We start from the raw sequence: 72,089 nt of genomic DNA on the forward strand, positions 1-72,089 counted from the left end.
CATCTCTGCCAGGTACAGGTCTTTTACAAATAGGTCTTCATTTCTGATGCAGGTTTTCAGGGGATTGTTTCCCCAGCTACTATGAAATTGCAACTACAGTGGTGCCTCGCTTGACGAGGATAATACGTTCCAGCGAAATCGCTGTAGAGCGAAATCCTCGTCAAGCAAAATAAAAAAGCTCATTGAAACGCATTGAAAACCGTTCAGTGCATTCCAATGAGTGAAATACATGCTCGTCCAGTGAAGATCCTCCATAGGGTGGCCATTTTCGGGTGCTTGTGCAGTGAAAAATGCCTCCTAAAAACAGTGGGGAGCCCTTTTGAGCTTCCTGTGGCCATTTTTAAAACCCGAAGATCAGCTGTTTTGATCGTTGTAATGCGAAGAATCGGTTCCTGAAGCAGGGTACCGATCGTTGGGAAGCAAAAAAAAGCCAATTAAAACATCGCAAAAACATCGTCGTGAAGCGGATTCGTCATCAAGCGGGGTAATTGTTAAGCAGGGCACCACTGTAAATTCATCAGGAACATTCTCATCCCTATTCAGTGAAGAGATTTCAGATAAGCTTAGAGGATTCTGGGGGTAAAGTGGCAGATGATGTCATCATTCTGCTAACCAAATAATATTTGGCTCTGTGAGTGAGTCCTGGCCCTGCTACACCACTGGACTCACCATATACAGGATCAAGCAGGACAAAGCACCCTCCGTTTTGTCTAAAGTCACCTGTTGGGAGTGGGACTTGGCAGGGCTGTAATTTACTGTGCAACCCCCTGCATAGTAATAAGAAATAAGCGCCATCAAATCCAGGGCTGTATGTAATTCTAAGGTAAATGTATATGATTGCAGCCTTACTCTTATGATATATGATAAATTCATCTGTGGATAGAAAAATACACAACAGCTGGCATTCAAAGTATTTGATGAATGCATATTTGAACTAATTTCTGTTGCAATCATCTTCTGAGCAGAAGGATTTCGGAAGGACTGAGATGCAATTCTAATATATGAAAATGTATTTGTATGTGGCCGATAGAAGATGATATCTGAAATTAAAGCACGTAAGTGCAGCTACTTCTGCACTCAGCACATACTAATGTAGCTAACAGCTTCATACGTCCATAGCCTTGAATTATAATTGGAAGGCGAATTTGCTCATTTAAAGCTCTTTGAATTCTGCTCTGCAAAATCTCAGGCAATTCCATTTGCGGGAGCCATCGCACTCCGCATTTCTCTCTTTTTTTTTTAACCGTTTCCCTGTTTCACATATCTTACTTTTCAAGCTTTTTTTCCCAGTAGCTGCAGGATAGTTAAGCCATTTTTAATACTCTGATGCGCCTCATCTTCATATGATCGTACTATAAACGTGCACGGTTCAGTTATATAATTCATTAAATACCTTAAAAGAGTCCAAAGCCCTTGAACGATGTGAGATTTCACACCGCCAGCTGACTTTTCTACTCCCAGTATCAAACATGGCATAGGGCTGCTTCTTCAAGGAGAGAAAAGGGAGTGAAAGAGTTTAGAAGGAAAGTCTTGAGGCAGATTACTGTTATGCCATTGTGAGGCAACTCGGTTGACATGGGTTGGTCTGCTAATCTGAGCAGTGCAGTGCTAAAGGAGCTGATTCATGGAAACTGCTGTGGTTTCTTCCATGATGGATTATAGAGGCATGTGTGAAATTTATCGGAAGCTCTTTTCAAGGTGCCGCTAGTATCAGTTGAACAGTAGCCATCTTGCTACATGTGAAGGATCAGAAACATATGTGTCGCTCCATATATTATTGAGCTCAATTCTCATCATTCGTGATTTTTCATTTCATGTTTCATCTCCATCAGATTCATAAAGAATTTTGCAAATGATAGAAAGTGCTTTTTGGAAATAAATCAAGGGAAACGCTCTGTTATCTATTCTGGCTGTATTCAACAGCTACAGCAATTGCTAGTAGGGTGGCCGCCACAGTGTGTTCGTTTGCCATGCAGTTGTTTCAGATGAGGACTCAGAAAAACAGATGTTGACTAACTTGGCACCCCAAAGGATTCAGTGGCAGTCTTGTCAACACTCCATGTCCTCTTCTCGGATGGGGAAACATGTCAAATTTCACTTTGTCCCCTCGTCCGATATTTTTAATCCTAAATTCTTGATATTCGTTTTAAAGAAAGAAGTGAATTTTTGAACATTCTTATCAAACAAGAATAAATCTAATGAAACTATTGCCCATCCTTAGTCGTAAAATGTAGGAACCTGGTCTAACTGCTGGATTGGATTGACATGACCTAAGCTTCTTCATTGAATTGCTCTCCAAAGATCCCAGCTTGGAGTCTTTTGCTTTATTGAGAGTTCTGGCTGTTTGTGACTATAAAATTTCAGTGAACTCATTTAAATTAAATTAATACTTTTTTGTAATCTCGGATTTTCATTTGTAGCTATGAGTGATCATGCCTGGTGGGTAGTACTGTATTTCTAGATAGGATGAAATATTATGGACACTGTGACAAATTACAGTGGAGTGCATCCAATAAAGCGCAGTTTGAAATTCTCTCTCGGAGCTGTGTTTCATTGGCTTGCTGATTAAGTGGGTTAATGCATGTAATTATTATTTGCTGAATAACTAATCAACTGACTGATTACAACTCATTTGTTGGCCTGCTGGCGTCCAGAAGATTAGCAGAAAGCTGTTTGTTACACTGGCTCAGTGCAAACCTATCACCCATTGATAGACCTCGTTATTTCAATGCAGACTACCTAAATCTGGTACCATCCAGATGTTCTGGATTTCAGTTTCCATAATCTCTCACCATTGGTCATGTTATCTGTGGCTGATGATGGATGGGGCTTGAAACATCTGCAGTGCACTTAGCTGGAAAAGATGCATTGCTTCTGTGCATCTTTTTGTCTTGTAAGAAACTCTGAGCTTTTGTGAAGAAGTATCCTTGTGTAAACTTAATGAGAAACAGTAAGAAAGTGCAAATTCAGCTGTAGTTAAGACCTTTCAAATCTTATTGATTTCAGGAAGGAAGAGATAAGCACAGGCTTTGAAATCAATGGTACTTTGATGTGCTTAACTTTCACTGATCTTCTTCCAGAAGCATCATTTCAAGCATGTGGGGAATGCAAGATGGATGTGGGAGTTGGGATGAATAGTTGTCAAAATTACTTCTTGGTGTATCTCATACTAAGTGCAAGTACAAATGCATCAGAGAAATATTCCCAAATGCTTCAAAATAGGAAGGAGATAGATGACAGCCTGACCAGTCCTGTTTTGTCTTAACAGGGCCTCCTGTTACATCCAAATAAGGAATGAGGACAAGGTAACCATACTCAGATCCTTAGCTATTTTGGTCTGCCTCTTAAGCCTCCAAATCATCAGTGTTTTGTATATAATACTGTATACCTGATATTGATACTTACACTCTTGTAATGCTTCTGGAGAATTTGGGTCAAACTACACATTACTTCAAAAGTGGGATGGGAAACTGGAGGTGGAGAATCCATGGACTGGACCTGCTTCCAGTTTCCACACCTTCAAACCTCTATAGGTCACAATCTACCATTCTGAAAACGGAAGTGGGTGGAAGGTTACACACAGCCTGTAACACCATCAAAGTGGCCCCAGAGGGTTCTAGGGAGTGGGACTGCTTATTTTAAATCTGATTTTTTCCCCAGTGATGGAATATCTATGAAGTCAAGAAGTGTGGTTGGAGACCATCAGCAAATCACACGATTTCCACATTTAGTTTTAAGGACATGACCATGTCAGAGTTTCTTTCTCTTCTTTTAACTCAAAAGCAAGCACCAAGGATCCTAATACAAACTGAATACTTTGCTCCCCTGATGGTCCTGATCCACGTAAGACTGTCTATACTGGTAATTCATATCTTCCAAGAGTGATCAGTTCAAACAAATGGATAGATTTTGGGTAAATGATTTCTATAAAACTCCTCTCTTTGTTTAAAATGAGAACTCCCCCCCCCCCAAAAAAGCTAAGCCAATATACACAGGAAGCACAACAGAATAGGCTAATTGATAAGAAAGACTCAATCTCATCCAAGTCTATGTCTTTTATCAATTTATGCCACTAATGGTTATCACATTTTTCAGTCTTGTGCATTTTACAGAAATGCACAGAACCCACTTGTGGAAATGTGCAGATTTTCTCTGCGGTCAGCAACAAAAACAACAAAAAGTGTATTACTTTATGGCGACTTCTGTCCAGGAGAAAATTTTTTGAAGTTTTTCTGTTTTATCATGAAAAGACAAATCAAAGCATGGTTTACATCCCTAACCTGGGATCAATTTTAGTGGCCGGTGGCATTCTTGGCCCAGGTATAGTCTAGACCAGCCTTTGTGAATGGGGGGCCATATGGCTCCCTGGGGCCCCTGGCACATTTGAAGGGGAGCACAGACTGAAAAATGTAAGAAGTTTCTAAATGATCTCTGTTTGTGTGTATCCTTGTTTGACCCTGGAACCTAAGAAGAGGTCCTAAAAGGGCTATGGCCCCAAAAAAGGTCTAGACAATGACTCCCACTGTAACCCTGGTGTTCTTGGACTGCAATTCCCAAAAGCCTTCACCACCAGCTATGCTGGTTGGGGCTTCTGGGATTTGAAGTCCCAGAATACCTGGGTTACCCAAGGTGAAGAGCCACTGGTCTAGACAATGGCTCCCACTGTAACCCTGGTGTTCTTGGACTGCAATTCCCAAAAGTCTTTACCACCGGCTGTGCTGGTTGGGGCTTCTGGGAGTCGCAGTCCAAGAACACTTGGGTTACTCAAGGTTGACAGCTGCTGGTCTTGAAGACAAAGTGAATTAATATCAATGCATATTTTTTTAAACAAATTCCAAATGGATTGTAGGTACTTGAGCACATAATTGTATATCATATTTGCTTCTAATTTATAATATAGGTATAGCAAATTATGTCACAAAAGCAGGGAATAGTGCTATTGATAAATTAAATATTGGTCTGAGACACGGGAGTTAAACCTAGAATTATTTTATCCAACATTCTCCTCTATGCAGTTTATATGAAAATGGTGAGCATTTAATTCATTTCAGTTCTGGAAAGAGCCCAACAGAAAGGGACGTTTCTGATGAGGGTTTCTATATTATACTCTGAATGATAGATGAGCCACTACAGATGATGAATGGTTCATCACTTCCACTCGAAATAACATCCTCCAGAGTAGTTCAGCTCTTTGCAGTTGAGATTATAGTTTCATATTTGGATTCCAGATAGCGAACAGCTCATGGTACTATCATAATCATTTCTACAGCAAGAATGGATTGAGGGCCCAGATTCACATGGCAGTCAGTTTTAGGGATATGCAAATCTGTAAAGTGAATTCACTGAGATTTTCCAGTTTCCACCTTTGGACCTAGGTCTCTATCCGATTCTGTCCCCATAGGGAGAAATTCTGTGGATGTTTTTCAAATTCAATACAGAATGTCAATGCCCAAATATATGCATTTCCCCCCTGCAACGTATGCATTTTAAATAAATATTTTTTTAATGTTTGGATACATGCTTTTGTTGAGCAAATTACATTGGAGGCTTATAAATGCCTACATTTCCAATCATGAACTGTGCTTGTGTGGGCATTCAGTTCTGCAATTTCTCAGTGGAGCTAAGATTATAAAACTCTGCAAATGAACTAGTTTCTCATATATAGAGATGGGCAAGGACTGCCGGTTTAGCAGTTCGTAATGGTTTGTTCATCAGACACACAGGTGTTCTGCAGGCTTCCCTCCTCTGCCTCCTCTGGTGGGCACCCACTTACAGGCAGTGTCTCGGGTTTCCCTGCCCTGTTTTCTCCTTTGAGTGAGTGCCCACTAGAGCAGATGGAGGAGGGAAGCCAGGGCACACACAAAATACCGGTGCATCTGAAGAGCAAACCATGAATCACCAAATTTGTACCCATTTGTACTCATATATCCCTAGTTAGTGTTTCCACCTCCCAACAAACAGTCTTTTAGGTTCTTCTTCACCATCATGTTATTTGTTGTAAGTCTGCGCTGGTCATCTCTCACTCATTATTGAACTACTTTACATGTTGGTTTTGCTTCTTCTTTTTTTACTGCTAGACTTTGACTCCTTTCTGTCAGCAGCAGCTGTGATTAAGGGATGCTGCTAAAACTGTTTACTGCTTTTTGCCTGTTTTTATTCAAATAGCAGAACGAAATTCATACGCATGTAGATTCCACATCTAAGGGCTCAATTACACATGCCAAAGGAAACCTAGATATACTGATTTTTTAACCCCTTTCTTGAATCAGTACCTATGATTTACATGCAGTCATGTGGTATATATACCATTGGGCCTGTTCACATGGCTGTCAGTTCAATTGTTACATTTCTTGCTATTTGTACCAGTTCTGTAGGCTACACAACCCATCTCATATAAATCAATTCATTTGCCATCCTGTTTTTTAGGGATTCCCATTGCCCTAAAATTTTCTCTTTTTAAAAAAATAATTTGTAAGTGAAATGTCGCTATTTGGCACTTCCAACTATTAGTCAATGTGCAACTTGGTGGTATATGTCATTTGCAGCCCTTTCTTTTTTCATTTTCACTTCCTCATTCCTTTCTCCACTTTCTGTTTTTCTTTCCCCTTCTCCTTCTCTCCTGCTCCCCTTTTTCCTTCCCTCCTTTAATCACTCATGCCTTTCCCCCCTTATTCCCCTGCATATCTCTTCCTCTTAGCTCTTGGCTTTCATTTTTCTTTCCCCTTTTGAACAGCATTGAGAGGAGGAAGTGAGTTTTGTAAAGTATTGTGGAGAGCAGGGTTAAAAAAAGAGAGAGAGGAGACATCAATGCAATGCCCTTTTCTTTACAATTCAAAGCAAGAAATGTCCATTTCTCTGCTTGAGCCCTCTTTCCCCTTAGGTTCCTTCCACCCACAAGGGAGAGGGGAAGTACGTCTCTTTCTGAACAAAGTATTCATGTTGTTTTTGTGGCGGCAGCTGCCACTCCTGCTAGTGATTTATTGATATGTACAAGCACACTGTCCATGAAGTGGATAAAGGTAAAAGGTAAAGGTTCCCCTTGACAATTTTTGTCCAGTCGCGTTCGACTCTAGGGGGTGGTGCTCATCCCCGTTTCCAAGCCTTAGAGCCAGCGTTTGAAGACAATCTTCCGTGGTCACATGGCCAGTGCGACTTAGACACGAAACGCTGTTACCTTCCCACCAAGGTGGTCCTATTTATCTACTCACATTTTTACATGCTTTTGAACCGCTAGGTTGGCGGGAGCGGGGACAAGCGACAGGTGCTCACTCCGTCACGTGGATTTGATCTTACAGCTGAAGATCTACAGACCTTACAGCACAGAGGCTTCTGCAATTTAATCCTCAGCACCACCATGTCCCTCATGAAGTGGATACAACATCCAAAACCCAACTCCTTCACAAAGTAAATAAATCAACAGCAATGTTTACATGCACAGAAACAATAAGAAATGAAACAATACATGATCGGTACATTTTAAAACAACCATCCCAGTGGAGGGGGAAAAACTGATTGGCTGGCTAAATGACTTGATCTTTCCCGTGTGTCATGTGAATGGAAATTATTAAAACAATTAAAAAAAAAAACAAAAAAACAACAGAATCAATATAACTGGGGTTCTTCTGGCATGTGTGATGGAGCCCTCAATAGATCTATTTAAAGCCCTTTTCAAAAATGGAACAAGGTAAGATCTCTTCCAATGTCCCAGCCTATGGCCATGCTGGCTGGGGGGATTCTGGGTGTTGCTATCTGGAGGAATAAATTTTACAAGCTTGGCAGAGGCTGGTGGGCCTGATCTTCTAAAAGCCAGCAAATGCTCAGTATATGTTAGATGGGTTGCCTCTGATTCCTCCATGTATCATTCCCCTTCACAAAACAAGGTGGAATGGCCCTCTGGTACTGTACAAGCAAATTGCAAAACGGTGCTTTATCACACTCGGTGCCATGTCTTACGGTCTCCTGGTGTATCATGATAGCATGCTGTCTGGTCATGCAAAGAGATGTTCCTGTCTCTAGGGTTTGGTGAAGCCTAGTAGTTGATGGCTGGATAATCTATGTTAATTAGTGGGCAATTAGAAGCAACATGAATCTTCCCATCGTGCCTCTAAGAACAGTTGGGGAGCCATGCCTGTCTTGGAGCTATCGATTGGAACTGAAAGCAGCTTGCATGCATAAGAAGCCTTTGGATTTGCTGTATTTAGCTAGGGTGACTTTTGGAAGACAGAAATGAAGTTCCTTGACAAATTGCACGGATCTAGGGCTTGCTTTTTTTTTTAAAGAAAAGAAAAGAAACCAAAAGCTATTAATCATAAAAGAAAACACTCCCTCCCTCCCTTGGCCTGGTCTTTCCTCTAATGGACATATTTCAGATAATGATCGTGTTATGGGCAAGACTTTGAGGCAGATGTCCAAGGCTTCTCTCAGCAGAAAATCAGCAGGACATCCACCAATGCAGGAAGATTTTTCTCCCCAAATTAAGCCCAGTCTAGTTTTCCATAACTATACCACTGACTTCTGACTCAGAACCGCTATGAATCTCTGTTATGAAACCAGAACCCACAACATGACCTAGGAGAGCAATTACGGTGAAACTTAATTCAAAGGAATCGGAGACCAGACAGAATCCTCTTATGCTCACCCAAAAGCCACATCCCAGACTCCATCCTACACAACAAAGTAGTAAGCCTTCAAGGGGACACACTTCTTGTGCACAGGTAGAGCTTAAGACCTCCTCCATCCAACTAAGATATCTTACAGGAGTGCTGGCAGAGCCCGTATGTTGGCTCCATAGAATGTGGAGCTCTTGAAGATGGATGTGGTAACCACAGTTCTCTATCCTGCTTGAGGAATTCATGCCTAGAGGTCTCTGGTTCCACAGTGGTGCACAGGCTTCATCTCTCCACTGTTTCCTTGGCCTCCAAGTCTGTAGTCAAGGTCATTTTTATAAACCTGCTTTTTAAAAATAAATCTGGGAGTTCTTGTGGGGGAGATTCATCTGGCAAAGTAAGGACTAAGCACACCTCCACCAGCAGGTTCTCCTCTGCAAGATACATCTAGGAAAAACAAGGGGATCTATGCTTTCCTCACAGCAAATATTTCTCTCTAGTCTCCAGCGTCCTAAAAAACGTTGCCCTCGGCATCCCACTGTTCCAGGAAAGGGGCCTTGAAAAACTGTGTACCTTACTCTAACAACTGTGTGCAGTGTTGCTTTGAAAGTACAATATGACAAGGAAAGTAAATGCTAATAGGTGATACATAATTAATGCTTGGCACCAAGGCTTGGCAGAAGTGAAAACAGATAAGCGAAAATTTATTTCTGCCTGTCTGGCTTCTTGCTTGAGTTTTGTTTGACCTTAATAAGATGAACATTTGAAAACAGAAAAAGCATCAACTCAGCACTCTCGTTGATGAGCTCTGGATTGTAGAGCTGAGCTCCAGATTCCTTAGATAAATGGTTCAATGACTCTTCACTTGATGACCTGTCAGACCCAGGAATGAACATGTGAACCACCTGTCAAGAAAATGCCAGGACATTGCAGGCTCTTTTGTCCTCTAAGGTTGTGGCTGTACTGAATGGCCCAGTTTGGCGGTGGGCACAGCTGCTGCAGCAAAAGTTAGATGAGTGTTGACATTAAAAAAGGGAGAAAAAGGATCAGAGGACTCTGAACGAACTGTTATTTCTTGTTGTGAGGATTGCAACACAGGCCGGCTGCTGGCGGCTCTAAAGAAAAAGGACCCTGCCTGTAAGGGAATAAAAGCATATTAGATGAGCATGTTCCTTGACCAGTTTCCTCTGGATACTGCAACTGAGACTTTCCAGATGCGAGCTTATTCCAGAGGATGACCAGTTATTAAAGGCTAGGGTTTTCTTCTTCATGTTGGTTCCAGCTAAATTTTGTTCAGTTACCATGCATTAGATTAGATTAGGCATCCTTCAATCCTGAGAGACTATGGTATCATGCTCTGAATGGAGGACTTGGAACAGTGTCTACTGTGGCTGAGAAGGCCAATTCGAGAGTGACAATCCCTTCCACATTGAAGACAAATACAATCTGTCCCCTGTCCAGCTCCCTGATTTTGCTGCTTTCGGGACTGCCTCTTTACCTTGGCCTGCTGGACAAGTGCCTCTTCAAATTGGGAGAGGCCATGCTGCATCGTCTGCCTCCAGGCTGAACACTCAGATGTTGGGGTTTCCCATCTGTTGAGGTCCATTCCTAAGGCCTTCAATCCCGCTTGAAGATCTCCATGTATCACAGCTATGGTCTCCCTCTGGGGCAATTTCCCTGCACTAATTCTCCATACAGGAGATCTTTTGGAATCCAACCATCAGCCATTCTCATGACATGTCCAAGCCAACATAGACCTCGCTGTTTCAGTAATGTATACATGCTAAAAATTCTAGCTCATTCTAGGACTACTCTACTTGGAACTTTGTCCTGCCAGGTGATACCAAAAATGTGACTGCAAGCACCTGGAGTCTCTTGGCAAGCAGCTTCCCTACAACACTGAGAAGAGAGATGGTAGTTATTGCAGTTGCCCTTTCTCCTTTGTTCTTATACAATGTGATGATTTTTGCATCCTTCATGTCCTGTCCTTCCCTTGAGCAAAGACAAAAGAGTTCATACAGCTTAGTGGTGATGATCTCTTTACAGCACTTCAGCACTTCATCACGAACAAGGTGCCTTGCCGGAGGCCAGGGAATCCAAGGCGACTTTTATTTCTGCTAAAGTTGGTTTGTTGTCCAACTCTTCCAAGACAGGCAGGCACTCGATTTTATTTAGTACCTCTTCAGTTACTATATTCTTTCTGGAATATAGCTCAGAGTAATGCTGCACACACCATTCCATCTCCTGTGCTCGGTCCTGGATGATCACGCCTACAGCAGACTACAAGGGAGCAGATTTCTTCTGTATTGGATCTGAAGCCTGTTTGATACCGTCATACATTCCCTTGATGTTACCTGTCTCCACTGATATCTGTATCTGAGAGCAGATCTGCAGCCAATAATCATTGGAACATCTCCTGGCAGCCTTTTGGACTTGGCTACGAGCAGCTTGAAGAGCCTGCAAGTTGTACTCACTAGGGCAGGCTTTTTATGCTGCTAGAGCTCTCCTCTTTTCCTCGATGGCTGGAATCAACTCCTCCGAATGGGCTTCGAACCAGTCGGCCGTCTTTTTGGTCTTCTTGCCAAATGTGAACAAGGCGGTGCTATACACAGCGTTCTTGAAATGTTCCCATCGTTCAAGTGCATTTGCATCAGCCGGGGCTGGAAGGGTTTCTTCAAGTGCTTGGGCAAATTCCTCCACTTTTCTTTGATCGCGAATCTTGCTGATATCAATACATGGTCTTCCTTCCTTTTTTGTGTGATACAATCTCTTTGTTCTGAGTTTTACTCTACTACACACCAGGGGGTGCTTAGTATCACAATCAGCACTCTGATAACTGTGTGTAATCATAATACTAGGAAGGCTGGAGCATCTAGTGAGGATCAAATCAAGCTGATGCCAATGTTTTGATCTTGGATGTCTCCAGGAAACTCTGTGTTGAAGCTTTGTATTGAAGAACGTGTTGGTGACACAAAGACCATAATAACAGCAAAACTTTAGCAAGCGTTGCCCATTTTTGTTCATCTTCCCAATGCCAAAACAGCCTAGACAAATGGGCCAAGAATTGTGATTAGCACCAACTCTAGCATTAAAATTTCCAAGAATGAACAGCAGCTCTCTCTCTGGGATTTTTTTATAGTAGCTGCCAGATCGTCATAGAATTTGACTTCTCTTGTAGATGACAGTGTTGGTGCATATGCAACTAATGAGGATGACCGGCTGAGTGGAGCTGCAGAGACAGGATTCTTTCACTCCCCACAGTAGGTGGAACAATGGATCTCAGAAGAGTATTTCTGACTGCGAAGCCAACACCATATTCCCTGGTCTCATTCGATGGTTTTCCCTGCCAGAAGAATGAGAAGTTTTTTCTTTGACAGATCCCATGTCTGTTAATCTTGTTTCTTGCAGAGCAACAATGTCCATCTGCAGCCTACTCAGTTCCATGTTGATGACAGCTGTGTTGCACACGTCTCTTTCCTGCAGGTCGCCAGAAAAGCCAGGGGTCATGTCCGAAGATTCCAGGTGCCCAACCTTAGGGCAGAAGTTTTCTTATGATGGGTGCATGGTGCACGGTTATCGATCTGCTTGTCGGGTTTCACTCTAAACCCCATGCACCCCATGAGGTTAACAGACCGTGGCAAGGTAGCACCTTACTGGGTGGTGATTGCCCAGCTTAAGGTGGGTGGTAGCTCCCTACTGAGGTGCAATGACCTCTCCCACTGTTGTAAGTAGCCCCTGACATCATGCTCTACGCCAATTGAGCAAAGACTTACTTCCTGTGTTATTTCAACAATGTATGCAAAGGTGGAGTGTCCTCTCTAGAGCAGGAAGCCTGGGTAAAATAATTTGGAGGATAGGCTGTTACCCAAGCAGCAAATCCCCCCTCTCCACATCACTGAAATAGCCCAATGGAAAGGCAAAAGTCAATACAACTGGTTTCAGCGACATCGCAGGAGTTGACAGAATGACACGAACTGCCTCCGGGACTTCAGCTCCAGATTTTGCCTCAAGCTTAACTCCTGAAGCCTTTTCCGTCAGTGGATATAACTACAAGGCAGTGGAGGTTTGAAATTGGAGTTTTCCTTCTCCTAGATGGGCTGCCTTCCAAGGCTGACAAGCTCCACCTACCTGGCCTGCTCCCTAATAGTACAGAGATTAAAAACACAGATCTCCCGCTGCTAGACGTTGTCTTCCAAGAGGACCACCAACTTACACTTAGAGCATTTCTAGCCAGGCACCTCATTTGGTAAGAAAACAAACATGCCACAGGTGTTACAAGTGCAACAGATCCTGCACTCTCCATCTCAACTGATTGGTTATTGGATTAAAAAGAGAGGAAGTCTGATGCTACCCCTAAAACTTTCCTGCTCCCCCAGGTGTATGCACTGCTGTTTGTCTTTCCTATTTACTAAGTTAGAGTCTAAAAATAGAATCAGAGAAAAGGGCTTAGAGCTTCTGCTAGCACTCGTTTAAAGCTAAAACTCTGTCCCCTCAGACCACGTGGTCAGGGAGAACAAAGGTCAGAGCAAATGCACCCTTGCAAGCCTAAAAATCCACAAGCCTAGAAAAAAAATACATAGCTGAATAAAATGTCCTCCCAAACACAGTTCACCTTCTGCCTCTGCTTGCTCCGTAGGAAAAGCTGCAATGTATACTCCTTTCATAAAGAACTTTGTACAGTGGTGCCTCACATAGTGATCACTCCGCATAGTGACAAAATTGCTTTGCGATGGTCCCTATGGGGGCAATTTGCTTTGCGATGATCACAGGGAAGCGATCATCGCAAAGCCCCCATTTTTGGCCAGCTGATCGGTGGTTACAAAATGGCCGTGGGGTAAACAAAATGGCCACCCCGCTGTTTTCAGACACAGATAACTCGCTTTAGAGGCACTGAAAATGGCGGCACTATGGAGGATCTTCAATTAAAGGTGAGTTTTTAGCCCATAGGAACGCATTAATCGTGTTTTAATGCACTTCTATGGGCTTTTTATTTTCACGTAACGATGTTATCACTTAGCAGCGATTTTTTTCTGCACGGATTGACATCGCTAAGCGAGGCGCCACTGTATGTCCTCTTCATCCAACTTGCCTTGCAGTTTGCTGCAGCAATGTTCAGGGTGACAATACCTGGTCATTTAAAATGGCTCCACCTCTTACCTGAGGATAAGTTCTATTGATCACAATGGGTTTTAATCCCGAGATGTACAAGAATGGGCCATTTGAAAAGGAATTGGATGAGCATAAACAGAACCAATCCCTTACCAATCTGTCAGGCCCCTTTGGCAAGAACAATAGACTAGGCTAAAAGGAGGAAAGTTCCATGTAATTCTGGACCAGGTACCCACTTCACATCATGCATAATGTGGTGTTGTTGCTTTGGGTGTGGCAGAACCCAGTTTTAGGCTTAATCACCCAAGCAGAGTGTTTGGAAAAGAAATGAATGATTCTGTAACTTATTTTGGTAAATTGGATATACAGTATATGCAAAGCAAGAAGAGCCCCATTTTTACTTGCCTTGCCATTTCTTATCTCAAATCAGTGTTTTCTTCCTTTTTCACCTGCCACTGCGGTAGGTGAGATTCCCCCGTTGTCCAGGCTTCCCCAGCGAGGTCCTCTCCTAAGGCTTTGAACCATACCTCCCATATCATCCCTGTGGCCATGCTAGCTGGAGTGGATGGGAGTTATAGTCTAGACCAGGGGTTTTAAACCCAATTTACCTGGGGGCCGCTAGAGGCAGAGTCTGGGTGAGGCTGGGCTGCATCAGATTTTCCGCCAAGCCGAGCAAGAGCCCGAGGAAGCCGCCCAGGAGTTTCCTTAGCCGACAGGTGGGCTGGCTGGCAGGCTGTAGTTCTTAATGGAGGGTGCAAGAGGTGCTGTCTTGGGAGAGAGCCGGCGAGCGAGGCTTTTTAAAAAAACTCTTGACAGCAGAGGACGCGTGGGCGCTTTGGGGGGGCAGGCAAGGCGAGGGCCACAAACTATAATCTGGGGGGGACGCAAATGGCCCGCGGGCCGCATGTTTGAGACCCCTGGTCTCGACCCTCTGATGGGCATTCAGTTAAACTGTCTTTCCAATCTTCAGTAATGGAGGGGTTTGGACAACACGTAACCCCCCCCCCCGAGAATCAGGACTAGAGTGGGAAGGGTGAGCTTTTCTTCCATTAGAATGGCGGAGTGAAAGGAATATATCCAGGAAGAGATACTAGAAGAAACATTAGGCATAGTTTGGCATCACGTTTGACAGCCACAGGCATAATGTTTAACTATTAATTTTTTTTACAACCTGGCTCAGATGAAATAACTTGGACTTTTCAAAAGCTTATGTTCCCTTCAGCTAATGGTCAAATCTAGCCAAGTTCCTAGTGTGCTGTCCTATGACTCAGACCATTAGCTTAAATATTCCCACAGAAGGGCCAAGGAGAAAAGCCAAACTGATATACAACGAATGAGACAACATATAGCTTAAGCCTGAGATTTTTGAGTGCGGAATTGTGGATAAGGGTGATGAAGCTTTGGCACTCTAGATATTCTGAACTATAACTACTACTGTCTTTTAACTTTGATATAGCAGGCTGGAGAGTGTGCTCAAAAACAAGTTAACTGACCAAGGTCTTTCAATGGCAGGCACTATTAAACCTTCTGGATTGACAAGCTGGCAGTCTTAAACTGTCTGAGTTGTATAAATATGAGGAACATAGTTTTTTCCCCTCCTCTTCCTGGTTATCACAGCAGTCATGTCTGCTTGCCTGCTGCTTAGTGTTCAGTGTTTCCACACTGTTCTCAAAACAAGCCTTGAAGCCCATCTGCAAGAATCATAATTGCCTTAACTACCGTACATTTTGGTATATCCACCCATAGCTTTGAACTAGCTCTGACCTCCATGCTAAAAAAACTGCAGTCCACTATTTTAGAACTGGAAATAATCTTATTATTCTGTGTATTATTTAGGTCATAATTCTTCAGATTTAATACTGGATATCAAATTGAAGGGATGGGGGGAACCAGTTTCCTTAACTGTTTTTCCTATGCAGTAACTCTACATATACACCCATTGCACACAAACATGAATCACAAAATTCATTTTAGAAATCACTAAGTTGTCAGTTTGTATTCTTATGAATCAGTGACCCCAACAAATATGAATTAATGAATTTTTAGTGGAGGGATTGCAGACAAGAGTCAGTAGAAGCTTCTCTGTGATTTTGGTGTCTCTAGGTGCCTGACAGACACTTTCCTAGGGGCCCCTCCTTGTGGGAGTAAAACTTAGATGTCCGAAGCCCAAACTTCACCAAACTTACAGGATTTGTAGATGAGAGTCAGGGAAAGCATCTATGCGAATTTGGTGTCTCTAGGTGCTGGGGGGTGTTATTGGACTTTAAAGTAAAAATGTATTGACAATTCATTGATTCATCAGAAAAAAATGCTAAATCTGTAATTCATCATTTGTCGACCATGACAGATCACAAATCAAAACAAATCACAATTTTCTTATTTATGCCCATCTCTACACATAACCTTTCTCCAAGCAAAATTGCACAGATGAAATGTGAAAGAAAGTCTGTTTCCACATGTAGAGCATTGGGGGATGAAATGTGGAAAACATTCAATGATGAGGTCTTGTTCCAATCATTGTTTTAAGTCAGGCTTTGCCCAAAACGTCTCATTGGACTCACAAGAATAAAATACAACAGTGGTTCCCAACCTTGGGTTCCCAGATGTTGTTGGATTAAAACTCCCAGAAACCTTCATCATTAGCTGTAGTGGCCAGGACATCTGGGGGTTATAGTCCAAGAACATCTAGGGACCCAAGGTTGGGAACCACGGAGATGGAAAATTGCAATAGCATCTAATGCCTGTGCATTAATATTTGGAAAGGAATTTTGTGTAGTTTACTCTTGGCTTTGCTGCAGTTGGGGCCTATCCTAGTGAATGCCAGACTGTGGTCCACTCTGCTACTGTAGAATGCAAGGAAATAAGAGTTAGCATGTCAGGAACATTCCTTCTGACTATTACTTTACCCAAGTATTGTGCGTCTCTTGTAAAGGTAAATAGACTCGGCATCTGGTTGATCACCTTGCTTCTGAAAGATGGCATTGCATTTAATCGAAGGACAGAACTCTTCTCCCAAATCTGAGGAAGATTTATAGCAGATGACAAAAAAAAATAATTATAGTTGTTATTACCTTCATGCATCATTATCACCTAAGTGCCTACTGCTCCGGTAAGCCCGCCATAGGGCTGTGGTAAGCCTGTGCTGCAGTTCTAGTTGGCACAAAATAATAATACTAGGCTATTGATATAACCTTAGTTCCCACATGAACAGGCATAGTAGCTGTGTCTTCCCCGTTAACACTGCATGTAGACCTACTTGGAGATTTACACCGGGCTAAACATGATGGGCTTGAGGAGGAGGATGAAATATTTCTGGATGAACTCTTTTCTGTGACTGTTTTATTAATTTGATATGTTGATAATGAATTTAAAAATTAAAATTTTGTTGAAATCATGCAAGACATGCATGGTTCTGTATTTTTAATCACTCATACACTCAGACATCTAGGAGAAGGAAAACTCCGATTTCAAACCTCCACTGCCTTGTGGCTATATCTACTCGTGGAAAAGGCTTCAGGAGTTACCCTCGAGGCAAAATCCAGAGCTGGAGTCCCGAAGGCAGTTTGTGTCGTTCTGCCAACTCCTGCGACGTTGCTGGAACCAGTTGTATTGGCTCTTGCCTTTCTATTGGATCATTTCAGCAATGTGGAGAGGGGGGATGTGCTGCTTGGGTAACAGCCTATCCCACATATTATTTTACCCAGGCGTCATGCTCTGGAGAGGACCACCATTCAGAGCATGTTACCATAGTCTCTCGAGACTGAAGGATGCCTATGACACTCAGACATACAATATAATAACCCACATTTCTGTTTCTTAGTGTAGTAAATGACAGTAGTGTAGGTCCATTGAAACAACGGGGATTTAGTGAGTCAACTCCTCTATATGTTCCATCGACTCAAATGGGCCGGCATTAACTGTGACTTGCCTTAGCATGGGCTCAATGCTGAAAGACAACATGAGCATCAACATTCCATGGAGGTCTCCTCAGCACCACAGCTGCAGAAAAACTCCTCCCCTGATCTCACCATCTGCCTAAGTGGAGAATGTCCTCAGGTTGTAAAACTTGGGAAGGTTCATGTGGAGGGGGTCCGTCCCAAACGATTTAAATCTTTGAAGGGTAGTACAGTATTAGGGAACTTTATCCAGCACCATAGTAGTACAAAGCCAAGAGTTGGTGTGTAGCATTTTGTACATGACTTGTACTGGTGATCTTAATACTGTGTAGTTCCTTGAAACCGTTCAGGGGTAATCAGAGGCCCAGCAGTTACAGTTTCTTATGCACAGATATGATCTGCAATGAGATACAAAAGAAGCTGGCTTATGGAGCATCATTTCCAAGCTGCCAAGTGAGTAGGTGGTTCTTGGCAGCAAATAATGTCCCCATGTTACGGCCAAACATCTGTGAATGAACATTTCTGGAGTCTCCTGCGGACGTCTCTTCTGTAACTTATTTGAGTTATGTATTTTAAAAGGCCTGGTTTGATAGAGCTGGTGTTATGGAAAAAATTATGGAGCTTTCCAGAGCATGCAGGAATCTATGGTACTAAGTCACAAAACTTTGCACATTGAAAATGAAAAATCACTGTTTTATTTGGCCCTGGGAAATGGGCCCAATGTGTTCAAGGGAATGCCTTGAACAGTTCCTATAAATTCACTCACAAAAATGTGGATTTAATCCACAATATTGTGGATTAAATGTCCACAAAAGTTAAGCTTTTCAAGAGAAAGACAAAGCATTGGCAATAATGGTCTGTATTAAGGCAATTAACTGCGTAGGGTCACTAACTAGAATTGTTCTATCACAGGCTGAGCTGACTTGCTCAGATAAGAATTAGATTTGCAACTATTTCAATATTAGCTGAAATTATATGAACCTTTTCAACATTTACCATAGATTCAAGGTAGCTTAAATGAAACTGCTTCCCCATCTGGCATGCTTGTAGAAATATTCTGCTGGTATTTTGAACTGTGGGGCCTTTTAGTGACATTTTCAACAGATTCACTATTGCATATATTTTATTGGTTAGATAAAAATGAGTCAGACCTTCACAATCAGGACTTGTTGGGGCCTGATTGGGTGTGTTGAACTCAATGGCTTGATTTCTTGATGGTCTGGATCATCCCGGATCATCATGCCCATCTGTTATATAGATACTGTTTGGTTCAAGGTACTGGATTGGTTGCTTGAAACCACATGACCTTCACAAATGTAATTAGCAAATGTTAGAGGTGTGTACACATGCATCCACACACACACAGTGGACAATTTGGAGACAAATATAACTGTGAACACTTTTGTACAATAGAAAAACTTAACAAATGAAAATTGCTATTTTTTTTAAAAAAAATCTAATATTCTTCATGCATTTACATGGCACAATGTGGCACCGTGAATATACTTTGCAGGTCTTAAAAGATTGGTGAAAGGTTGTTCTGTATATTTATAAAGAGACTGTACCACAATTAGGTTGTGTTGTAAGATTAACACCCTATGTCAGCCTTATGCCAGTGCCTGACAGCTAGAGCAATTGGCCTTCTTCTCTAACCCCCCCCCCCATCTCTCTGCCACCTTCTTTACCAACCAAAAAGCCTACCCAGAAAGGTCCTGTTGCTCTCTGGGCTCATGTATTCAGTGTACACAAATACCTGAAGAGAGAGGTTAATGCCTCTTTCAAACCCCGCTGGATACTGCCTCACTATCGAGTAAAGTATTATTCCAACATTTCACAGTGTTAATTTCGTCTGTAGCTAGCTGCACCCAGCAGAATGGGGGAAGACTCCTCACAGATAAATTCAAGTTGAATCTGATAGAGGACCTGACATTCCCTTGGATATCACACACCTGAAAAGGATAGATGATCAGAGCCTTGAGCAGAGCTGATTAGGACTACAGTGTAAGCCTACTCGTTAAGCTACCCCATTGGTGAGCCACCTTAGTATCAGTGTTCAAGGTTGTTAAGTATTAACATTTATATATCTCTGTTTTTAAAAGCCTTCAGTTTAGTATTCCTGTCTTTGATTCAGTGTTGGCTGGAGCTGTTTCTCTGCTTGAGGCAGAGCAGCAAATGGGGGGGGGGGACAAGCCCTATAGTAAGGTGAATAATACTAAAATCCTTTGGCACATGAGGCAGAAAATCCTACAAGCGTCTCTCCCCTCTCCTTGGGTATAAGAAAGGTTCTATCAATATAAATAACGGACAATTTACTGCCCCTCTGTAACATCAAAACCTGAGGCTTGAGGTACCTCACTCTGCCAATAATACCAGGGGCTTAAGCCATCTTACTGTGCCTAATAATAGGGTTGGTCCTACCCCCCCCCCCTTTGAAGCTAACTGATCACTCTACATGGAAGAAAGTGAAACCCAACTTTATTGACAAAGCTCTTCCATGTGGAAGTGTGAGATCTGATTACTTCTCCAGTATACATCAGACTTCCGTATAAGGCTTCATGTTTTAGAGATCATATTTGTAGTTTTCCTCTGATGTTTTCAGGACCTTGAAGGTCATGAGTGGAGAATTTTGGCAGGCCTGGGCAAACTGACCGAGTGTTACACAAACCATCAAAAATGCAAAGAAAGAGAAAGGGTGGAAGGAAGAAGAAAGAAATGGAACAGAGATGGGGATAAACCACTGGTTTGGCAATTCATGCCGGTTCAGTCGATAGCTGCACAACTGGTCCACAGTTGGGTGCCCACTAGAGGGAGCAGGACTCCAAACTACAGATCAGCTGTGTGGCCATTGGCTGAACCACCGAACAGGCAATTTGTGCCTATTTCTAAAATGGAACCACCAGAGACTAGATACCGTTTTCAGTTTTGAGCAATGGGCGTTTGGGGATGACAAACTATGCAGAAGTTACTTATTTAAAAGGCAAATTGCCATTTCTGGAGGCCACAAAGAGATTTCAGAATCACCTTTTTTTATCAGAAAAAAAGGAGACTAGAGAGAGAGCTGGGGCCACAGAAAACCTATGTAGCCCCAGGCCAAAATGTAGGTATCTGGCTGTAGAGTTCAATTCCCTGCTGCATGTCCCAAAAGGAAGCCAGTCAACTTGGTCCCATGGCATTCCCCAGAAGAAAGGAATGGGACACCAATTCTGAGTTTTTCATACCAAGAAAACCCTGGAAAGGGGTCATCATAAATCTGAATAAGGACACCCTTATTAGATCATTAGCAATGAATACATTTTTGTTGATTATACTTAAAGGTTTGAAAATAAGAGAAGTTTATTTCCTTTATTCAATCTTCCTTGTGGAAGGTCTCTGTATCCCACCCCAACCAATGAAACAGCTGCTCACCTTCAGATTTTATCAGTGGCTTATATACAATTGCTACGGCTGCCTTTCTTGTTCTGCTGCCGTAGACAAATGACACAATTTGCTTGCCCTGTGTGTGATTAGCATAAAGATTATTGTCAACCCTGCTGTTTATGTCATTCCTTCTCTTTTCCAGAGACCTTATCAGTGGAGACTGTCTTTTTCTTCTTTGTTCACAAAACATTCCTCTGCTATACAGACATGATTTGCACCTAACCTTACAGCATCACTCTGAGCAACTGGAATGTGAAGGACAGAACAACAGGACACTGATCTCAGTAGAACTTGGTCTAAACCAGAATACTTGAGTTTAATTTAGTGGGGATTCCATCTTGGGTTTTTAAAAACTAACTTAGAGCTGTACATTTCAGCTTCACTGGATTGCTCTAAATCCAGGTCATGTTTAGCTGGTTGCTATGCTCTTCCTTCAAATATCTCAGATTAGAGAATATGGCTTTTATCCTTTTTTAAAAAAAGGTTTGCTGAAGGTAATCTAGTGAACCTTATGGCCAAGCAATGTTTTGAAGCTGAGTCTCTTCACAGTCTGTCCCTTATACCACTGGTTCTTAACCTTGGGTTACTCAGGTGTTTTTGGACTGCAACTCCCAGAAGCCTTCACCACCAGCTGTGCTGGCTGGGGTTTCTGGGAGATGCAGTTCAAAAACACCTGAGTAACCCAAGGTTAAGAAGGACTGCCTTATACCATGTTATCTGTCCTATTTTACTAGTTCAAGTGGGACTGACTCTATGGCAAACTTACAAGAACAATTATCTGCTTGCTCAAAATAGCTGCTCCACTTCTTTTTACTTACGTCTTACTCCTACTGCATATTATTGGTCAGTATTAGAGACAGAGTGGCACTTCTTCTTGGTTTGTGGGTAGTCAGCCTTGATGATCCATGACGCACAAATTGCCTCCCAGTGGCCTGATGAATCACGAATCAATTTGTTGATTCATGGAGTCTTTTATTTTTTAAAGACAGATCATGGGAAGGCACAGAAAGACAAATGATCCCCTGCCCTGCTGCATTTGCAAAGACAATGGAGGTGGGAGATCGCTTTGATTAGGCTTCCCCTGTCTTTCTACGCCTGGGTGGACACAGGGAAGAGAGGGGAAGTGGATCCTAAGCGATCCCTCACCTGCTGTCTTTGAAAAGAGAAGGGCTTTGAAAAGACAGCAGGGGTGGGAGATCGTTTTGATCAGGCTTGCCCCTTCTTCTCCCTTCTCTTGTCTTTCTATGCCCACCTGGGCATAGAAAGACAGGGGAAGCATGACAGAAGTGATCCCCTAACCCCACTGTCTTTGCTAAGACAGCAGTGTGAGGGAATCCCTTGGGTCCCATGTCCCTTGTCTTTCTATGCCCAGGCAGGCATAGAAAGACAGGGGAAGCCTGATCAAAGCTATCCCACACCCTGCTGTCTTTGCAAAGACAGTGGGGGTGGGAATCGTTTGGGTTCCTCTTAGCTCTTTTTATGCCCCCCCCGGACATGGAAAGATGGGGGGGGGAAGTCTGATCAAAGCGATCTCACACCCTGCTGTCTTTGCAGGGGAATGCCTGACTGAAGTGACACCCCCCCCCCATGGTTTGCAAGTCTTTTGGTCAGGTTCCCCTTGTCTATGCTGCAGGTGGATAGAAAGACATGGGATGCCTGAGCAAATAAATCCCCCCTGTCTTGGTAAACGGGGGGGGGGGATTCCCTTTGGGCAGGCTTTAGCAAGCCACCTGAAGGGAAAACCCCTCTCTGTGGGGACATAAGCAGAGAGGGATAGACGAAGGGATGACTATAAAAGAGTTATATTCTTTTCTTCATATTCGTTGGGGGTCTCTCGACCTGAAGAATACGAAGCAATGAATTTCTGAAGAATCAGCAATATTCGCTAAATATCCTGATTTGTTTTTATTTTCATCCCCATGTCTGATCAGTATCCTCTTTGGAGTGTAAGATCATTCCCCGTCTAGTGGGCTCTCTGTTGCAACTGATTGTACAACCAACCTCATAAGCAAGATGCTTACAAAACTGCCCTTCCATGTTTGTGCTACACAATGTTGTTGTCAAATATATTGAGGCCGCAGAGTAGCTGTCAAGTTGGAATTGACTTATAGTGACCCTAATAGGGCTTTCAAGGTAAATGAGGGGCCTTCTGTTAAGAAGGCAGCTTGCAAATAATAATAATAATAATAATAATAATAATAATAATAATAATAATAATAATAATAATAATAATAATAATAATAATAATAACAACAACAACAACAACAACAACAACAACAACAACAACAACAACTATTATTATTATTATTATTATTATTATTATTATTATTATTATTATTATTATTATTATTATTATTATTATTATTATTATTATTATTATTATTATTATTATTATTATTTAAAAAAAAGGTAAACAGGAGCAAAATATATTGAGGCCAGGGAGTAGTCCATGGGGTTGCAAAGAGTAATTCACAGCATTTGAGACTCCAGAGCAGAAATATGCAAGACAGGAGGGAGAGTAAGAGCTGAATTCAGAGCCATCTCTGGAGAGGAAAAAATATAGTCCTGCGTTCTTCCACTATCCATTTTTGTATTATGGTTTGAACCTGTTAATTATAGTTGGCTGAATGTCAGCTTCTTTGCACCCTACAACCACATGGAAAGCCGACCTCCCAAGGACATGTTTCAGTGCTGACCAAGTTCATTTCCCCCCAGTTCAATAATTGTGCCTCTTGTGACGAACGCATCATAGAAAGGTAGAAGTCATGCCTGGAGATGCCATACTTCATGCTCACACAGCCCAGAAATGGGCGTCCAACTTTGGTAGTACCAAAACTTTTCTTGAAGATTTTTGTTTATTGTCATAGGAGGGCTATGCTAACCTGTGCAACACTGCATACTTCTGCTAGCATTTTAAAAGCAGAAAACGATGGTTTTGATCCAGACAGCCCAAGTGGTCTGGAGCTTTTTCTTCCCATTTCTTCTTTCTGCAGGTCGTGTGTCTGTGTGAGAAGTGTCATCAAGTTGAAGCCACCCTGATAATGTTTTATTTATTTGTTTGTTCTATTCATTTTGCATCATTTGTAGGCCACCTTTCTCCCAGCGAAGGGACCTAAGGCAGCTCAGAGTGTGAAAACATAAAACTAAAAACACAATAAATTACTGACTAAAGAGTAAACTACATTGCTTATTAAAAAACCCATTAAGTAATTTAAAAACATTTACAACTATACAGCAAACTTAAAGAAACAAAAGACCACCCTTCAAGAATTCAGGTTTCGTTGTACGATATTTAAGGGATGGTCTTAAGGAGCCTCATGGTGCACTGGCGCAGTACTGCTCACGACCCAAGTTTGATTTTGGGCTCAAGGTAAGCTGGCTTGAGGTTGAGTTGATTCACCCTTCTGTGCTTCCAAGGCTGGTAAAGAGAGTGCCCAGCTCTATTGAACCCAAGTCTCTTGAGTCCTAATTTGTCACTCTACCCACTGGGTAACACATTTGTTGCTCCTTCCACACGAAATATTTTCTTCAGATGCCAAGGTCCTTTCGGAAGAAGGAGAAACACAACAAGGAGCACAGCTTGGAAAATTAAGTTCTTTGGAATAGACGTCCCCAGAATATCCTTGCCAGCATCTCAGGAATTCCACCGGTCCAAGGAAGAGACTTCTCCAAGCTCTGCAGTTGGATTCCATAAGGGTAGCAGCTAGATCAGAGCTCGGAACTTTATTTTCTGGTCTACAACTCCTGGAATCCCTAGGTACCATGATGGAGCCCCAAAGGGCTTTGAGATGGAGCTGCAAATAAAAGGAGATTAGGGATTCCCGCTCCCCTTGCACTGGCAGAGTGACTTCCATTCACTTACACTCCTGTTTAGATCTTGTTAGTGTGTTCATTGCTGTCCAGTCGGAACCGACTTATCGCAACCCTAACAAAGCTTTCAAGGTAAGTGAGACCTTTTAAGGAGACCTTTTAACCAGTGCCAACCCCGCCTCCCCAATGATTTCCCATGGCTGAACAGGGATTTAAACTTTGCCAGTCTGGCCGTCTATCTGATTCACCACACTAGGAAACCTAGCCTGATAAATCTTTTCTTTTAGCCATTATTACCTGGGCCTGATTTAAGTGCAGGAGATGAAAGAATGTACAGATTTGCTCTTTTGTTACATACAGGATGGTCTAGGGAGCTTAAAAGTGCAACTGAGATGGACGAGGAGCCATGATTGTTGTCCAATAAGTGGTGCACAGAGGCGCGTTAGGGTTCCCGTCAAAGCAGACTCTCTGTTAATGAGATCCTTCCAAATAGGACTGTGCCAGAGGAGACATCTTAAATGCTTCATTTAATATTTTGGCTGGATTCTACACGTAGCAAGATACTCCATACTGACACCCTCGAGCTCTTACTACCGTTTCATGTTTCAAGTCATTAAGATGATTCATTAAAAGTGAATCCACTGATACTAATAGTTCTGCCCTTATAACATGATTTCTTACTAATGTGGGCTATATTTCTATGCACAGTTCCAGTGAAAAACCACACATGACCTTTCATGATTTCCCTCTCCAGTGGCTTAAGTATTGATTTGAAGGTTGGTTATCAAACATTATAGCAAAGACAAAGCAAAACCCTAAATCACCTAAGCAGAGATCTGTTGGCATTACAGTTCAGCCTGTTTCGGTTGAATTGATAAATCCAGGGGCTAGGGAACATCTCTTCTGCAGATGTAGAGGCATAACCAGCCGTTTTGGCACCCAGGGCTTCTCTACTGAATTGGTTCAGCTTGAGTGAGATTGGTGGCAATGGGAAAGAGGAGCTGGGAGGAATGCCTGGATCCGAACACGAGATGGCCATATCAGTTCCATGTTGAACCCACCAGTTTCATGTTTCTTTCTGGCCAAGGAGGAGGAACTGGGAGCAGTATATCTGCTGGGAGTGGGTGGATTTCCATCCTTCCAGCAGCATGTTTCTGTGCCCTGGGTCAAAGCCCCAGCTGCCTCACCTTTGTTGGCAAGTCTTTGGCAAGTCTGAGTCCCAAGTCCAAGTCTGAGTCTTTTTTTTATCAAGCCCCAAGCCCCAAGTTTAAGTCCCTATTAAAAACAAGGGGTTTTTTTCTCCAGAAAAAAAAGGGAGGGGTGGGTGGATACCAAATCATGAGTTGAATCTGAGTCATTAAAAAACAAACCAACCTGAGTCAAGTCACTGGTGTGACTTAAGTCTGACTTGAGAGCGAGTCCCACAACTTGAGTCCCCATCCCTGCTACTTATAGCTCTGCTTTTGCATCCCCTAGGGCTGTATAGAGTTGTAGGGCTGGAAGAGATTCCAAGGGTTGAACACCCTGCCGATGCAAGAAATCCACAGTTAGAACATTCGTAAGAGATGGCCATCATGTTGCTCTTTAAACTGCAAGAAGGAGAAGTCTGGCAACTTCTAAAGAAGTTGCTTCACCGCAGAACAACTCTTATAATCAAAACTTCTGCCAACTGTTTAGTTGGAAGCCTTCTTCCTTTATAGCTTGAATCTATGAGGTGCTTCTCCAAGTCTGCATTATATCCAAGGTGCTTATAAGTTCATGTGCACCAGCCTGAAGATTTCTTGCATAATTTTATGTATGCAATCACACTTCAAACCTATGACTACATTGCAATTAGAGATGGGCATGAATCAGGAAAATGATGGTTTGTTTTGATTCATGATGTATAACATCACCATTTCTCAGTTGGCCCTTAGATTATCCAAAGGGTTGGTTTTATTGAATTCTAGAGCCACACTTCTTTAAGCTCCTGTACATACATTCCATTAGTTTCAATGGCACATGAATTCCATGGAGCATAATGAGACTAATGGCCATGTAATAGCTTATGAGGGAGTAAGGCTTTTAAAACAAAGGCAGATAGCTATGGTGAAACTCATTAAAGCCACCTGAGAAGCTAAACCATTATAATTTCAAATAAAATGCTTACCTCTTGGAAACGTCTCAAACTGAAGTGGCAAAAGAATAATCAACTTTAGGTCATAAACCTGGTCTTGGGTGAAGTGATGCATGTTCAGGATTCTTGGATTAGCAGCTTGGTATGAAATATCATTATTGGCCAAATGGTTCAGTAAACTAATGAATTGGGTTCACTGAGGGGTCAGGAAGGTGCTTGCTGGGTTTAAATCATATCAAGCCACCTTCCAGGAATACCTTTGCTGCCTGACACCTGAAACTTCCATGACAAATGTGAGAGATTTTGCAATGCTATGGCTTAGCTTCACTAAACCTTTTCAAAACAAACATGGCTTCCAGTTGTGTTACCTTGCAGTGTTATTTCATTGAACCATAAATCCTCCAGTGTACTCCTCTCAGGGGAATAGTGAACCCACCCAGTCTTTCCAGATGCCTACATAATTGGAAAATATTACCTGAATGGATATATGGGAAGCAAACAACACCAAGGGGGAACAGTTTCATATATAAACTTGAATTGTCTAACTGGATATGGAAAAGAAGAAACCAGGGGGCAGAATGGCTGATTTTTAAAAACTTGTATTTCTCTAAATCTACAATATTGTTTATTTATTTATTTATTGCATTTATATGCCGCCCATCTAGACATAGTCTACTCTGGGCGGCTCACAGCATATACGATAAAAACAATTTAAAATATTTAACAATTAATTTAAAATAAATAGTTCCAGATGGCATAAATCAAAAGGGAAAAAAATAAGAGTCATTTAACTGACTGAAGGGAAGGCCTGCTTGAATAATCAAGTTTTCAACTGGCTTTTGAAAATGCCCGGCGAAGGTGCCAGCTGAATTTCGGTAGGGAGGGTGTTCCAAAGCTGAGGGGCCACTGCCGAGAAGGCCCGGTTTCTTGTTTTTTTCCATCCAGGCCTCCCTCGGCGTCAGACCCCTCAGTCGTCCCTGCTGGCTATGTCGAGTGATTCAGGTAGATCTGGGTGGGAGAAGACGATCTGCCAGATATTGAGGTCCCAAACCGTTTAGGGCTTTATATGTAATCATTAACACTTTGAAGTCAACGTGGAAACGGACGGGCAACCAGTGCAGAGCAGCCAGAGTGGGGAAGATGTGTTGGTGTTTTCTCACCCCACTAAGAAGCCTGGGTGCTGCATTCTGGACCATCTGAAGTTTCCGCGTCAGCCTCAAAGGTAGCCCCACATACAGTGTGTTACAATGATCTAATCTCAAGATTACGAGCGCGTGGACAAGTGTAGTGAGCCCCCCCCCCATCAAGATAGGGTCGCAACTGGGCAATCCGCCATAGATGAAAATAGGCGGAGCGGACCACAGACACCACCTGGGTTTCCATGGTAAGCGCCGGGTCCACATGTACCCCCAAGCTGTGGACCTCACTCTTTGCGGCAATGGTTGTCCCCCCAAAAGAAAGGGAGTTACTGTACCTATACTGCTGATGGAAGGACCACTCACCCTCAAGACCTCCGTCTTGTCCAGATTCAGCCTCAACCCATTCGACTGCATCCATTCCAGTACAGTCTCCAGGCAGCGGAGGAATCTGTCGGCTGTTGTGCAGGCAACAGCCGACAGATTCCTGCAAAATGTGTTTATTTTGATCGTAAAATACTAATTATTTTCAGTCATATGCTGCTATTCGTTAATTTCTTTCCTTTCCATTCCAAACAAAAGTGCAAGCGGAAACACCAGCCAGTAAAACTAGGAGCGAAGACACTACAGAAGCTCAGTTTTTGTCTACATTAATGCAACAGAAAGAACAGGAGAGGAGAGTTTGAAAAATGGGTTGTCAGAGCTTGAATAGATATTGTTCAGATGAATGAGTATAATGGCATGCCAAAACTGTTACCAATTTAGCAGTGGTAAGATCTAATTTCTGTTGACTACATGACATAAAAGTCAATGCAGATCCTCTCCTTGCCATGCTCGGTGCCTGGGGTTGCTTTCATTTTCTCTTCCCACTCAGTTTCTTTCTTTTTTCTTTGAAATGCTTGCTAACCAGTGTTAGGGCAGCTGGTGATTACAGTTTGAGGGAGGGAGAGAGGGAGGAAGTTTTAAGGAAGCAGAGGTACCTTAACAAGCTAAAACAAGGCTGAATTGAAAACTTCCTCCTCTCTCTGTCTATTCATCATGTTTTTATCTCTTAGATCACCTAGTTGTGGACATCAAGGCAGAGAGAGAGAGAGAAAAAGAGAGAGAGAGAGAGAGAGAAGGCCCGATGGATGGATGGATGGATGGATGGATGGATGGATGGATGGATGGATGGATGGATGGATGGATGGATGGATGGATGGATGGATGGATGGATGGATGGATGGATGGATGGATGGATGGATGGAAAGAGAAGAGGGAACCAAGCAGACACAGGTACTAATTGTGAGGAGGAGAGGATTCAAACAGTTAACAAGCTGCAAAAAAGTGAGATTTCCTTCCACTCTCTACTGACTCCTGTGTGTTTGGCTGAAGTGAATGAACCTGGGGAAACCCGATTTCCCAGGTGTAGCTTCACAGCAGATCTATTCATATTTTTCCTGGGGTGTGGTCACACTGTTAGCTGGGGTTTCAGTTGTGCTTTACTTTATTTTCTGCTTACTTCAAAAGGGAACCTTCTTGTCTCACCTATGCAGCCATCAGTACATTCTGTTTGGTTTTAATATCATGATGCAACACCAATGTTATCACTGCAGTTTACCTATTTCATTTTAATTTTGTTGTTGTTTAGTCGTTAAGTCGTGTCCAACTCTTCGTGTCCCCATGGACCAGAGCACGCCAGGCCCTCCTGTCTTCCACTGTCTCCCGGAGTTTGGTCAAATTCATGTTGGTAGCTTCAGTGACACTGTCCATTCATCTCATCCTCTGTCATCCCCTTCTCCTCTTGCCTTCACACTTTCCCAGCATCAGGGTCTTTTCCAGGGAATCTTCTCTTCTCATGAGATGGCCAAAGTAGTGGAGCCTTAGCTTCAGGATCTGTCCTTCCAGTGAACATTCAGAATGGATAGGTTTGTTCTCCTTGCAGTCCAGGGGACCCTCAAGAGTCTCCTCCACCACCACAATTCAAAGGCATCAATTCTTCAGCAGTCAGCCTTCTTTATGGTCCAGCTCTCACTTCCATACATCGCTACTGGAAAAAACATAGCTTTGACTATGCGGACCTTTGTCGGCAAGGTGATGTCTCTGCTTTTTAAGATGCTGTCTAGGTTTGTCATCACTTTCCTCCCAAGAAACAGGTGTATTTGATTTCGTGGCTGCTGTCACCATCTGTAGTGATCATGGAGCCCCAGAAAGTAAAATCTGTCACTGCCTCCAAATCTTCCCCTTTGATCTGCGAAGAGGTGATGGGACCAGTGGGCATGATCTTAGTTTTTTTGATGTTGCGCTTAAGACCATTTTTTGTGCTCTCCTCTTTCACCCTCATTAAGAGGTTCTTTAATTCCTCCTCACTTTCTGCCATCAGAGTGGTACCATCTGCATATCTGAGGTTGTTAATATTTCTTCTGGCAAACTTTATTCCGACTTGGGATTCATTCAGTCCTGCCTTTCACATGATGTATTCTGCATATAAGTTAAATAAGCAGGGAGACAATATACAGCCTTGTCATACTCATTTCCCAATTTTGAACCAGTTGTTCCATATCCAGTTCTAACTGTTACTTCCTGTCCCACATATAAATTTCTCAGGAGATGGATAAGATGGTAAGGCACTCCTATTTCTTTAAGAACTTGCCATAGTTTGCTGTGGTCCACATAGTCAAAGGCTTTTACATAATCAATGAAGCAGAAGTACATGTTTTTCTGGAACTCTCTGGCTTTCTCCATAATCCAGTGCATGTTAGCAATTTGGTCTCTAGTTCCTCTGCCCCTTCAAAATCCAGCTTGTACTTCTGGGAGTTCTCAGTCCACATACTGCTGAAGCCTACCTTGCCGGATTTTGAGCATAACCTTGCTCGCATGTGAAATGAGTGCAAATGTAAGGCAGTTGGAGGATTCTTTGGCACTGCCCTTCTTTGGGATTGGGATGAAGACTAATCTTTTCCAATCCTCTGGCCACTGCTGAGTTTTCCAAACTTGCTGGCATATTGAGTATAGCACCTTAACAGTGTCATCGTTTAAGATTTTAAATAGTTCAGCTGGAATGCCATCACCTCCACTGGCCTTGTTGTTAGCCATGCTTTCTAAGGCCCACTTGACTTTACTCTCTAGGTTGTCTGGTTCAAGGTCAGCGACCATACTATCTGGGTTATCCGGGACATCCAGATCTTTCTGGTATAATTCCTCTGTGTATTCTTGCCACCTCTTCTTAATGTCTTCTGCTTCTGTTAGGACCCTATCATTTTTGTCCTTTATCATGTCCATCTTTGCACAAAATGTTCCTTTAATACCTCCAGTTCTCTTGAACAGATCTCTGGTTTTTCCCTTTCTATTATTTTCCTCTATTTCTTTGCACTCTTCATCTAAGAAGGCCCTCTTGTCTCTCCTTGCTGTTCTTTGGAAGTCTGCATTCAATTTTCTGTATTTTTCCCTAGTTCCCTCGCATTTTGTTTCCTTTCTCTTCTCTGCTATTTCTAAGGCCTCGTTGGACAGCCACTTTGCTTTCTTGCATTTCCTTTTCTTTGGGATGGTTTTTGTTGCTGCCTCCTGTACAATGTTACAAGACTCCATCCATAGTTCTTCAGGCACTCTGTCCACCAAATCGAGTTCCTTAAATCTGTTCTTCACTTCCACTGTGTATTCATAAGGAATTTGGTTTAGATTATACCTGAGTGGCCCAGTGGTTTTTCCTACTCTCTTCAATCTAAGCTTGAATTTTGCTATGAGAAGCTGATGATCAGAGCCACAATCAGCTCCAGGTCTTCTTTTTGCTGACTGTACAGAGCTTCTCCATCTTTGGCCGCAAAGAACATAATCAGTCTGATTTTGGTATTGCCTATCTGGTGGTGTCCATGTGTAGAGTCGCCTCTTGTGTTGTTGGAAAAGAGTGTTTGTGATGATCAGCTTGTTCTCTTGACGAAACTCTATTAGCCTTTGCCCTGCTTTGTTTTGAACTCCAAGGCGAAACTTACCTGTTGTTCCTTTTGACTCCCTACTTTAGCATTCCAGTCCCCTATAATATTTTATTTTAATAGCATGACATTATTGATATATTTATTGTTATTTGCACCATCAATACTTGTTACACTTTCTAAGCTCCTGTTTTTGATGAAGGATGGAGTGTTAGAACTCTGAGGTAATAGTAAATAAGCCCATAAATTTTACCATAGTAAATGGCTGTAGTAAAAAATCATGTCCTTTATAGAGTGGATAATATTAGCTGATTTACACTCTTTGGGATGTTTTACGGCCTGGTTCTCATTAAGGCAGAGTGAAGAGTCTGGATAGTATCATTTAAGCTGTAAAGTGAGAAATCTTAATCCTCTCACAGAGAAATGTAGATGTGTGAGAGAAGATTGGGTAGAACCTTTCCCCACACATTTATGCATTTGCTGTGTACATATTTTTTTTCCTTCATGGAAGAAATACCCATTAGATGGACTTCTGTCTGCCATTTGGAGAGGTACAGCTCAACTATGTTTTTAATCATTTGACCCTGTTTTATTCATACATCAGAAAGTGCAGTCAGAATCGTGAGGCAACTCAAGTTTTGGGATGGTCCCTGCCAACAAAAACCTTCTGCAGACGGGAACACAATTGTGTTTGAATGTGATGAAACAATTTTACTAGAAGGAGATTATTAGATTCCGGCATCTGAAGAAATAGGCTGCAGTCTACCAAAACCAGGGTTTGTGAAAACTCTCCTACCCCCAAAGTGACATGAGAAGTGCCACAGCACCACGGCCATTGCTGCTGCCTGCGCCCCCTGCACAGCCAGCCACGCAGCGACATTCACAAGGGGAAAAAAGTAGACAAGGCCGCCGTGCCTTCTGTCTTTCGAGGGGCTGCTTCTTTTTTGATAATTTTATTTTAATAATGCCCAGCTGCAACAGTCCTTCAACCTAAGGCATTGTGGGAGAGGGGTCTCCACGCAATTTGTAAGGCCGCTTCCCTCATAAAGCCTTCGCCCCTGGGGATTTTCAGAGCCAGGCATTATTAAAACAGCCAAGACAGGAGTGGCCATGCTCTTGGGGTAGCTGTTCAAAGACAGAAAGCTTCAGGTTTGGCAGTGCTGAGTGTGGGCTATGGGTGCCAGCTCTGCCACCACCTCCAAACCACCACCCCCAGTGCTTTATCCCTTGAGGGGACTGCCTCACCCAGGATGGCCCTGACAGATGCTTATGGCATTTGTGATACTAGTTTGTCTTTGAGGGTTCAGTCTTTGTTTTTGATGAAACATTGCTAACCTCTTTCTATTTGCAAACATTGCTAACCTCTTTCTATTTGCATTGCTCTTTATTTTCTGAAGTGTGATAGTTATAAGTTATTGAATGATTATTATTATGCCTCTGTGTGACTGAGGTAATATCGCACAGGGCACGTATCCCTTTCTTAGAGTCAGAAATGTATTTATTAGTGTCAGTGTCTTGTGTTTGTTTTAATAGTAAGATCCTATATCTATATGTGAGTCTTTTACAGCACATGGGAAATATATATAATCCAAACCCAGAGAACAGTCCATAAGTAATTTATTGTTTGGGGGCACTAGATTGATACTCTCCTTCTATTTGTCTAGCATATCCTCTTCTCTCTTTGCAAACAAGAGGCAAAGAAAACAAAATCCCCTGAATATAAGTCAGCAATATACTTGCTCCCATGGTATCAACGCTCCATGTTTTGCTTTGTTAGTTTGAGACCGGGAGAGTGTGGGAAACTTCTGCTTAAAGGTTGTAGCTGCATTCTGTTCCAGTGATGTGCTAACAGTCCTGGCAGGAAGCGGCAGCTGCCAGCAGGCGGGGGAGCCCCTTCTTCTGCCCTTTCACTTAGAGGTAGAGCATAAGATCAAAGGGTTATTTTAGCCAATCCTAGTTACGATTAAGTAACTAGTATCCTATCTGTTTCTCTCATAACATACTATGTAATCATGCTAAATTAATAAAAGAGCCCTCAGGGCATTGCCAGTTGGCTCGCTGGCTTGCTGTCTACTCCTTTGTTCTCTCTCTAAGGCGATTAGTCTTCCTTTGTTCCATGGCCACCTAAAGGAGAGTGTCATGTTGATCTAGGATAACAAAACAGATAAATGTCTTGATACATCCAGTTCTTTTAATAAAGCAGCAATAAAGCAAGGAAACCAACACACACACACACACACACAAAGCCTGGATTCCAAGACAATTTGAAGATGACTAATGGTGGATTCATGCTTGCTGGTAACCGTCTTCAACGAGGGCCTTATTTTTAATTGCTCCAAAGCTTAATGGGTCAGCACGGCCCACTGACTTCAGCTTTGAGTCATGCTGAGCAGCAGAAGCCTTCCACGCTATTTTCAGGCAGGGAGTGGGCTTGATCATCTGTACTGTGAATGTCTTTACAGTCAATAACTGAACACAACTGTCAAGTCTTGATGTGAAAAAAAGTTGGAGGCAGTGAGCAAGACATTAAAGGAGCAGTGGAAAATAATTATTCTCATATGACTAGCTTTTTGTACACAAGACCATTCTCTCTCTCTCTCTCTCTCCCTCACTCTCCCTCCCTCTCTCTTTCTCTCTCTCTCTCTCTCTCTCTCTCTCTCTCTCTCTCTCTCTGACACTCACTCTCACTCTGTCTTTCTCTATGTGTACTATAAAATGCAACATTGGTGTCATTGTGATGTGACATCAAATCACCTACAACATGTAGCAGCCCCATGAATGACAGATCTCCAGATTGTTGTATCCCCATCAGCCCTGCTCAGCATTTGTAAACTCAAGCCTGTAGATCCCTTAAGGCGGTGGCCCTCAACCCTGGGCCTCCAGATGTTCTTGGACTTCAACTTCCAGAAATCCTGGCCAGCAGATGTGGTGGTGAAGGCTTCTGGGAGTTGTATTCTAAGAACATCTGGAGGCCCAAGGTTGGGGACCACTGCCTTAAATCAATTTTATATTTGGTCTTCCTCTGTTCCTGCTGCCTTCAACTTTTCCCAGCATTATCAAATAAATTTATTGTCATTGTAAGTATATACATAGTATACCCATACAACGAAATTCACATAGACACCCAGAGACCAGACCCACATGCACACACATAAAAAATCCCCCACTAAGAATACAAAGATCTACACTGCAGGCTAAGTGACACTGTCCAACTGTTCACTATTGGTGGTCTTTAAGCTCATTATTAAGTGCAATTATAGCTCTGGGATAAAAACTATTCAGAAAACATGTGGTCTGAGTCTTAATTGTTCTATATCTTATGCCAGACAGCAACAGTTCAAAAAAGTTGTAAGCAGGATGGGAAGAATTTCTCAGGATGTTGTGTGACTTCCTCAGACAGCGGGATGTGAAGATGTCATCCAGCATTGATAGGGGGAGCCCAATGATATTCTGGACAATTTTAATGGTTCTCTGTAGAGCTTTTTTGTCTGCTACAGAGCTACTCCCAAACCATACCAGAATGCCATAGGTTAGGACAGTGGTCCTCAACCTTTGGCCTCCAGATGTTCTTGGACTTCAACTCCCAGAAATCCTGGCCAGCAGAGGTGGTGGTGAAGGCTTCTGGGAGATGTAGTCCAAGAACATCTGGAGGCCCAAGGTTGGGGACCACTGGGTTAGGACACTCTCAATGGTGCTGCAATAGTAGGATTGAAGTAAATGCTGAGATAAATTTAACTTTCCGAGCATTCTCAGGAAATACAGCCTCTTCTGTGCCTTCTTCACTAGCGTGTTGGCTTTTATAGTCCATGAGAGGTCCTCTGAGATGCAAGTGCCCAGAAATTTAAAACTACCAACTCTCTCCACTTCCTTGCCATTTATGTACTGTGGTAAATGTACATTTCTCTTCCTCCTAAAATCAATTATGAGTTCTTTAGTTTTTTTATGTTAAGTGTAAGATTATTTTCTTTACACCATAGTATCAACCCTTGTACTTCCTTTCTGTAAGTAGACTCATTATTCTTATTTATAAGCCCCACCACTATCGTATTGTCCGCAAATGTAATAATTGTGTTGGTGTTATATAGTGGGGTGCAATCATGTGTGTACAGGGAATAGAGGAAGGGACTTAGCACGCAGCCCTGGGGAGCTCCTGTACTTAGTACCAGGGTAGAAGAATGGTCAAATCCCATCCTTACTGACTGTGGCCTATCTGTCAGAAAGTCCTTTACCCACACACAAATCTTCTGAGGTAATCCCAGGTTGATCATTTTAAAAAGCAACCTATTGGGTAGAATGGTATTAAAAGCAGAGCTATAATCCACAAACAACAGCCTCACATAAATTCCCTGTTGTTCTGAGTTACTCAATACATTTTCTGCAGAAGATCCTGCCTTCTCATGATGTGCTCAAAGTAGGACAGCCTTAGCTTTATCATTTTTGCCTCCAAATATAGTTCAGACTTGCTTTAATCTAGAACCTATTTGTTTATCTTCCTGGACACTCTCCTCCAGCAGCACATTGCAAATGAATAATCTTTTTCCCTATCAACTTTTTTCACTGTCCAGATTTCACACCCATACATGTTGATTAGGAATACAAGAGTGTGGGTGATCTTGGTCTTGGTCTCCAGTGACACATCCTAACACTTGATCTTTTCTAATTCCTTCATTGCTGCCTTTCCTAGTCACAGTCTTCTGATTCTTTGGTTGTAGCTTCCATTTCGATGCTCTATTTCAATTTCTTTATTATTAATGCTAAAGTTACATAGTTCTTCTGTAGTCATAATTTTTGTCTTAATGTTCAACTGCATTCCTGCTTTGACACTTTCTTCTTTCATTTCCCCTAACAGTGCTTTCAAGTTGTTGCTGCTTTCTGCCAGTAATATGGTGTCTTACTGGCAGAAATTAAATTAAATTAAATTACCACCAATTTTCACTCCTTCTCCTTCTAAATCTAGTCTGCCTAATGATTACACATACTGGAATTGAACCAAAACAGAGCAATCCTTCTCACATAAAAAACAAAAAACAAAAAAACAGAAGCTCTTGACAGGGAGCCAGAAAAGAGCAAGTAGGAACACTCTGGACATAGGCTGGTTTGCTCCAGGAATTACATCATGAGCCTCTCTTTCCTACCGGTGAACTAAATTATGGGAAAACTGCCTGTGTAGTCACCCTCTAGGCTGTCCTTTTTTTCCTAGGTTTAATTTTATTTATTTATTTAATTTATTTATTTACAGTGGACCCTCTACTTAAGGAATTAATCCGTATTGGAATGGTGGCTGCAAGTCGAAAAGTCTGTAAGTCGAATCTCCATTGACCTACAATGCACTGAAAACCGATTAATCCCATAACCAGTGGTTTTTATTCTATTTTTATTCCATTTTGGGTTTTTTCTGGTCTGTAAGTCGATTCTCTGGCTGCAAGTCGAATCTAAATTTTGCAGCCAGAGAAGTCTGTAACTCGAAAAGTCTGTAAGTCGAGCCATCTGTAAGTCGAGGGTCCACTGTAATTTATTTAAAATATTTTACCCTATTATTCAAATATTAAACAAATTAATAACAATATATTAAGAATGTTTAGTAAAGCATGACTAAAACAGATTTGGAAGCAACAAAATGCAAACCATCTCATTTTAAAACCTCTCCTAGCCAGTCTGTCACAAAGGGACAGCTTGCCTGAAGGGAAAGCTTGAACCCAAGCCGTTTAGGGCTTTATAGGTTAAAACCAGCACTTTGAATTGTGCTCAGAAACATATTGGCAGCCAGTGAAGCTGCTGTCATTTTGGGGGGGGGGGGGGGAGGTGTGCCTTTGTGATCCATGTAAGCACTTATAATCCGGCTACAGCATTTTGGACTTGATGAAGTTTCCAAGCACTTTCCAAAAGCAGGGCCACATAGAATGCAATAGAGTAATCTAGGCGGGGTATAACTTAGCTTTATGTCCCTGCGTCAGGTCCGGTCAGACCTCCACAGGAGCAGGCAGAGCTGGTATCCTTGTTTTAATGGTGCAAAGGTACTGCTGGCCACCAGCAAAACCAGGTGGTGAGCATCCAGGCTCAGAGATGAATCCAGGAGTACACCTAAACTATGCACCTTTTTTCTTCCAGAGAGTGTGTTACACCATCTGTTGCTGATATCAGACACTGATCTAGTTCTAAGAAAGCCTCCTTGAAATTTAATAGAAATTATGTGTCACCCACATAATGATGATACCGAACCCTAGAACTCTAGACAACCACTCCCAGTGGTTTCATCTTAGATTAAGAGAGCTTCTGTGTATTTGCCACACATCAGGTTTTTTTTTTTTTGGGGGGGGGGGTATTTTTTATTTTTTATTTTTTGGCCAAAACATCAAGGATGTAACTTTTGCACAAAAACAGTATGGAGCACAGAAAACCTTATGTTTTGTGAGAAGCCCAGGGTTTAGATTCTTGTTCCTTTTTCAGAAATGTGACCGCTTTGTGGACGGAGTGCTGTGCCTAAGGCCTGCCAATGTCCAGTTTGCAGTGAGCAAGCAGACCATTCTTCGATCGCATGATTAAACCAACCTTCCCACTCACACAAGGGGTTGTTGGATTTCCCTTTTGCACAAGCCATTGGTTGCCAGGAAAGAACCGTGTATGGAACTGATTGCCCTGGCAACAGGTTATTAGCCAAGATATAAAATGCAAATTACCAGAGGGTTTTTAATGAGAAAGGTTTCTTACACAAAACCTCCACTGTTCTTGGTACCATTGTTGGTGACCAAGACCAAGACAAAAAGAACTGCTAGCATTTTGTTGCTGTGTTACAGCAAAAATAAAATAAAAAATCTCATTGTGGTTTCCCATTTTTTGACAAACACAAATTGTGTTCGTTACCTGGTTCAATTGAAGGATATGTTGCTGGGGAAATTATATTCCACGGGCTGACATTTCATTCTGTAACCACGAATTGCAGTGTAGAAGGTGGCTTGTGTAGGAGGTGGTGTTCCATCTCTGAGTGGTTTGCTTTGCTTCAGCTGCTCTGCAGATTGAACCTTTGCATTGTTTTGGGGAATTGCTGTGTTTGGTGTACTAAGTGAATTAAAATCAGCCAGGGACTCTGTAATGATTACTTTGAATAGTGATAGAGGTATGATATGCTTCCAGAGTCAGCTGTTGCACAAAGTCTGTGGTAATTTAGCCCAGAGTATAATTTGAGGCTCCATTACTGCATAATTGAAAAGGGGAATGAATGAAGTGGTTGGAAGAAGACGGCTCTCTTGACCTTGGAACAAAAGGGTATGAGACCTACCACAAAGGGCTAAGAAATACTGGATCATCACAAGCATATCGGGCAGAACTTTTAAAAACTCCCTCTCAGTAAAAGTGTGAGGGAGTGGGTGGGAATGTAAGACGGGGTCTTTGGATGCTAAGGTTGGGTTGCCAAAGAGCCATGGAACTCAGTGGGGGACATCGGGCCTACCTCACGGTCACTCAACCTCACCTACCTCTGAGGGTCACTGTGAAGATAAATCATGGAGGAGAGATATGTTGAGCTCATTAGAAGCAAAGCAGGATATCTTTATAAGTAATAGGAAGAATGAAAAGGCTTCGTTTTTATATCAGAGGAAAGAGGAGCTCTTTCATATCTATTGTCCTAGAAAAATGATAAATGACTGACCTTGGGACTGAAATTATAGCCTGTGAATCATGTCATCTGGCTTTGACACACTCTGCTGGCCTTCATGGTGTTTGAGACAAGGCATTCCTTTCAGTGCTCAGGAGCACACACTCGGGAGCATGATGCTGCTTCTTGTAAACCAGCATATTTCCTGGGCATCTGTGTTTTGGGATAGGTGGCCCCATGCAGCTCGTACGCTGAGCACATCTAGCCTACAGACCCCTCTGAAGTCATCATCTCTATCCCCTGCCCCCAGACATGTCACATAACTTCTTCCCTGTTCTAATGCAACACAGAGTGAGAGTGTATGGGCAGGGTGGATTTGTATCTGAGTTACAAAAAAGTATTGTGGGTGTGTAAAAGGATCCAGTGCCTTCACACAGGTGAGAATGAACATCTGGAGTGAGATTCCCATGGATTTTATGGGGAAGAAGGTTGAATAGTGTGTAACACCCTTCTAAACTCACCTAATCGCTATACAAATTCCACACTAAATGTGACATCTGGAGCGCTCCTCAGCAAAGACTGTCCTCCCCAGTTTTCCATCGTGTTAAATGCAGGTGCTTAGCAAAAACTGGGATATCATCTATTCCCCAACTTTTAATGGCCCTTTTCAGTGCACATGGCATTTCCTTTTCTTCTGTTCTTTCCTGTTTGGCTAGTCTTAGAGTGCTGAAATATTTATGACAATAGGTGGTTTTGATGGTTTTGGTGGTTTTGATGGTTTTTGTTTTTATTTCTTTAGAGACATTTTACCACATGTTCAGTTTCTGGGATAATAGCAGTCCTGCATGCTCTAACACTAGGTACTAGGTATCAGTGGGAGAGGGCTTTATAGCCTGATGTGATTGTCCTTTGCCACTAATTTGATAGATAAAGCTCTGTTCCCACTTCTGGCATTTGTGACAAGCCTCTTTCCCGGTTTATTTTTTGCTTTCATTGTTTTATTGATAGCTCTCTCTTCTTCCTCTGATCATCCCTCCAAGCAGCAAGCATGCTGGAGACTCACTCCCCCGCACCCCAGATGGTTGTAAATAGACACCTTTTTTCTACTTCAAATTCTTCTAGAGTGATTTTTACCATATAAAGTGCTAGTTTTGTGTGCAAATCTGGGAAGGTGTGAGACTGGGCTCTCTCCATCTTTGGGAGCTTTTTTCTGCCTCATGCGCTGATGACTAAAGGAACAACCAAATTCCTAGAAACCCCTTTTGTTACCAGTAATACCCAATGTAAGTTAGTACGTCTTCCAAAGCAGAATAAAGCTGTCTTGCTACTTGTGAAAAGACTAGCTCTAAGACATTTGAGACAGGTAGAATCAGCTGCTTCATGGGCTGTTCCTCAAGCTGTATTCTAAATGCCACTGTTTAAATGAAAGATGGTCATGAATGGGTTAAGATTATAAGAAATAAGGCTTAAGAAATCATATAGGTAAAAGCAATAATGATATAAATTGTTCTCTGCCACATTCTGTATTTTCATTTACCCCTTCGTCATCGTCGTTTAGTCGTTTAGTCGTGTCCGACTCTTCGTGATCCCATGGACCAGAGCACGCCAGGCCCTCCTGTCTTCCACTGCCTCCCAGAGTTCTGTCAAATACCTGTTGGTTGCTTCGCAGACACTGTCCAGCCATCTCATCCCCGGTCGTCCCCTTCTCCTCTTGCCATCACACTTTCCCAACATCAGGGTCTTTTCCAGGGAGTCTTTTCTTCTCATTAGATGGCCAAAGTACTGGAGCCTCAGCTTCAGGATCTGTCCTTCCAGGGAGCACTCAGGGTTGATTTCCTTTAGAATTGATAGGTTTGTTCTCCTTGCAGTCCAGGGGATTCTCAAGAGTCTCCTCCAGCACCACAATTCAAAGGCATCAATTCTTCGGTGGTCAGCTTTCTTTATGGTCCAGCTCTCACTTCCATACATCACGACAGGAAAAACCATAGCTTTGACTATTCGGACTTTTGTTGGCAAGGTGAGGTCTCTGCTTTTTAAGATGCTGTCAAGGTTTGTCATCGCTTTCCTCCCAAGAAGCAGGCGTCTTTTAATTTCGTGGCTGCTGTCTCCATCTGCAGTGATCATGGAGCCCAGGAAAATAAAATCTGTCACTGCCTCCATATCTTCCCCTTCTATTTCCCAGGGGGTGATGGGACCAGTGACCATGATCTTAGTTTTTTGATGTTGAGTTTCAGACCATTTTTTGCACTCTCCTCTTTCACCCTCATTACAAGGTTCTTTAATTCCTCCTCACTTTCTGCCATCAGAGTGGTGTCATCTGCATATCGGAGGTTGTTGATATTTCTTCCGGCAATCTTAATTCCAGCTTGGGATTCCTCCAGTCCAGCCTTCCGCATGATGTATTCTGCATATAAGTTGAATAAGCTGGGGGACAATATACAGCCTTGTGGTACTCCTTTCCCAATTTTGAACCAATTTACCTGTTATCTTGTTCCAAATCCCCCTTTCCTACGATCTTCCCCAACCCAATGGAAAATTAATATAAATAAATAAATAATGAAAGATGTTCTTTTTCACACTCCTTTGAAAGGCACTGATAGTTGCTACAAAGAAATCTCTCATATGCAGAGAACAAGGACTCTCTTGCAATTTGGTATGCGTTGGTATTTTTGATTCTTTTCTTAATGACCTGTCCATCTTGATTAATTGCTTTTCATTTCTCCTTGTAGTCAACATACTCTAATAGCCTTATTTTGAACCTTTATAGTTTGCTAGGTGTGTGGTGTCATAGATGAGAAATTATGCTTTAGGTACCCTGTCCTGTTCTTGGAATGGGGGGCTTTCAAACAATCAGCGCTGAAGAATTACAGATCCCCTGAAGGCTGAGAGCTGCATTTGAAATTTGAACACTTCCATGAAGTAAACTAACAATCATAGTTATTGCTAGCATTCATTCCATAAATCTGTAATCTTCGTTCATTACATTTGGGCAAGAGTATCAAGATTCTTTCATAGTTGTTGATTTTATCTGCATTTCAGATATCATAGGTAAACAGCTGGGAAACATCACCGTTGATGGTAGATTTCTGAAAGCAAAGATCAAGCAATTAATAAGTGAACACAAACACACCAATCAGAGCCCAAGCGCGAACCCTCAGTATCACCTCTTGATGTGATCTCTGTGATTTTTTGTCAAGTCTTCAAAGAGCGTATATCTTCACAAATCTGCATCCCACAATGCTATGCAAATGTAGCCATTAAGTAAATTATGTTGCTGATTCCAAATTATGGCAATCCTCCTCAGAGTTGACTAGGTATGAGAAGTAAGTCATCAGCCCCTTCTTCTGGGAGTGTTCTTCTGGAACAAGGTAGCTTGCCTAATGCCACACAGATTGGCTCTCCTCCCAGGAGGTGTCCTGAGGAACTGAACCCCTGGTCCCTGGTCCAGGAGCTCCAACTCCGTAAGCGATCCAGCCAGCTGAACATCTAAGTAGCATGGAGGGCTACTTAGAAACAGAGGAAGCTGCCTTATACTGACTAAGACTATCGTCCACCTAGCTCAGCAATGCCAACTCTGAGTGGCTCAACAAAGATTCAGACAGAAATCTTCTCCATTCCTTTCTGGAGATACTGCAGCCTTCTGCCTGCGGAGCCTCTTCATAGATTTTGAACCCAAATCACCTTTTAGTGGGATGCTATTTCTCTCCCCCCTCCCCAATAACTATAGCCATTTCAGTGTTATAGTCTGATCTTATAAACTGCTACATTTAAGCAGAATGTCGTGGGATAAATGGAATCGTCCTAGCCCTAGCAGATGGGGGCAAGTCTATGTATCTGTGTCTTTGCTATGATATGACCAGGCCCCAGGACTGGAAAGGCAACAGCAGTCACCACGATGCTTTTCAATATGTGTGATCCTTCATCTTTTCAATGGCAATGGATGCTAACGTTCAACTCCTCCCCCCTAAAAAGAAATAGTGTGAGGCATTCCCCTGCTTAGTCCATGAGCTATCCTTGCCTTGAACTGTTTTCTAAACTTAAACAACAACAACAAAAGGGATGTGACAAGAGCAATGAAACTTTTTTGAGCTATTCCATGGAGACAGCACATCCAATGCATCCACACTGAATAAGCTTTTTGTACGACATGGTTGCCTTCATTCTTTTGAATTCAGAAGATGTGTCATCTTTTGGAGGTAGGCAAGGCAAACCGAACAGCAGTAGAGACAGCCATGAAGCACTGATTCGGTGGTTCGTGCCAGTTTGTCCTTTGGATGAACCAGTGTTCCCAGCTCTGCCTCCTCTGGCAGGCACACACTCAGAGGCAGTGCCAACTCCTCTGAGTAGGTCCCACTGGGGGAGGCAAGGCTGGCAACTGCCTCAGTGCCCGTTGGTCTGAAGAATCAACAGCACAAACCACCAAACCAGACAAGACTCAGGTCCTGTGGGTGGGAGGTCCCCCAGAGCCTTCTTTTCCTTTGTAGAGATTATTCTCTCCACTAAGGATGAGTCCAGGAGGCAGTCCAGGAGGGCCTGGCGTGCTCTGGTCCATGGGGTCAGGAAGAGTCGGACATGACTTAACAACTAAACAACAAGGGTGAGTTATGCAGTTTGGGCCCAGCACTGTCAACACCCAGATAGTGTCTGTGGTCCATTCTGCCTATTTCAATCTCAGGCTGATTGCCCAGCTGCATCCCTGCCTTGGGACCTGGTCCCTCACCATGCTGGTCCATGCATTGGTAGTCTTGAGAACAGACTACTGTAATGCTCTCCAAGTGGGGCTACCCATGAAGCTAATACAGAAACTTCAGCAGGTTCAGAACACAGTGGCCAGACTTTCGAGTGGATTAAATAGATACCAGCATATTTTCCCCATTCTGGCCACCTTACATGGGCTACCTATTCCTTTCCATGCCAGCTTCAAGGTGTTGACACTAACATACAAGGCCTGAAATGGTTTGGGGCCTCAATACCTGGCAGAACACCTGCTTCTAATGGATTCTGCCCACCCTACTCCTTTGTCTCAGGTGTAGTGGCTGAGGAATCTGACCCCAAGAGAGGCCTGGAAGGAGAAGACCTGAAATTAGACCTTTTTGGCAATTGCACCGTGTTTGTGGAATCAACTCCTGCCTGATATTCGCTTGGCCCCTTCCCTGGCTATTGTAAAGAAGTCACTGAAAACCTGGTTATTTAGACAGGGCTTCGAGAATATACCACCAACAGAGTATTTACCAATTCCTAAGTTAGTGATCCCACCATCCTGACCGCTTGTATTAATTGCTGCTTTTTGTGTGTTATATCTTTAAGTTCATAATGCTTATAATTGATCTTTAATGCTTAGTGTATGTCTATTCTTCTATATAATTTCACATTATTATATTTTAATTTGTTGTTGTCAATTATTGTCCTATTTTCTGTTGTGAACTGCCCAGAGTGGCCTTGATAGCCAGATGGGTGATATAGAAATCAAATAGATAAACAGACAGACGGACAGACGGACAGACAGACAGACAGACAGACAGACAGACAGACAGACAGACAGACAGACAGATAGACAGACAGCATCAAAGGAAAGCAACATTCACAACAGATAGGTTTTTGTTCCATGCACATGGTTCCAGGATTTCAATTACTTTTCAGTCTCCTTTCTTTAGCTTTTGAAATAGTTATTTTGAAATTATATTTAAGGCAGATAAGAAACAACCCCCCCCATCTTTCTGTTTGCAAATAAATTAAGACACAATCACATTTTGCTCCTTTTTATTTAAGCTACTTGGATGGAGTTCAGTGAACTGATTCTTTAGTATGTTAAGAAGTTTGTAAGAGGATATTTGTATTTGTTCTCTACATTCTTAATGAAGCACAAAACAGCTTAAAAACAAGCTTCTGTGTAGTTGAATATCATCAGCAATTCTAATTAATGTTGAGCAGTGTATTAATTAGGTGCTAAATTCTCCCCTTCTCGTCCTCATTCCTAACCAATGCAAATCAATCATTTAAATGATCATGTCTAAAATTCCAACATCACTGCTGATTGGCAAAATATACAGGTATGCATTATGGAGAGAAGACCTTCATGAGCAGCGACGTGCACCAAAATTCAGATTCACTATCCAGTTTTGGGATTTGAAACAACAGCCCTTCAGATTCAGAATTTGGAATTTCTGGATTTCTAGAATTCCATTACAGTCTCTATGAGTACTATAAAGTTGTTATTTTTTCCCCTTAAAAAGCACAAGTTTTTACAGTTCCACGTTCCGGGTGTGAGTGGTGTGGACTGACAATGCCCTCTCCCTGAGAGAACACGGACTCTCACCGGGCACATTAATTGGTGGGCAAGAGAGCCGTCCCGCTGCCGCCTTGGCCAGACCTCCCCAGACTCCTTCTCAGCCCAGGAAGGCAAGGGTGGTCAGTCTCTGTTGGCTTACAGGGCTCCTCTATTGTACCCCTCTACCTTGGCTTCTGCCATGTCCTTCCTGCAGGGATGTGTGTCTGGAGGACAGGCCCCTGCCATGCTTGTCAAGACAGTGTCCCAGAAAGCTTGCCCAATTGTCGCAGGGATGAATTATTTGGATGCAGAATACGACTGCTGATACCGCTGCTTGGGGTATTGTGAAGATTGCTGGTGTTTTCCTACCTCAGTGCTAGCTGAATCTTCTTCACTGGCTAGTGTTGTACGTGAGCAAAACTTGGCCTTGCCAATTGCTTTGGCTTAATATCTGTTGCCTGCTGTTTAATTTGGGTATCAAAGAGGGTTTCTAGAACATAGTCCTCTTTCTTCCACAAGGAGGCAAACCTATAATGGGGCAGGTCCTTTAGCTTGCTCATCAGGGCTACCACTTCAGATTGGAAAATAGGGTTTTCTCCCACTCCCCATCCACATAGACTGTCACCTCATTATGCCCTCCATCACGCCAACCAAGCCCTGCAACATTGGGCTCTCCTGGCTAAGGATGGCTGCCTCCCCACTAAGGATTTGTATCACTCTCTCAAAGCTTCTGAGCATAGCCACCTTATCCATCATATCCTGCTCTTCTCTGCCCACACCGATGGAAGTCTCCAGTGCCAAATCATGGAGTGCCCTTTGTGACCCCATCACTCTTCCAAGCAGGTAGAATGTGGAGTTCCATTGAGCTGCCATGTCCTGGATTTTGTGGTGCAGTGGCAATCCCAATTTTTCTTGCCTCTGCTGCATGTATGCAGATGGACAACTGTGAAACATACTCTTTTTATGAGCAACTGATGTATACATGAGAAATGTCTGTGTGTGGGCTGAACCTGGGTGGGCATAGGCAAGCAGGGGGGGCAGACCCTAATTTTCCTGTGGTTGTCGTGCAGGAATGCTTCTTGCACGCGTGTACAGTTTGCTTCCTTTACCACAGACCTGGTTCCAGCCAGCTTGCTTCCCCTTTCTTGTCTGGACAAAGAAGTTCAAATTCAGAACTTCCTTCCATGTATGCAGTTTCTTGCTGATATAGAAACTTTATCTCTTGCATCTCTTTGCAGTTTTGTATCAGGCTCACCATCCCATCTTCCCTTGCCAGTCTCCATCTTCTTTTCAGTCCTGGGGTGCTGGTCTTTCTGGAACCCACACACTCTGTCACTCATAACAGTACTTAGGACTCCCTCAAGGCATCTTGCCACTTTTGACAAAGACAAGGTGTCACACCATCCAGTATGCCACACAAAGAAATGAACTGGACTACCAGCAGAGTCTTCCTTCGGTATTAATAATGGGAGAATAACTGACTTCACACGGAATTTAGGAGGTTGGGACATCTCATACGCTAGACACAGCCCTGATCTCTAACAAAGAATAATGGCAAGATGTTCAGAGAGAATAGCAAGGCAGCAGTTGCTGCCTGTCAGCATCACCTCCCTGAGATGAAAACAGTAGCGTTGCCTTTTCCTGCTTTACTGTGTATTAAAAGGAACTACTGCAGTTTCTTCCCTGTATGTCTGAGGGAGCACTCAGGTGTCAAAATGTGTCATAGGGTGCACCTCAAAGACTCATGCTACTTTTGAATTTTGTTGTTAGAGATAAAAGCAGAGACTAGTTTTATTTTTGTGATCAATTGCCATAGGTTGCCTTTGGTGATATATTTCTCCCCTGTGAAGGTTCATGCCATTCACCTTTTTCGACCAATTCATTTTTATTTGAGGTTGCCAGTCATCCACTTGTTCCTCTCCCCAACCAATCTTTAATGATCTTTAGATTGTTTTTCTTTTTCTCTTTATTTAATTAGATATTTGTGAAATTTGTATTAAGCTGGCTGGATAGCTCAGTGAGTGAGGCATCCAGATGTGGACCCACAAGTTGAGAGTTTAATTCCTGACTGTGTGTCCCAGGACACAGGAGAAGAGCCAGCCTGTGTGGCCTGGGGCATGCTGCATGGTTCCAGACGCAGGGAATACCCTGTTTCCCTGAAAATAAGACCTAACCCGAAAAATAAGCCCTAGTATGATTTTTCAGGATGCTCGTAACATAAGCCCTGCCCCCAAAATAAGCCCCAGTTAAGTGAAACCCCGCCCTCCACCATGGTGCAGCAACCAGAAGAAGGTGACACAACTGTGTTTAAATAAACAGAGATTGTTGTACATGGAAAAAAAAAAAACATCCCCTGAAAATAAGCCCTAATGCGTTTTTGGAGCAAAAATAATAATAATATAAGACCTTGTCTTATTTTGGGGGAAACACAGTAGTAAGCCAGAGCTGAGTATTCTTTTCCTAGAAACACCTGGAAGGGGTTGCCATGAGTCAGAACTAACTTGACGGAATGCAAGTATTATTATTATTATTATTATTATTATTATTATTATTATTATTATTATTATTATTATTATTATTATTATTATTATTATTATTATTATTATTATTATTATTATTATCATTATCATTATCATCATCATCATCATCATCATCATCATCATCATCATCATCATCATCATCATCATCAATTGTATTGATTCTGCTACACACCCAGCTGTTCCACTTTCTCTCCCCAACACAGATCATTTGGATTTGCTCTTTGGTTAAATCTACCTATTTATGCTGGTGATTATGTCATGGCTTTTGTTTTGCCTTTTAATTGCTCACTTTCTGACCTTGTGCATTTCCTTTTCTAAGTCCCAGCAGTCGTTTCTTGGGTCAGATGAGAAGACACCTACTCACACAATCGTTCCATGATGCTTTGGACTGCCCTTGAGATGTGCCCAAGGGAGAGGGACTGCAGGGAGATCCATTCTGTCATTGGCTGGATCCAGTCTGGTTTGCTTTTAGCTTAATTACCTATCCTCATTAGCTACTTTTTCTCTTATTTCTATAATGTAAGAGAATTATTCACCTGACTCTACCATTTCACTTGTAAGAGGCTTTTTGTTTCCAATTATCCTCTTTGGACTCATTCTGTTTGTCTAACCTTCAGCCATTCCTCTTTATTTTCTAGCATGCTTTGTTTCTTGACTGAACAAATTCTCTGTTCTCTGTGGTTTGACATTCTTTTTGTCTTTAAATTGTGTTCCTTGAGGTGGTGCAGTTTTCGTCCTCTTCGCTGCACAAATATTACACTTAATATACGTTTCTTTAAATAAATAACATGCTAGCTGAGACATAAATAAATGAACATGTTTTGTTCTTCTCCACAGAATCTTAAATCTGTTCAGAGTTTACACAGTTCTGTCCACAAATTAGCTTTTGTACTGGCAGACATTTTTCCTCTCTTTTAACGCAAAAGATGACTTGTTCCTGAGGTAAAAAGGAAGCGTCCTTCCTATATTGTGTATGCAAAAAAGAACCAAATTATTATTATTGTATACAAATATGAATACCCCCATGCAGCTGGAGTTAACAAAGGTCTGGCCCCTTGAGCCCAGACTGTCCACTCGCACGTCCACTGCCACCGCCTGCCCCGCTCTTCCTTCCAATCGCTCCAGAGCACCCAGTCTGCTAGCCACTCGTCAGCCTCGTCTTCTCTCCTTCTGCCAGGAGTCACTAGCCTATCGGGCGCTCTGGAGCAATTGGAAGGAAGAGTGGGGTCCGCGGTAGTGGTGGACATGTGAGTGGACGGTTCTATCCCAGGGGGCCGGACTCTTGATAAGTCCAGCTGTGCTGGGATATTCGTATTCACCCCCATCTCTAATAAGAATCTTAGAACTGCAGAGCTGGAAGGGACCCCGTGGATCATGGAGTTCAGCCCCTGTCAGGGAGGGACAGATGGGGGTAATTGAACTCCCAGGCTTGGACTCTGCAGTGAGAGAACTACACCACTGAGCTATCCAGCAGTTGTCATTGACCTTTACTTCAACACTAGCAATGGGACAGTGCCTTTTTCTGTCCTAAAAGGCAGCAGGTTGGCTTGGGGAACAAAAGGCAGGCCACACAGCCCACATAACCCTGTACTTGGTTTGAGACAGGAAGGCAGGGAGGCCATATATGTGCATATAGAAAATCCCTCATTCAACAGGGGTGGAGGCCTTAGATACAATCTGTCTCCTACTTACTGTATCACGCTGCCCTTTCATCCTTCCTGATGAAAGATCAGGGCCACACACACACACCAGAAGGACTACTGTTAACGACCATTAATGACCCATGACAATGGGTGGAGAAGGACTGCAGAAGTGGGATTATCCCTCACCCCCAGTCCTTTGTCCTTCTAACGAGCCTGTTCAGACCAGGGGGAGGTGAAACCAATGTGGAGGATATATCAAGGGTCTCTTACCAACTCTCCTCAGACTGAAGAAGCTACCTGGATGAGTAGCAAAATGTTTCAATCTAGTAAGAAAGAAGTCCAGTTGCCACGACTCATCTTCCAGATAACCTCACCTTGGATGACTGAGAATCTTCACAGACTGGCTTGCACAGGTTTCTCAAATCCATTTTATAATATTTTAGAAATTTGTTGACAATTAATGGGAAGGGGGAAGACTGGACATTTCCCGAGTGCAGCTTTTGGTCATTTTCAAAGACACTTGGCTTATAATACATACACAATATTTTCACACAATGACTCTCCCTATCATGGGAGGGGTATGTTTTGCAGGTCAGTGAGAAGACTAGATGTCAGGTGCTACCAGGTCACCTAGCCCATTGCATGGGGGTTGCTGCTGCTAAGTGTCTGTCAAACCCCACTGCTTGCTTCTTTTTCCATTGTGGCTTCCACCTAGCTTTCCTGTCCTTCACTGTTCAATTTGCTGGTTGCTTCAGGACCCAGTATGAGTTTCTGGCTTGGCACAAAGCTAGCTGGCCCAGAAAGATAAGAACTGGAAGGGATTGTTGTTGTTGTTTAGTCGTTTAGTCGTGTCCGACTCTTCGTGACCCCATGGACCAGAGCACGCCAGGCCCTCCTTGTCTTCCACTGCTTACCAGAGTTGGGTCAAATTCATGTTGGTTGCTTCGTTGACACTGTCCAGCCATCTCGTCCTCTGTCGTCCCCTTCTCCTCCTGCCTTCACACTTTCCCAACATCAGGGTCTTTTCCAGGGAGTCTTCTCTTCTCAGGAGATGGCCAAAGGATTGGAGCTTCAGCTTCAGGATCTGGAAGCAGTGAGGTAGCGATTAGGAATCAACTTTTGCCTCATCTGGATTTGGCTTCAGTTTAATGAAGTTGATGGTAGGCTCAGGTGGTGAGTCAATGTTCTTCAGGGATGACAGAAGATGTAAACATGTTAGCTTAAATTAGCCAGATTTGGCTGGCAGGTACATGTAGGCTGTAGATAAAGTACCTTTATAGTAACAGGAAGTTCAGTAGGACTACTGTTCAGGGCTGTGGGTGCTGGGCTTGTTAATAACGGGGTATTCTTCAGACCAGCTCACCCCATCCATTCATTATTTTGAGGCCCAAGAGGAAATGACATGGGAAAGCCCCCTACAACTTAAATAGCAGAGCCTACAGGAAGGAGGGGTAGGGATGTGGTGGCGCTGTGGGTTAAACTGCAGAAGCCTCTGTGCTGTAAGGTCTGTAGATCTTCAGCTGTAAGATTGAATCCACATGACGGAGTGAGCGCCCGTCACTTGTCCCAGCTCCTGCCAACCTAGCAGTTTGAAAGCATGCAAATGCGAATAGATAAATAGGGACCACCTTGGTGGGAAGGCAACAGTGTTCCGTGTCTAAGTCGCACTGGCCATGTGACCACGGAAGATTGTCTTCAGACAAACACTGGCTCTATGGCTTGGAAACGGGGATGAGCACCGCCCCCTAAAGTCGAGCACGACTGGACAAAAATTGTCAAAGGGAACCTTCACTTTTACCTTTACAGGAAGGGGATGAAACTCCAAACTTCCTATGTAGATGAGGGTGGTTCCCCATTGGTGGTGTTCAGTTAGATTCCTTCTTGTGATAGGGTGCGCCCTGGTTCTTCCTCTCTGCAGGTCTATCTACTTGTACATCAATGATTGAGGTCCTTGCTCTACATCTGGCAGCACCCTCATCTCATTACCTCCATTCTCTGCTCACAAGCTTCCCTTCCCAAGTCTTTGCTTTTCCCTTCTCTTGTGCAGCTTTCAATCTGTTAACTTGTGGATTTCATTGTTTAGCCTCCAGCTGCAGCAACCTCCCAAATACAAATAATAATAAGCGTCAAACCCAGCCGTCTGCAATGGGGGTCTTGGCAGGCTTGGCTTTCAGCTTTGTTGCTGTTCCAGCAAACAAAACAACTTTAATTGTAATGGGCTCAGCCGTGGCGTTCCTGCCAAGAAGCAGCTCCCATATCGTGACAGTTTGATCAATACGTTGCTATGATTAAAACGGGAGAGAATGTATTTCTCTCTCTCTGTTTTAGTGGTTCTTCCCCCATTTTGAGATAGAAGATACAATTACTTTAAAAAAGTCACTCTAAACTCTTGCCTTTCTCATAACTGCAATAGGAAAGTATACTTCACACTCATACCGCTGGCGGATATTCATGTACCACTTGTTTCTCTTACTCTACAGATCGTTTGGAAGGTACCTTGCCTCGTCCTCTCTCATCTCGTTTCCCCAGGCACACAATCTGATTTCTTAGACTTTCAGTATTAGCACTTGAGCTTAGAGTCGTCACTGTCTGAAATCTGACAGTAACCAAGCTGTTACTAACGCCTCACATTGCTAGACGTGTGATTCTCAGCCAATAGTAGAATCAGCTTCCTTTTCTCCCTGCCTGACTGTAGGTCAGATTATTTATATTGCTAAATGGTGACTGGAGGTTTTTCTCCTTTAAATTACTACAATAGTGTGTGTATGTGCATGTGCATGGGCTGAAGCCCCTTGACTCTGATTGCTTCTTATTTGGCTTCCTGAAATATCCTTGGTTTTTGGGGGCTAGTGTCTTCCTTCCCACCTTAACAGTGCAATCCTATACATGTCTGCTCGGAAATAAATTCTCTTGACAACCCACGCTCAGCCTTCAGTGAGCAAGTACATAAATTGCAGCTTGTCTTTCATTTTTGTGTAAATGTGCTATCCATGTTACCTATCTAGCCCAGTTCTAACTTTCTGACTTGCTCCCATTATTCCACTGACTACTTACTGTCCTTCAGGTATAACTGATTATATGTGTTCTGATTACCTACATTATTCTTAAGTGTGCATAATTTTTTCTCATTCTTTCCCATCCCTTTTGTGAGGTGTGTGTAGCAAGGGAAAGCGTTCTCTGCTTCCTTCTCTTCCTCCAAACCAATCCAGCTCTCCTGAAATGCTACATCGAAGATTGAGGGGGTCTTGCTAAATCAGTGGGTGTGATGTGGAAGAGTGTGATCCTCCCACATCCCACAGCCCCTTCTGTGAGATCTGTTCATCTCAGGTTCCTCTGCCCTGTTTTAGAGCCCACCTATTCCCCCTAGGTGGCCACATGACCACGGAAGATTGTCTTCGGACAAAACGCTGGCTCTACGGCTTGGAAACGGGGATGAGCACCGCCCCCTAGAGTCAGACACGACTGGACTAAATGTCAAGGGGAACCTTTACCTTTACCTTATTCCCCCTAAGATGAAGCCCACTCTGCTTCTCCATGTAACATCGGATGTATGTACAAGGCTAGAGCAAGGGGAAAAAAAGTGGTAATGCCTTCTTCTGCCAGCCCTATTGTATCATCATCATCATCATCATCATCATCATCATCATCATCATCATCATCATCATCATCATCATCATGTGCTGTTGAGTCAGTTCTGACTTATGGTGAGCCTTCCCAGGGTTTTTCAGGTAGAGAATACTCAGAAGTAGTTTCCCATTCCCTTCTTCTGGGGGCATCCAAGACTACTCAGGCTGGCTCTTTTCTCAGGAGGCACTGTAGGAAACCAAACTTCCAACCGTTGGCTCTGCAACCAGATTCCTAAACCACTGGGCTATCCACTAACGCATAAGAGCAAACACTTACACAAGACATACATTGACTGAAATCATGTCGCTGGGCATATTAAGTCACAACTATAATAGGCGCATGGAAACAATACAGAGGGGTTGGCTCACCAAATCCCCACTGATACAAAAGGGGACTTACTACGCTCAGCAACAGGATTTCAGCCATTGAGTTGCATGACTGGCTAGATGCTGAGTCATTTGCATATTTTTTAAAAAATATATATTTTCTAACATAGCTGGAGGACACACTAACAAAGGTAAGCTTTTGGGAACTTCACTGCTTCCCTTTTGCCCCTTAGGAACTTAATTAATAACTTACCACTGGAATTCATGGTGTTTGGAAGTTATTAACAAAGCTGAATTATGTCCCTAGGGACATTTAAGCAATATGTAAATAAATAATAAATAAGAAAATTCAAAATATTGGTGATTTATTATGAATATTCTAAATTTCTGTGAAGATCGATATTGTGTTCTCCTATTTTTCTATTACCCCAAATCCAGCTTGTTACAAAGCAGCACCTACCTGCACATCAAGTAATGAATTCCTTGCTGTTTTTTACTCTGCTTCCTTGCTGGCCTGGCTTTGTGTACTTCCCTCAATGTCCTTGCCCAAGGCAGGAGGCTGTGAAACAATATTATCCAAGCTGACAACAATTGCCTTATAGGATATGGGAGGAGACGGTTGTAAGTGCCAATTAAAGAATGATGTTTTCAAAACAGTGTGGAAAAAGTTTGAGGCAGGACATTTTTAACAATTGAGTTCTGAGTGAAAGTGAGTCCTAATCATAGTTACAGCAAAACTGAGACTTGGGACGAATGGCAACAACTGAAGTTGCCCGTATAGACTCCCGATTATGTATGTGTGTTTTACAAACATCTCTGTGTGTGCTGTGTGTGTTTTGTGCCATCAAGTCAAAACTGACTTATAGTGACCTTAATAGGGCTTTCAAGGTTTTAAGTGAGGTATTTAATCAAAGCAAAGCAAAAGCATGCCACTTATATACCCCCCATAGTGCTTCAAGCACTTTCTAGGCCACAGGTGTCAAAAGCAAGGCCCGCGGGCCAAATCCGGCCCCCCAGACCTCGACTGATGGCCCACGGAGCCGCCGCCAGCCTTGCAGCCTCCCCCCCTTTTTTTTTCAATGAATTTACTCCGTGCCTGCACGGAGTAAATTCATTGAAAAAATGGCTCAAGTTAACAAGGCTACGTCCTCCTTCCGATTGGCTGTGGCGCTGTCACTCCTTTCCTCTCCCTCCGCCCCCCGCTCCCCCTCCCTCCCTCCCTCCCGTGCCTGTTCCTCGCTCGCTCTCGGCCTGAGGCGAGAGCCGTTTCCAAGGCCGCGCGAGGAGGGGGCTCCGCGCCGCCTCTGTCGCCCCGAGGGGAAGGGAAGGGAAGGGGAGTGGTGGGAGTTCCTGGCCGGGCTCCGAGGCGGAGGGAGGAGATGCTGGGGGGACGCGGGAGGCAGCGGCCAGCGCGGCCCTGAGGAGAGGGAGAGAAGAGGGAACACGGAGCGATGCGCCGGCCCGGTTGGGTAACGTCGGAGGCGGCCGTTCGACCCAGCCGCGGAGAGAAGGGAGGGAGGGCTGGCTGGTTGCTCGCTTCCCTTCCCTTCCCTTCCCTGACGTTCCGTTCTCTCTCTTGCTCGATTGGAATGCCTGAGGATTTGAAAGGACCGAAGAATGCGTTTTTTTTGCGAGATCCAAGCAGAGTTGCATATACTAAATAACTCTCTCTCTCTCTCTCTCTCTCTCTCTCTCTCACACACACACACACACACACACACACACACACACACACACACACACACACACACACACACAGACCCCGGCACTTTCCCTTCCTTCACACACACATACGCATTCTCTTCCTTCCTGTAACTCTCTCTGTCTCTCTCTCTCTCTTTCTCTCTCACACACACAGAACCCGGCACTTTCTCTTCCTTCACACACACACACACACACAAACACACACACACACGTTCTCTTCCTTCCTGTATCTCTCTCACACACAGAAACACACACACAGAGACCCCGGTACTTTCTCTTCCTTCACACACACACACACACACACACACACACACACACACACACACTTTCTCTTCCTTCCTTTTCCCACCAAGTCGGATGGGGTCCTTGCAAGGCCATCAGTACAGATACAACCGGCCCTTTGATGGGGACCAAACTGCTGATGCGGCCCCCGATGAATTTGAGTTTGACACCCCTGTTCTAGGCAGTTTACAAGTTTATTATGCAGGCTACATATTGCCCCCCTCCCAGGACCTGGGTACTGAATTTACCAACCTTGGAAGGATGGAAGGGTTAGTCAACCCTGAGCTGGCTCCCTGGGATTCAACTTGGGTTGCGAGCAGAGTTTTGGTTGAAGTACTGTACTGCAGTTTAACCACTGTGCTGCCAGGCTCTAAGAGGTGGTTTTACCATCTCTACTCCCCCAGTGAGTTTCCATAACTGGGCAGGGATTTGAACCCTGTTTACCAGAATCCTAGTCCATCACATTATCCACTATACCAGGGGTCTCCAAATTACAGTCTGCAGGCCACATCTGGCCCACCTTCCTTTTTATTCGGCCCAGTGCAGTATGCTGGGGGTCCACAGCTGCCTAGAATGGATGGTAGCGAATCTAGGGCCTTTCCCACCCTGGCCCCGCCTCCCCGCCTTCCCTAACAGTGCTTGGCAACAGGATCAGTCCTGTCCTAAAGTGCTCTCTCTCTCTCTCTCTCTGGCTTGAAAGGCCACTTCTTATTCAGTGGTGATGGCATGCAGGAAAGATACAGACCCCAAGAGGGATTCCCCCCCCCTTCAGCCCTCGAATATGTGTAAAATACATGATGTGGCCCTCATACTGAAAAGTTTGGAGACTCCATTACACTATACAAGCATAGGAAGGATGACTTGCTCATCAGCGTGCCCTCACATAAATTCTTGGGCAGAGCTAGAAAGTTACGCTGATAGATGGTCACAAAATTACTTGTGATTGCATAGGGACTTCACTCTTGTCTAGATCCAACATTCTATTGGGGATGGGCCATTTTTCCTTAGCTTAAGCCAGAATCTTATTGCTCCTTTAAAATGAAACTTTAAAATTGCATGTGGGGCTAATTTATTTTATGAGAGTGCTTTCCTGGCTCGTCATTTGCATGTTGTCGTTGTCGTTGTCGTTGTCGTTGTCGTTGTCGTTGTCGTTGTCGTTGTTGTTGTTGTTGTTGTTGTTGTTGTTGTTGTTGTTGTTGTTGTTATATATCACCCAGTTACCCTAACAGGGTTTCTGAGATAAGTGGAATAAATTTCCTGTCAGTTTCTATGTCCAAGCAAAGATTTGAACACAGATCTCATGAGTCTTAGACTGCCATTTTGTCTATGACATCACACTACAGCTCTCCTGGAACATTACAGATTGTTACTGTTATGACCTCTCAATATTGTAAGCTGGTTTCACTTGCCCTATTGACCCTATAAGAATGAATACAAAAAAGAATTGTTGAGAAATTCAGCTTATCTTTCCACACAAAAATAAACACAAAGGAATGAAGGACAATTGCTGTGCAAATAAGCAACATTTCAGTTTGTTGGGGGTTCTCCAATTTCTACTCTGAAGTGGATTCAGACTTAGGTGCCAGACTAGATCTCTCTCTCTCTTTATGAAAGCTGGTACACACACTTGTGTTTATTTTTCTTTTGTGACTGACCTTTCTCTCTCTCTCTGGGTTTCTTATCCCATTTTGGTATAGCATTTTAATTTTCCTGATTTTTTTTCATAAACATTTTTCGGAACCTCTGTGTTGTATTTTATATGTGCATAAAATACACATAGGTATGTGTCCTGTGAATGGATTGGATCACCACCATCTGGATGTATAGATTTCTGATTGTGTTTCAGGGGGTGCAGATTAGATAAATTCTGGTTTAAAATGAAGGGGACCTCTTCAGGAAGGAAGAGATGGATTGGCCCACTTGGAAATGATACTAACCAAGCGCAAGGCTGTTACCTGGCCAGTATAGGGAGATTGGTAGCAATCCATTATGGTAGCAATCCAGTATGGTAAAGGTAAAGGTTCCCCTTGACACTTTTTGTCCAGTCGTGTCCGACTCTAGGGGGCGGCGCTCATCCCGCTCTTCAAGCCATAGAGCCAGCGTTTTGTCCGAAGACAATCTTTCTGTGGTCACATGGCCAGTGTGATTTAGACACGGAACGCTGTTTACCTTCCCACCGAGATGGTACCTATTTATCTACTCGCATTTGCATGCTTTCGAACCGCTAGGTTGGCGGGAGCTGGGACAGGCGACGGGAGCTCACTCCGTCGCGTGGATTCAATCTTACGACTGCTTGGTCTTCTGACCCTGCAGCACAGAGGCTTCTGCAGTTTAGCCCACAGTGCCACCACGTCCAGTATGGTAGCAATCCATAAATGCACGTGTTTCATTTTTCCTCCCAGGAGCTAAAGGAAGCATACATGGTTCTCCATTTTTATTCTTGGAACAACCCTGTGAGATAGATTAGATTGCTGGGCAGTGATAGCCTGAAGTCATCCAGGAAGCTCCATAGTTGAGCAAGGCTTTAAATCTAGATCTCCTTCATCTTTATCTGACACTAGTTTCATTAAGAGGCCAGCTTTAAAGCATTGGCCAGAATCTTGCTGTAGACTAGGTATGCTGGAAGAAAGGCAATGATGTCACTAACAGCAACAGATTGCCAGTGATTAACATGATATTGCTTGGATTCCTGGTTGTACACCAAGCCACAGGGTTCATTTAATAGTAGCAAAGCACTGCTGTGAGCCACATTGTTGTCTGCTAACTCTGCAAGAAGGTTTTGGCCACTGAGGCACACGTGGCAATAGAAAAGCTGACTCAAGGTGCCTTGTCCTCTATAAGGTGGTTTGGCTGTGCATGAACAGAATTTTATTTAATATTCAAGAAGGTGAAATGTGGCCCATAATACCGATGAGTATCATCATCTGGACAAATTTTTGGTGACTTAGAAAATTACAGACTTCAGTGGCACTTTATACACCATCCAGTGTATCATACTCATTTTCTCACATAGAGTTGGGGTACATTTTTCTTTCAGCAACCCCTGGTTAATTATTTTAACACTCATTATTGCATCTATTCTCAGCAGGACCCATATGGCCTCATGGGGGGCTCTGGCACATTTGAATGGGACCACAGTCTGGAAGCAATTGGTCGCACACCACCTTATAAGGCTTTTTTTTTTTAAAAAAATGTACATTATACAATCCTGATTCAGCCTATAGTTCTTTCATATTGTATTTATGGCCGTGCTTAAAAAAAGGTTACGAATGGCTGGTTTATTGTACAGTATTTCTGTGCTGCTTCTCTCCCAGAATTGAGACCCTAGGTGCCTAATAAAACAGTTACAAATCAGTAGAAAATTGCAGTGCAGCATAATTACAAACCTTAAAGTAGGAATGAATTTATTATAATATTAAAATTAAATCACTTTAAGATATTTAGTTAAAATTTTAAATCCACCTTAATTCACCTTTGTGTTTGCTTACACAACGAGTGCATAAAATTTGGGCCAGGACTGTTTTCTTTAACTGCTTACAGGAAGAGAGGATCCAATTAGCAGCTCCAGATAGGGCCAATGAAAGGGGGCATTGCTGCCCCACCCCTCCCAGTATAGATGAGATCTATTTTCTTAAGTCAGGGAGGATGCAAAGTTAAAAAAAAAGAAGCTATTCTTACATTGTCTTCTCCTCCCCTTGTTCTAGATCAGAAAGTCAGTCAAAAGGAATTATTTCCTTCTGTTCTCTTCTCATATTCACCTGTCTTTCATCATGACTTTGAGTTCTCCTGTGGGTAGATGCTTGCCGGGCTGAGGCTTATTGATAACGAACATAGATGCTTTTTAGAAATCGGAGGTGTCTCTGCACCATGAATTGTCTTGAGCTTTGACGCAGCTCTGGAACGCTCCCCCTCTGACATTACTCTGGGCCAGATGTTGCGTCAAGTGAGTGTCAAGATGTGGATGGGTGTAGTTTCATATGACACATCTATTGCGCCTTGGTTGTTCTTCTGAAGACATTCTGTTTTTGAAGAGAAAATTATTTCAGGAGTCTGCTGTGATGAAAAACACCGGCGAACAATTTCAGATTAATTTACAGTAGTCTAAAGTGTCAACCAGAACAGGGACATCTTGACATGACTTGGTAAATGAGGGAAGATGTCCAAAGTGGCCAAAAAAAAAAAAAGTAGCAAAGTGAGTGGGCTGAGCTGGTTGAATCTTCCAGTGAGGTGAGCCAGGCCCCTTCAAAGCTGAGATAGGTGAGGACCTGTTGGCTCTCACAGATGCTGGCCTCTTACAGCTGCAGGAGACCAAGCCCTTGAAAACTATGCTCTCTGTGCCTGGTCTAGGACTTTGGGGGGTGGGTGGGGTGTCAACAGCCTGAGCCCACTCCCAACAAAGACATTTCTGAGGCCTTGTCAAACTTCCCTAGCTCATGAAAATATCACAGACTGAAGGCATGAGTCCACAGAGAAGCTACCAGACAAAGTATCCAGGTGTAGGGAAACACTTTTTGGGCAAAGAGGCTTCCCCAGATGTAAAAGTTTTCTTCAATTTTCAGTACTTCCTCCATCCAAGAGCAAAAAGCTAAATCCTTCATCCTTTACCAGCTACAACATTGCTCAGTAGCCCAGGTGTATAAAACTCAGCTTGGGATTGTGTTTTCACTCGAGGCAGTGTTTCTGCTGGTTCCTGCTCTTTCCTGGTATGTCCCCTGACCCCTGTTGCTGGTTCCCTGGCTGCATGTGACTTTTTGGACTGACTTTTCTATGCTCTTGGGCTCTCCCTGTCTGTTTCTGGTGACTACAAGTGTCACACAACACTCACTGTCTGGCAGGGCTTTGTTCATTAGATCTTTGCCTGTTGCTACACCTGTCTCTGCTGGCAAAGTCTTTGCCCTTGGGCTCATCTGATCTGGGAGAAGGAAAATGTGGTTGTTTTATTGGGGAATGGAGAACAGGAGGGGAAAAAGTGCAGATTACCGAAGTAGAGCTAGGGAACAGGCAACAATTTCTAAGCTGAACTTTTCCCAGCTATATAGACTGATGTATGGTCTTTGTTATAGCAGGATGCTAGGAAGGCAGCAAAAGTCAAAAAGGCAAAAGGAAAAACAGACAAAGGATGGACTTTATCTCCACTATTTTATTATAGCTGCACAATAGTAGAACTTTTCAACTCCTTCCTGACCAAACAGGCATTCATGCTGACAAAGGGATTCTGTCTCTGGGTGTATAAATAGTTTAAAAGATATCTTTTTGAAAAGAACAGAGAACGTATTCAGAAGCTCACTCATAGCTGTGAAATCACTGTTTGTTTGTTTTTGCTTTGAGGCTGGGGATGGTATTACTCATTTTTAGAAAAACTTTGGTGCCTATATCCCGTCATAGTTTCAGTCACTTCATTCATCTTATCCCTATACAAAAGTCTGATAATTAAGAAAAAAAACTTCGAAGATCTTATGTGCCATCAAATGACTTCTGATGGGTGGTGACTATATGAGGTAATGACCTTCAAAATGTATTTTTCTTGTTGTAATTGTTTTTGTTTTAAATTAAAGTAAAAAAGTTTTTTAAAAAATTAAAATACAGTATGATTTTAGAGCTTTTGGTCTAATATAGCTTTGAAGGTATTGAATACTGACAGAGGTGCTGCGTTACCAGACTACGCCAGGGGCGTAATGGTGAAGTGAACTGCCCAGAGATTAAACCAAACAGACACTGTTGTGGTGTTGAAAATATTATTTACATTAAAGTCCATATATACAGGGGTAAATACAGCTTCTCTTGGTCTTTATACAGTCCTGGTCATTCACAGTAGTTCTTCAGTTAGCAATGGTAAATTACAGTTTTCAGTAACCAAAGATTGTTACCAATGTAAATAGTCCAGCATCCACGAAGTCTTCTCCTCTCACCACGGAGATAGTCTTCTCCCAGGATCTTCTCCTTGCAATGCAGCAAGTCTTCATCCAGCGATGCAGTAAATACAGTTCTCAGCAACACAATCACCAGCAACACAACAGTACAACCACCCAAACTATCCAACAGCCCAACTACCCAAACTACCCAACAGTTTGTCTCTGTAAGCTTGGCTAGCTTTATACTTAGTTTCTCCAATCAAATTGGTTGTCCCACAGCTGCCTCAATTAACTCAGCTGTGCTCCTTTGTTACATGTTGCTTACTAAATCTGATCCTGTAACAACTTATCCACTGAATTGCAATGAACAATTCCATAGGTTGACTTTGAGACCTGTCAATCTCCTCCAATTGTTTATAGCAATTCTGTTACATACATTGTATATTGCCTTGAACATATACAGAGTTCTTTTTTACATTCACATACATACTTTATATCATTCCCAACATTTCACATGCTTTGTTATGTTTAGTTGGCCCCAATACTTTTGTTAAACAATCAGCTTTGTTATTTTCTGTTCCACAGTATACCAGTTCAATTAAACCATTTTCTATACTTTGCTTTACATTTTGGTACCTGATATCTGTGTGTTTAGATCTGTTTTTTACATTTGGTGAGTTTGCCATTTGTATGGCAGCTTGATTATCTTCAAAAACCTTTATTTGTGATTTTATATTCACACCCAGATCTTGTGCCAATTGTTTATAGAATACTAGATCTGTACACAATTCAGATAATGCTGCATACTCAGATTCGGCAGAAGACAACGATATAAATTTCTGTCTAGCTGTCTTCCAGCTTATCAAACTTTCTCCCAAATGCACAGTCATGCCTGATGTTGATCGTCTGGTTGTTAAATCACTACCATAATTTGCATCGGCATAAGCAGTGATAGACAGTTCTCCCACTGGTTCTAAATTTAGCCTTTTATTTTGTGCCTCTTTTAAATACCTAAGTACTCTTTTTGCTGATTGCATGTGCCTTTCATTCGGCTTGCTCACATTCCTAGATAACAGGTTTACAGCTATAGAGATGTCTGGCCTTGACCATCTGCTCAAATATAGTAATCTGCCTACCAGTGATCTATATACATCAATATCACAATCTGGGCCACTAATATCTTCTTTCTCGAACTCTATGTTCATTGGAGTTGCTGCATCTTTACAATCCTCCATCTTATACTGTTTTAGGAGTTTTAATATTTTGCTCTTTTGGGCTATTTTAAATCCTTTCTTACTTTTTTCTATTTCTACTCCTAAGTAGTTACTTATTTCTCCTAAATCTCTCAATTTGTAATGTTTCTTTAACATTTGGATTATTTCTTCAGCCTCTTTCTTATCTTTGGTAAATATAGCTAAATCATCCACAAATACTAATATTATAGCTTGTGTTCTCTTATTTATGAATAGACAAGGGTCAGCCTTTCCTTGCACAAAACCATTATCTTTTAAAGTTTTAGTTAAATGTTGGTTCCATTCATGGCCACTTTGTCTGAGACCATATAGACTTTTTTTCAATATCCAGCATTTACCTTCACTTTCAATTCCTGGTGGAATTTCCATATAAATTATGTGTTTCAGGTCAGCATATAAATAGGCTGTTTCTATATCAACATGCCTGGTCATGAGATTATGCTTGGCTGCATAGGTTAAAGCAAATCTCAATGTCTCTGGTCTTAGAGCCGGTGCAAAAACTTGATCATAGTCGTTTGAAGTTTGTGCATATCCTTTTGCCACTAACCTTGCTCTATACCTCACATTACCATCGGCATCCACCTTCCTTTTAAATACCCATCTGGAACCAATTACTTTTGATTTTTCAGGCAGTTTCACCTCCTCATAAACTTTCAGTTGTTTTAATGAATTTAACTCCTTCTCCATTGCCTCTTTCCATTTTATTTGTTCTTTCTCAGGCATATTACATATGTCATCATATGTCTCTGGTTCAGCCACATTGAGACAGTAATAGGTCTCAGGCTTGTACCTGTCTGGAGTTTTTCTCTCTCTGCTAGACCTCCTAGGTAATTCTCTGTCCTCCTCTAGAGTTTCCCTCCTTTCTGAGTTGGATGGAATTTCTTTATCTGATTGCATTTCCTCAGGTTCTACCTCTCCTTTAATTTCTTGCTCTGTTTGTGAGTCACTTTCATCTGCACTATCTTCACTACTTTCATTCCTTTCATGCAATTTAATTATTGTTTCTGGGGGTTTGCATATTTTGTCCCAGTTACTGTGCTCATTAAAAGAAGCACTGCTACTTATTACAAGTTTGTTGGTATTTGGCAACCCAAACCTAAATGCTCTCCTATTTTGCTGATATCCAAGGAAATACATCAACCTGGCTTTCTTCTCTCCTTTTCTCCTTATTTCTTTTGGGATGTGAACCCATGCAGGAGATCCAAATACGTGTAAAAATTTTAAATTTGGTTTTCTCCCAGTCCAAACTGTGTAGGGTATGTTGTTTATTCCACTGTGCCAAAGAATATTAATATAAAAATTCGCACAAAGTGTAGCTTCACCCCAATATTTCTCTGATAGATTACTCCCCCTAATCATTGCCTCAGCCATGTTCTGCAGAGTTTGGCCCCTTCTTTCAATAAAGGCATTCTGAGTAGGTGTATAGGGAGCGGCTCTCCTGTGAGTAATGCCATTTTTCTTTAATATTGCTTGAAATTTGGCATTTGTAAACTCTGTTCCATTGTCAGTTTGTACCACCTTAACCTTTTTTCCTGTTTTACGCTCTACAAATTTGAGCCATTTTTCAAACTCTACATGTACTGCACTTTTATCTTTCATCAGATAACAGTATCCAAACCTGGACTTTTGGTCTTGGATAGAGAGAATGTATCTAGCTCCTCCTAATGATGCACTTTTGGGTCCAATTACATCAATTGACACCAAATCTAATATATTTTTCACTTGTACATAACTATGTTTCATTATAGGAGCTTTCTTACTCTTGGCTAATTGGCATGCTTGACAATTCACATATTCATTACATTGTTTTAGATTAACTCCTACTGAGTTTTCAATTGTTTTTCTAAGTGTTTTGTAGTTTGCATGTCCAAGTCTTTGATGCCATAAATGAATACAATCTTTGTGTATACATTTGTTCTCATAGACATTGTTAGCCTTAGTACAGTTTAGTCTATATAAATTATTTCTAGCATAGCAATTCAATTTTTCATTGTTCTTGCTAGTTATTATACATTTACTCTCATAGAAAGTGCTAACAAACCCATTCTTTGCTAATGAACTCACAGAAAGTAAATTATGCTTCAAATTTGGAACATGTAAAACATCTATTGGTCTAGCAATATAAGGCAATTTCACTTTACCTTTTCCCAGTACCTTAGCACTAACACCATTTGCTAAGCATACTTGTTGGTTGGATACAGGTTGGTAGTTAAATATTAGCTGTTTGCTCTTACACATGCTGGCAGTTGCTCCTGAGTCGACAATCCACTCTTCACCCTGTTCAGAGTTATAAATTTCCTCAGTCAGGCTTAGTATTTCTCTCTTGCGTCTGGTTTGTTTTTCTTTTCCTTTCTTAAATTTACAGTCTTTCATCAGATGTTTTCTTGAGCCACAGGAAAAACAGCGTTTTCCAGAATGAATGCTTGCAGCTGTGTCCCCCTCCTCCTCACTTTCTTTCAGCTTATCACGTTGATTAGTGAGTTTGGAGTCTCGGAGCTGTTTGTTATCTTTTCTCTTTTGTTCCTCTTCCAACAGTTTGCTCGTTATATTAATTACTGTTAGCTCTGCTTGAGGAAGAATTTCTAAATTGGTCACCAGCTGATCATATGACTCATCTAATGAAGACAGGATAATAAATGCTTCTTGTATTTCTGTAAATGTGATGTTCTTTTCCCGTAAGTCCATCAACATTGACTTCATTGCCTCTAAATGTTGAAGCATACACCCTCCAGCTTTCAGTCTAGTTCGAAAAAGTTTCCTGGCAATTTGAATCTGGCTTCCAACGTTATCTCTTACGAAGAGTCTCCTTAAATCCTCCCATGCCTTCTTTGCTGAGTTTTGGCCTCTCAGGTGGATAAGAAGACGGTCTTCTAGAGTTAACCCAATAATAGCCAGAGCTTTTGCATTTAGTTTCTTTTTCCTCTCATTTAGGACTGCTGGGGGATTTTCTACAATGTCCCATAATGCTTCCTTTTGCAATAGCAACTGAACCTTCTGCTGCCAAGTTGCATAATTTTCCCCATTCAACTTTTTTATGCACAGTCCAGCCATAGACATTTCGTTGGCCATTTTCACCACAGACTGTAGCCCACACTACTTGGCTCTCTCTGTTCAGCAGTTTCTTCAATAACTTCTTAAATTTATACCTGGATGCAGTCTGGTGCGCTGTCTGGGCCCATAACCAATTGACAGAGGTGCTGCGTTACCAGACTACGCCAGGGGCGTAATGGTGAAGTGAACTGCCCAGAGATTAAACCAAACAGACACTGTTGTGGTGTTGAAAATATTATTTACATTAAAGTCCATATATACAGGGGTAAATACAGCTTCTCTTGGTCTTTATACAGTCCTGGTCATTCACAGTAGTTCTTCAGTTAGCAATGGTAAATTACAGTTTTCAGTAACCAAAGATTGTTACCAATGTAAATAGTCCAGCATCCACGAAGTCTTCTCCTCTCACCACGGAGATAGTCTTCTCCCAGGATCTTCTCCTTGCAATGCAGCAAGTCTTCATCCAGCGATGCAGTAAATACAGTTCTCAGCAACACAATCACCAGCAACACAACAGTACAACCACCCAAACTACCCAACAGTTTGTCTCTGTAAGCTTGGCTAGCTTTATACTTAGTTTCTCCAATCAAATTGGTTGTCCCACAGCTGCCTCAATTAACTCAGCTGTGCTCCTTTGTTACATGTTGCTTACTAAATCTGATCCTGTAACAACTTATCCACTGAATTGCAATGAACAATTCCATAGGTTGACTTTGAGACCTGTCAAATACCTTTCTACTTTCTTAAAGCATAATAAAAGTTGACCAGTCCCAGTCAAACAGACTGAATTGACCAGTCAACAGGAAATCACATCCTGTTGAAAGCTTGATCTTTTATTATTTTATTAAAATGTTTACTTGGAAGCTAAACCCATTCAGTTTTTTGGGTCAACTCAGTCTGTTTGACTGGGACTGGTCAATTTTTTTTTGAAAGTATTGTTATTGTTGTTGCTGGTGGTGGATATCAGGCCACCCATCTCAGCTATTCCTGACTGGATCCAGGGCTCCGTTCTAAGCTGTTCACAAGCATGTCACTTTGGCTTCTCTCTCATCACAGGGGCTTCCCTGTGGCATCCCAGGGACGTGCCCCATATGCTAGGTTTTAGCCCCGAAATCTCTGGGAATGAGAAGCTGTTGACCAGGCAGCCACATTTTTCAAGAAAGTCTATTTGTATTTCAGCTCCCTCATCCGTCACACACTGTTTTTGCTATTAAGACACAAGCAAATCAAACAACCTCAGGTTTTACTTGGGAGTCTGGTCACGTCATTGGGAGCTATGTTTGCTCTGCGTGCAGCAAACGGGAAGCCGTACTCGCCTTGTGTCAAGTGTAGCTGTAGATAGTCTGCTTTAAGAGCTTTGACACAAGCCAGGAAGGCAGCCCATATCCCTCCAGCTGTGCATGGCATCAACAACTGTCACTCAGATAGCTAAACCCCTTCTACTTTCAACGTACATGTGAAAAAAAGTGCCATGTATATTGGCCCTTTATGCAAAAAATAGTTGCCTTAATTGTCAAAGGTCCTCCCAAGTCTGTTCATTAGGCTGTTCTGGCAGCTAGTCTTGATAGATATTTTTCAGCCATGGCTCCTTTTTCTTTTATATCCAAAAACAGAGCTTATGTGGAAAGCTGTGGTTTTCCCTTTGTCAAGACCTCATACAGGATTTTTTTTTATGGGGAGATGTGTGCAGGATCAGTGCCATCATCTAGTATGGGTGGGCCAGATCCTGTGGGAATAGCACTCCTGCCAACTTCTCTTTCTTTTTCTCATTCCACTTTTAACTTGAATAGGATAGTGTCATCCTATTCACATTGTCATCTGCCAAGTGAGGCTGAAGCTCATTTTAGCTTGGAACTGCAGAGCTGGAAAGGACCCTCAGGTCATCGAGTCCAGCCCCTGTCAAGGAGGCCCAGTGGGGAATGGAATTCCCAACCTATGACTCTACAACCAGAGACCAAAGATTAGTCCCAGAATCTATGTGATCTGTACTATGTCAGCTACCCCAAAAGCATCTGAGTTAAAACATTGCAGGTAGTTGCAGTCTCTTCCAAAGCTTTGCTTTCCAATATTTCCAGCACTCTACTAAAAAGATCACATAAGCATTGAATGAGAAGGGCTTCTGTTTGTTAGCAATGATCACTTGGATGCCTTTCCTACAGAACTGTCGAGTTATAGTGGTTCCTTGGAGGAAGGTTCTCTTATCCTTTACCATCATCCTGGAAGAGGATCCTCATACGTGTCCCAGTCTGGATCAGACAGCACATTCTTGGCCTGTGCAAGAAGCAGGTCCTTTGCTGACCTATGCCTTGAATAAGGACTATGTTAAGTTTATAGATGAAGTGATTAAAGGACATCCAGTGCGTGCTGTGGATGCCATCTGTGTGGACTCAGAAGTGGACTTCAGACAACAGTTATAGAGAATGCACAGTGATGTGAGGTGCAGTCATACCCCGCTGGACGATTACCCCGTTTAACGACGAATCCGCTTAACGTTGAAGTTTTTGCGATCGAACAATATTTAGATTGGGTTTTTTCGCTTCACATTGATTGGTTCCCTGTTTCGAGAACCACTTTTTTGCTTTACGACGATTAGCAAACAGCTGATAGTCGGGTTTCAGAATGGCTGCCGGCTTTCAAAATGGCCCCCTGCTGTTTTCTAGGACAGATTCCTCGCTATACAGCCACCGAAAATGGCCGCTGTATGGAGGATCTTCGCTGGATGAGCAGGTATTCAGCCCATTGGAACGCATTGAACTGGTTTTCAACGCGTTTCAATGGGTTTTTTATTTCGCTTGACGATGTTTTCACTCTACAGCAATTTCGCTGGAATGAATTAACATTGTCAAGTGAGGCATCACTGTATGTGCAATTTTGATGGCCCTCCAGGCCACATCTCTTGAGACTGGAATCACTCGCCTCTTCGGGATGCTTTGTCTTCTTTAAAATGTGTTTGAGCATTTTTGCCACACTAAGGCTCTTCTTTTAAACCATGGGAATAAAAGCTGGCACCTCAGTGTGTCAAATCTTCACCCAAACAGTCCGCTTCCCTCTTTCATACTGGCACAACTACCACCGCTAATTATGAGCATCAGCCACGTCCAAACTGCAGATCTAGTACTGACAATCAGAGATGTTGGAAAGTCTTTGGGTCTGAGTCCTAAGCTCAAGACCAGGTCTTTGGTACCAAGTCTTGAGCCCAAGACCCAAGTCCGTCTCCTTTACAAGCTTTTTTTGCCTAGAAAAATGGGAGGGGTGGGTTCCAAGTTGTGAGGTGAGTCTAAATCATTGGGGGGGGGGAAGGGGAAGCCAAGTCAAGTCTGAGTTGAGTCACTGATGTCCATGCCAGTCTCTAGCCAGGAACAACAGCAGCAGCAGCTGAATTGAATTCAAATGATTAGGCTCTTGAGAAACCAGCCAGGATGAAGCCAAGCTCTGCTAGACAGACCAGTTTCAACAACCACAAGCCTCAAAAGCTAGACTTCACCCAGGACAATATGAGTCTTTGTTGTCACCAGTTCCGTTAATTCCTTGCCCTAATCCAGAATATATCAAAACAATGAACAACTTTGCACATCCAAGTCACAAAAGGAAGCAGCAACCTGATATAAAGGAGCATTCACTTGGATCTGTAGACTGATTTACAAAAAGAAAATGCAGAATGGCCCAATGTCACATAATATAACTTTGAAGGCGTCCCCTTTTCCTGCTCAAATTTTCAGCCTTGTTGTTGTTTAGTTACTAAGTCATATCTGTTGTTGTTTAGTTACTAAGTCAAAGTAACTTTTCTAATTGGTTGTTGTTGATTATTCATTAAGTCGTATGCGACTCTTCATGACCCCACAGACCAGAGCATGCCAGGCCCTCTTGTCTTCCACTGTCTCCTGGAGTTTGGTCAGATTCATGTTGGTAGCTTCGATAACACTGTCCAACCATCTCGTCCTCTTCTCCTTCTCCTCTTGCCCTTGCACTTTCCCATCATCAGGGTCTTTTCCAGCAAGTCTTCTCTTCTCATGAGATGGCCAAAATATTGGAGCCCCAGCTTCAGGATCTGTCCTTCCAGTGGGCACTCAGGCTTGATTTCCTTCAGAATGGATAGGTTTGTTCCCTTTGCAGTCCAGGGGACTCTCAAGAGCCTCCTCCAGCACCACAGTTCAAAGGCTTCTTTATGGTCCAGCTCTCACTTCCATACATCGCTAACAGAAAAACCATAGCTTTGTCTATGTGGACCTTTGTCAGCAAGGTGATGTCTCTACTTTTTAAGATGCTGTTGAAAATTGTCATCACTTTCCTCCCAAGAAGCAGGCATCTTTTAATTTCGGGGCTGCTGTCACCATCTGCAGTGATCATGGAGCCCAAGAAAGTAAAATCTGTCACTGCCTCCATATCTTCCCCTTCTATTTCCCAGGAGGTGATGGGACCAGTGGGCATGATCTTAGTATTTTTTTTTTTTTGATGTTGAGCTTCAGTCCATTTTTTGCGCTCTCCTCTTTCACCCTCACTAAGAGGTTACTTAATTCCTCCTCACTTTCTGCCATCAGAATGGTATCATCTGCATATCTGAGGTTGTTGATATTTCTTCCGGCAATCTTAATTCCGACTTGGGATTCATCCAGTCCAGCCTTCCGCATTATGTATTCTGCATATAAGTTAAATAAGCTGGGGGACAATATACAGTCTTGTCGTACTCCTTTCCAAATTTTGAACCAATCAGTTGTTCCATATCCAGTTCTAACTGTTGCTTCCTGTCCCACATAGATTTTTCAGGAGATAGTCGAAGTTTTCAGGACATAGTCAATGAAGCAGAAGTAGATATTTTTCTGGAACTCTCTGGCTTTCTCCATAATTCAGCATGTTAGCAATTTGGTCTCTAGTTCCTCTGCCCCCTCGGAATCCAGCTTGTACCTCTGGGAGTTCTCAGTCCACATACTGCTGAAACCTACCTTGTAGGATTTTGAGCATAACCTTGCTCGCATGTGAAATGAGTGCAAATGTACGGTAGTTGGAGCATTCTTTGGCACTGCCCTTCTTTGGGATTGGGATGTAGACTGATCTTTTCCAATCCTCTGGCCACTGCAGAGTTTTCCAAACTTGCTGGCATATTGAGTGTAGCACCTTAACAGCGTCATCTTATAAGATTTTAAATAGTTCAACTGGAATGCCATCACCTCCACTGGCCTTGTTGTTAGCCATGCTTTCTAAGGCCCAGTGGACTTCACTCTCCAGGATGTCTGGCTCAAGGTCAGCAACCACACTATCTGGGTTGTCTGGGACATCCAGATCTTTCTGGTATAATTCCTCTGTGTATTCTTGCCACCCCTTCTTGATGTCTTCTGCTTCTGTGAAGTCCTTACCATTTTTGTTCTTCATCATGCCCATCTACCAATTCAAACTGTGTCCGTTCTGTTCCATTACAGTGTCTCTAGGTCATGGGCAAAATTCAGTATAAGTCTCTGTTGCCTCCACTTATTTATGAGGATAATGATTAGAGACCTCTAAACCAGAGTAATATTACACCTGAAAAGTTTTTAAAGGTAATTTCAAAGGCAAAATGACAATCAAGTCTTCCAATGCTCCAAGGCTTTGGCATAGCTCTTCTTACCTACACGTCATCTCTTTGAGCTTCTAAACTGTCTTCTTTTAGTAGAAAAAGGATGAAACATTTTCCAGTGTGTACAGTATTTGATCAGGATAATTCAATTCCTTTATTACAATCAACAGATGAGACAAAAAAACAGGAACAGAACTATGCAACAATGGGACTTACTAAATATAAATTAAATATACATTGTATATTATTAATTCTTAAGGATAGAAATTTCATAAGATAATCATTATAAAATACACATTATATATTATGGTACAATTTCTTGCCGGCAAGCTAATATTGCCACACAAAAGCCGGCCACTTCAATTGTTACTGATGGGCACTGGTCTGCCAGCAGATAGTCTATATA

This window comes from Pogona vitticeps, chromosome 1 (genome assembly GCF_051106095.1).
Source record: "Pogona vitticeps strain Pit_001003342236 chromosome 1, PviZW2.1, whole genome shotgun sequence".
Taxonomy (NCBI): domain Eukaryota; kingdom Metazoa; phylum Chordata; class Lepidosauria; order Squamata; family Agamidae; genus Pogona; species Pogona vitticeps.